Source organism: Chiloscyllium punctatum, chromosome 17 (genome assembly GCF_047496795.1).
Source record: "Chiloscyllium punctatum isolate Juve2018m chromosome 17, sChiPun1.3, whole genome shotgun sequence".
Lineage (NCBI taxonomy): Eukaryota > Metazoa > Chordata > Chondrichthyes > Orectolobiformes > Hemiscylliidae > Chiloscyllium > Chiloscyllium punctatum.
Genome location: NC_092755.1, coordinates 103,160,005 through 103,221,095, shown reverse-complemented (window position 1 = coordinate 103,221,095; position 61,091 = coordinate 103,160,005). Strand labels below are relative to the sequence as shown.

Sequence of the window (61,091 nt, the reverse complement as noted above, 5' to 3'; positions counted from 1 at the left end):
ATCTATACCTGTTAAGAACTGGAGGAAAATTGTGCCTGTACATATGCCAAAACTGCACGTGATGATTGTAAGTTTTGCTAGATTGAATTGAGTATAACTGTAGATTTTGCACTCTTAATCATTAGAATGGTTACAACACAGAAGGCCATTCAACCCATTGAGTCTATACTGGATTTTTGCTAGAGCAATCCTACTATGTTTCCCTTTCCCCAAACTGTGAATATTTTTATCTTGAGGTTCTTAATCCAATTTATTTTTGAAAACCACAATTGAATCTGCTTCATGCAATATGTTTCAGACTCGTACTGTCCTTCAAAAACATGGGCAACAGAGCTGTTGTCTCTGTTTTGGTGCCTGTGGCACATGCTAACAAGGTGAGGAGTAGGGAGAGAGAGGAGTTGAAGACATGGCTACAGGGATGGTACAGGAGGGAGGGCTTTGGATTCCTGGATAATTGGGGATCTTTCTGGGATAGGTGGGCTGGACAAACAGCATTGTCCTCACCTGAACCAGAGAGGTACTAATATGCTGGGGGTGGGAGGGACTAGCTAATGCTGAACGGGGGTGGTTTAAACTAATTTAGCATGTGGATGGGAACTGAAATTGTAGTTTGAGTTTACGGGAGGTTGAGAGTAATGAAGTTAGAACTAAGATTTCATGATTGCAAAAAGGCACTAGCAAGCAACAAGTTGGTTTAAAGTGTGTCTACTTCAACACCAGGAGCATCTGGAATAAGGTTGGATGAACTTGCAGTATGGGTTGATACCTGGGATTTGATGTTGTGGCCATTTCAGAGACCTGGGTAGAGAAGGGACAGGGATAGTTATTGCAGGTTCTGAGATTTAAACATTTTGGAAAGAAGAGAGAAAATGGCAAGAGAGGGTGGTGTGGCTCTGTTAGTCAAGGACAGTATTACAGTTGCAGAAAGGATGTTTGAGGACTCGTCTACTGAGGTCGTATGGGCTGAGATTAGAAACAGGAAAGGAGAGGTTACCCTGTTGGGAGTTTTCTATCGGCCTCCAAATTCCTCCAGAGATGTAGAGGATAGATTAGCAAAGATGATCTTTGATCGAAGCGAGAGTGACAGGGTAGTTGTTATGGGGGACTTTAACTTTCCAAATCTAGATTTGGGAATGTTTTAGTTCAAGTACTTTAGATGGGTCGGTTTTTGAACAATGTGTGCAGTATATAGACAGGTCAACAAGGAGTAATGGCACTAGGTAATGAATCTAAGGTGTTAGATTTGGAGATAGGTGAGCACTTTCGTGATAGTGACCACAATTTGGTTATGTTTACTTTTAGTGATGGAAAGGGATAGATAGATAGAACATAGAACAATACAGCACAGAACAGGCCCCTTCGGCCCACGATGTTGTGCCGAACTTCTAACCTAGATTAAGCACCCATCCATGTACCTATCCAAATGCCGCTTAAAGGTCGCCAATGATTCTGACTCTACCACTCCCACCGGCAGCGCATTCCATGCCCCCACCACTCTCTGGGTAAAGAACCCACCCCTGACATCTCCCCTATACTTTCCACCCTTCACCTTAAATTTATGTCCCCTTGTAACACTCTGTTGTACCCGGGGAAAAAGTTTCTGACTGTCTACTCTATCTATTCCTCTGATCATCTTATAAACCTCTATCAAGTCACCCCTCATCCTTCGCCGTTCCAAGGAGAAAAGGCCGAGAACTCTCAACCTATCCTCGTACGACCTACTCTCCATTCCAGGCAACATCCTGGTAAATCTTCTCTGCACCCTCTCCAAAGCTTCCACATCTTTCCTAAAGTGAGGCGACCAGAACTGCACACAGTACTCCAACTGTGGCCTAACCAAAGTCCTGTACAGCTGCAACATCACTTCACGACTCTTGAATTCAATCCCTCTGCTAATGAACGATAATACTCCATAGGCCTTCTTACAAACTCTATTCACCTGAGTGGCAACCTTCAAAGATCTATGTACATAGACCCCCAAGATCCCTCTGTTCCTCCACCTGACTAAGAACCCTACCATTAACCCTGTATTCCGCATTCTTATTTGTTCTTCCAAAATGGACAACCTCACACTTGGCAGGGTTGAACTCCATCTGCCACTCCTCAGCCCAGCTCTGAATCATATCTAAGTCCCTTTGCAAACGACAAATGCCCTCCTCACTGTCCACAACTCCACCTTCTATTATAATGCGATTAGGCAAGATCTAGGATGCATAGGATGGGGAACAAAACTGCAGGGGATGGACACAGTTGAAATGTGAGGCCTATTAAAGAACCAGCTGCTGTGGTCCTTGAAAGGTCTGTGCCAGTCGGGCAAGGCAGAAGTTGTAAGGTGCAGGAGCCATGGTTTACTTAGCAAGTTGAATCTCTTGTCAAGAGGAAGAAGAAGGCTTTGTTAGGATGAGGTGTGATGGCTCCATTACGGTGCTTGAGAGTTGCATGTTAGACCAGGAAAGACCTAAAGAGAGAGTTAAGAGGAGCCAGGAGGGGGACATGAGAAGTCATTGGCGGATAGGATCAAGGAAACCCTAAGGCTTTCTATGGGTATATCAGGAATAAAAGCATGATGAGAGTAAGCCTAGGACCAATCAAGCGTAGTAGTGGGAAGTTGTGCGTGGAATCTGAGGAGATAGGGGAAGTGCTAAATTAATACTTTTTTGTCAGTATTCACACTAGACAAAGACAATGTGGATTGAGGAGAATACTGAGATACAGGCCATTAGATGGGATTGAGGTGCATAAGGAGGTGGTGTTAGCAATTCTGGACAGTGTAAACATAGAAAAGTCCCCTGGGCCAAATGGGATTTATCCTAGGATTCTCTGAGAAGCTAGGCAGATTGCTGAGCCTTTGGCTTTGATCTTTGTCATCACTGTCTACAGGAATAGTATCAGAAGACTGGAGGATAGCAAATGTTCCCTTGCTCATTTATTATATAGAGCTATAATAGAGACAATATTATATAGAGACAACCCTGGAAATTATAGACCAGTGAGCCTTACTTCAGTTGTGGGTAAAGTGTTGGAAAGGGTTATGAGAGATAAGATTCATAATCATCTGGAAAGGAATAAGTTGATTAGGGATAGTCAACACGGTTTTGGGAAGGGTAGGTTGTGCCTCACAAACCTTCTTTGAGAAGATACCAAACAGGTGGATGAGGGTAAAGCAGTTGATGTTGTGGATATGGATTTCAGTAAGACGTTTGATAAGGTTCTCCATGGTAGGCTATTGCACAAAATACTGAGGCACAGGTTTGAGGGTGATTTAGCAGTTTGGATCGGAAATTGGCTAGCTGAAAGAAGACTTGGTAGTGGTTGATGGGAAATATTCATCCTGGAGTCCAGTTGCTAGTGGAGTACCGCAAGGATCTGTTTTGGGTCCACTGTTGTTTGTCATTTTTATAAATGACCTGGATGAGGGCATAGAAGGATGGGTTAGTAAATTTGCTGGTGACACTAAGGTCGGTAGAGTTGTGGATAGTGACGAAGGATGTTATAGGTTACAGAGAGACATAGATAAGCTGCAGAGCTGGGATGACAGGTGGCAAATTGAGTTTAATGCAGATAAGTGTGAGGTGATTCACTTTGAAAGGAGTAACAGGAATGCAGAGTACTGGGCTAATGGTAAGATTCTTGGCAGAATAGATGAGCAAAGAGATCTGTGTCCAGGTACATAGATCCTTGAAAGTTGTCACCCAGGTTGATAGGGTTGTTAAGAAGGTATACGGTGTGTTAGTTTTTATTGGTACAGGGATTGAGTTTCAAAACCATGACATCATGCTGCAGCTGTACAAAAATCTGGTGCGGCCACATTTGGAGTATTGCGTACAGTTCTGGTCTCTGCATTATGGGAAGGAATTGGAAACTTTGGAAAGACTCAGGAGATTTACTATGATGTTACCTGGTATGGTGGGAAGGTCTTATGAGGAAAGGCTGAGGGGCTTAAGGCTGTTTTGGTTAAAGAGAAGAAAGTTGAGAGGTGACTTAATTGATCATAAAAGATAATCAGAAGGTTAGGTTGGGCAGTGAGAGCCTTTTTCCTCAGATGGCGATGGCTAGCACAAGGGGACGTAGCTTTAAATTGACAGGTGATAGATATAGGCCTATAGAATACACTGAGAAATGTAACAATACCACTATTATTTCTTAGCTCTACACTAATTAATTCTCTTGATTGAATCAAGATGTTTAGTTTTCCTCTTCTACACTGGAATGTTCTCAATTAGTTTTCCCTAGTCCTTCACTTTTTGTGTCCAGGATTTTTTTGATTCTCCATTCTGCTCCTTTTTGAGTCAGGTCTTCGTTATTGACACAACAACGTATTCTGATGTGATTATTTGCACCTGCAGCTCACCAAATACCCAATTTGTATATGTGCATTGCAAATCTAATTCAATATTATATTTCCTCATAGTCTGACTAAATCATTTGCTATTTCTTGCTCTTGTGCTAACTGTCTTTCCATTCTGCACTTGGTTAATTCTTTGTCATGGTTACCATTTCCCTGCCAAGTTAGGTAGTTTGCTTGTGGAGAGTTTAACCTGTCATTGGTATGACTTTCATTGAGATGTAATCCATTCAGTTCTTCCTTCCATTCAAGAGTAATGTGGTACGTCCAAACATATTGAATGTGACCCATCGGTTGCAGGAATGCTTAGTTCTGGCCATTGTATATTGCGTCTGCTTCTTGGCATATTGGTAGTCCTGTGTTTTTAGCTTTGCCAGGTTGACATCTCATTTTTAAGTGTGTCTGGTGCTACTTTGTGCATACCCTCCTGCGTAACAGTATGCAAATCTGAAGTAAGCCGTTCGACCCCTCAAGCCTGCTCCATAGCAATGTGTCTGGCCAACTTGTAACCTCAAATCCACAATCTCACACTCCCTGATAGATTCTCATTAAACGATAGGTTGAAAAGTTATCTGCCTTTGCTTTAAAAATATTCAAAGATTCTGTTTTCAGGGACAGTGTTCCAAAGATACTCAATTCTCAGAAAAGAAATTTGTCTAAGCTCTAATTTAAATGGGCAACTCTTGATTTTTAAACAGTGACTCCCTATTCTAGATACTCCCATACAAAGAAACAACCTGTCCACATCTACCCTGTTAAGACCCTTCAGAAGGTCTGCATTTTTTCAAAGAAAAAAAATGTCAAAACAACAGCACTTTTAAAGGGGAGAAGGACGGACAAAGGCAGCACGTGGTCGGTGCAGGGGAGCGAGAGAGAAAGAAACCTACACTGCTAACTGACACAGCAGTGAACTTGTGCAGTTACTGCCTTTGCTGTTTGAAGTCATGCGTCGCTGGACATCTGAGTGCATGTAGGAAAACTTGACAAACAGTGAAATTCACAATTGATCTTGGAGGAACCTGTTTGGGAGAGATCACAGCACAGAAACAGATAAGTGAATAGTTTTAAGTATAGCCTTGCTACAAATCTACAATAGTATGAAGAATGGGTTATTTATTGATTATATTGTTTTACTGAGATATGTCTCTGAAGTCATAATTATTAAATTAGCCTGGAGCAGTGTTTTGTAGAGGATTAAGACAGTGCTACTTTCTGGGTCTGTAGATTGCAAGAAGTAAAAATGGCCTTTAGTAGAGTGATATGCTCTTCTTGTCAGATGTGAGACTCTAGAGAAGTCTGTGTTACTGAGAATTATATCTGCAACAAATGCCATTGGTTGTGAATCCTATCAGATCAAATAGATCGGTTGGAGCAATAGAGGCAATGAGGAATTTACAAGAGCAACGGGGTGTGAAGGAAGGGGGAAAGGTTGCAGATACAGTCACATAGATGGGTTAACTCCAGGAAAGGTAAAAGAGGTAGGCAGGTAGTGCAGGAGTCTTCTGTGACTATCCCCATTTCAAACAAGTATGCTGTTTTGGAAAATGTAGGGGGTGATGGAATGTAGCACAAAAAGTTCTGGTATCAAGAATGGCTCTGATGTAATGAGGGGTACGCCAAGTTCCAAGCGATAGATTGTGTTAAGAGTTTCACAGACTGACGTTTCTGTGGCCAGCAGCAAAACATCAAAATGGAATGTTGCCTCCCTGGTGCCAGGATCAAGGATACCTCAGAGGGTGCAGAATGTTCTCAAAGGGGAGAGAGACCAGCAGGAGATCATTGTACATATTTGAACCCAACAACATAGGAAGGGGAAAGGATGAGATTCTGAAGGGAGAATATAGAAAGTTAGGTAAGAATTTAGAAAGGACGTCCTCTTATTACTCCCAGTGCTACAAGCTAGTGAGGTTAGGAATAGGAGGATAGAGCAGAGAAATGCATGGCTGATGAGTTGGTGTATGGGAGAAGGATTCACATTTTTGGATCATTGGAATTGTTTCTGGGTAGAAGTGACCTGTACACTGAGGTCGGATTGCATAAGAATTGCAAGGGGAATAATATACTGGTAGGGAGATTTGCTAGAGCTGGGGGGAGAGGTGTGGAACCCAGGGGCGTAGAGAGGAAAAAGATCAATCTGAGACTGGTACAGTTGAAAAAAGAAGCAAGTCAAACAGTCAGGGCAGTCAGGTACAAAGCAGACATAAATGTAGGACTGATAAATTTAAATTGCATTTACTTCAATGCAAGGGGCCTAACAGGGAAGGCAGATGAAGTCAGGGCATGGTTAGGAACATGGGACTGGGATATCATAGTAATTACAGAAACGTGGCTCAGGAATGGACAGGACTAGCAGCTTAATGTTCCAAGATACAAATGGAAGGACAGAAAGGGAGGCAAGAGAGATGGGGGTGTGGCGTTTTTGATACAGGATTGTGTTACAGCTGTTCTGAGGGAGGATATTCCCAGAAATGCATCCAGGGAAGTTATTTGGGTGGAACTGAGAAATAAGAAAGGGATGATCACCTTGTTGGGATTGTATTATAGACCCCCTAATAGTCAGCAGGAAATTGAGAAACAAATTTGTAAGGAGATTTCAGCTTTTCTGTAAGAATAATAGGGTAGTTATGGTAGGGGATTTTAACTTTCCAAACATCGACTGGGACTGCCAGAGTGTTAAGGGTTTAGATGGAGAGGGATTTAAGTGTGTACAAGACAATTTTCTGATTCAGTATGTGGACGTAGCTACTAAAGAAGGTGCAAAGCTTGACCTATTCTTGGGAAATAAGGCAGGGCAGGTGACTGAGGTGTCAGTGGGGAAGCACTTTGGGGCCAGTGACCATAATCCTATTTGTTTTAAAATGGTGATGGAAAAGGTTAGACCAGATCTAAAAGTTGAAGTTCTAAATTTGAGGAAGGCTAATTTTGATATATTAGGCAAGAACTTTTGAAAGCTGATTGGGGATAGATGTTCGCAGGTTTTGGGAAGCCTTCAGAAATGAGATAACGAGAGTCCAGAGACAGTATATTCCTGTCAGGGTAAAAGGAAAGGCTGGTAGGTATAGGAAATAAGACCATAAGACCATAAGACATAGGAGTGGAAGTAAGGCCATTCGGCCCATCGAGTCCACTCCGCCATTCAATCATGGCTGATGCGCATTTCAGCTCCACTTGCCAGCATTCTCCCCGTAGCCCTTAATTCCTCTAGACAACAAGAACCTATCAATCTCGGCCTTGAAGACATTTAGCGTCCCGGCTTCCACTGCACTCCGTGGCAATGAATTCCACAGGCCCACCACTCTCTGGCTGAAGAAATGTCTCCGCATTTCCGTTCTGAAATGACCCCCTCTAATTCTAAGGCTGTGTCCACGGGTCCTAGTCTCCTCGCCTAACAGAAACAATTTTCTAGCATCCACCTTTTCAAAGCCATGTATTATTTTGTACGTCTCTATTAGATCTCCCCTTAATCTTCTAAACTCCAACGAATACAATCCCAGTATCCTCAGCCGTTCCTCGTATGCTAGACCTGTCATTCCAGGGATCATCCGTGTGAATCTCCGCTGGACACGTTCCAGTGCCAGTATGTCCTTCCTGAGGTGTGGGGACCAAAACTGGACACAGTACTCCAAATGGGGCCTAACCAGAGCTTTATAAAGTCTAGAAATGCTGGATGACTAGAGAAATTGAGGGTTTGGTTAAGAAAAAGAAAGAAACGTATATCAGGTATAGACAAGATAGATCAAGTTAATCCTTAGAGTATGAAGGCATTAGAAGTATACCTAAAGAGGGAAATCAGGAAGGTAAAAAGGGGATGTGGGATAGCTTTGGCAAATAGGGTTAAGGAGAATCCAAAGGGATTTTACAAATACATTAAGGACAAAAGAGTAACGAGGGAGAGTATAGGACCCCTCAAGGATCAGCAAGGCGGCCTTTGTGTGCAGCTGCAGGAGATGGGGCAGATAATAAACAAATATTTTGCATCAGTATTTACTATGGAGCAGGACATGGAAGAAATGGAATCTAGGGGTGACATCTTGAAAAATGTCCATGTTTCAGAGGAGGAAGTGCTGGATGTCTTGAAATGCATAAAGGAACATAGAACCCCAGGACCTGATCAGGTGTACCCTAGAACTGTGTGGGAAGCAAGGGAAGAGATTGCTGGCCCCCTTGCTGAGATTTTGTATCATTGATTACTCACAGGTGCCAGAAGACCAGAGGTTGGCTAATGTGGTGCCACTGTTTAAGAATGGTGGTAAGGATAAGCCAGGGAACGATAGACCAGTGAGCCTGACATCAGTGGTGGGCAAACTGTTGGAGGGAATCCTGAAGGTCATGATTTACAAGTATTTGGAAAGGCAAGGACTGATTAGGGTTAGTCAGCATGGCTTTATGCATGGGAAATCTTCTCACAAATTTGATTGAGTTTTTTGAAGAAGTAACAAAGAGAATTGAGGGCAGAGTGGTGAACATGATCTATCTGAACTTCACTAAGACATTCTACAAGGTTCCCCATGGAAGATTGGTTAGCAAGGTTAGATCGCACGGAATACAAGGAGAATACATTTGGATACAGAACTGGCTCAAAGGTAGAAGACAGAGGGTGGTGATGGAGAGTTGTTTTTCAAATTGGAGACCTGTGACCAGTGGAGTACCACAAGGACTGGTGCTGGGTCCACTATTTTTTGTCATTTATATAAATGATTTCGATGTGACATAGGAGGTATACGAAGTAAGTTTGTAGATGACACTAAAATTGGAGGTGTCGTGGACAGCGAAGAAGGTTACCTCAGATTAAAACAGGATCTTGACCAGATGGGCCAATGGGCTGAGGAGTGGCAGATGGAGTTTAATTTAGATAAATATGAGGTGTTGCATTTTGGGAAAGCAAATCTTAGCAGGACTTAGACACATAATGGTAAGGTCCTAGGGAGTGTTGCTGAATAAAGAGACCTTGGAGTGCAGGTTCATAGTTTCTTGAAAGTAGAGTCGCAGGTAAGTAGGATATTGAAAAAGGCATTTGGTATGCTTTCCTTTATTGCTCGCAGTACTGAGTATCGGAGTTGGGAGGTCATGTTGCGGCTATACAGGACATTGGTTAGGTCTCTTTTGAAATATTGTGTGCAATTCTGGTCTCCTTCCTATCAGAAGGATGTTGTGAAACACGAAAGGGTTCAGAAAAGATTTACAAGGATGTTGCCAAGGTTGGAGGATTTGAGCTGTAGGGAGAGGCTGAATAGGCTGGGGCTGTTTTCCCTGGGGCATTGGAGGCTGAGAGGTGACCTATTAGAGGTTTTTTAAATTATAAAGGGTATGGATAGGATAAATAGACAGTCTTTTCCCTGGGGTGGGGGAGTCCAGAACTAGAGGGCATAGGTTTAAGGTGAGAGGGGAAAGATAGAAAAGAAACCTAAGGGACAACTTTTTCACACAGAGGGTATGGAATGAGCTGTAAGAGGAAGTGGTGGAGGCTGGTACAATTGCAACATTTAAAAGGCATTTGGATGGATATATGAATAGGAAGGGTTTGGAGGGATATGGGCTAGGTGCTGGCAGGTGGGACTAGATTGGGTTGGGATATCTGATCGGCATGGATGGGTTGGACTGAAGGGTGTGCTTGCGTGCTTTGCATCTCTATAACTCTATGACTCTAAAGTAATTCTTACACTTAACTTCAGTGGATACAGGCCTAGCCTGGCCAACATTTCCTCAAAACAACAGATCCATTCTAGGTGCTAGTTAAATAAACCTTCTCTGTACTTCTGATGAATGTACATCCTTCTTTAAATAAGGTTACCCATACTCTATGTAATAATCCAGATGCAGTGTCGCCTGTGCCTTGTGATAATTGAAGTATAACACCTCTACTTTTGTATTCACCCACATCTTGAAAATGCATGTTACTTTCTCTCATCTATTTGTGCCATAGGTGAAGCTAAAGGTTGACAGATTTTAGTGCTTTAGTTAGAGAAAGTAACATGCATTTTCAGTAAGCCAGGATCTCTCTCCTTGGAACACTTCAGATTTTTTTTTTAGTTTGAAAATCTGGAAAGCTGTTTAGTTAAATGAGATCAAATGAAAGTTTATTAACATCAGAGAAAGTAAGTTTAATCATTAGGTTTGTTTATCACGTGCTGTTGATAATGATGTGTATCATGTTCGCAAACTCATTTATGTATAACAGGTTGACAGAAATAGCAATGAATGGTTCATGGGTCATTAGCTCTGACTGGGAGAAAGTTGTTTACACGTGCTATCTCTGAGTGCTGATTTTGCCAGCTTTGTCTTTACATAATATGACATGAAGAGTACAAATGTCACATTTATCATAAGCGAGATATTTTTTCTAAATGAGATCCATTTGAATAATGATCCTTTCTGTAAATATTTTCTGTATTGAATGTTCGTGCTACATGGACTACTTAGAAGGTTAGGCAGCGTCAAAAAGAAAGTCAATCAGCTCTTTCAAATCCAAACCCCTTCCCCAGGACTGGGCAATGTTATGGATATCCAACATTTATTGGGAGAAGAACATGAGTGAAATAGCAATTAAGAAAGTGAATATGGGAAAATGATTTTATTTGTTATTCAACTATCTGTCAGATTCAAAACAAACATTTAAAGATATTCGTAGACAGAATTAATAAGCAAATGAGAGAAAGGAAAGACATTGGGTCTCCTTTGTGCATGAAAAGTTGAAGAGCAGAAAGAGGAGAATTAATACGGTAGGTGCAGGATAGTTCTCTTGAACAGGGAGTCTGGTGTGAGCTATCAAAAACAGATCAAATTTAGTTCAACATAGTAAAATATTCCCAGTTCAGAAGCAGATAATTAAATCCACTGAAGCAGACAAGGTGTTGGATTAAAGACAATTCAAAAGAGGATACAATCTCAGAAGAAAAGGTGACAACAATAGATGTTGGAAGTAAATCCTACAGCTGCTAGTGAAATGAATGCATCATCACCTCCCAATTTTTTGCAATTAGGAGTCCCAAAACTCCCAATTTGAAGCTCTCAAACAAAACTTCAAATAACTCCATGTTTCAAAACTAATCAAATTAAGATTACAAGTGTTATTCGATGTTACTCAGGTGCGTCATTTCTTCTGGACCCCTCTGCATTCTGGATTACACTTGATCCAATTCTCTGTCCAATAGCATTCCTCTATTGTTTAGCTCTGTGGGACCTTGCTTGTTTGTTTCAGCTTTTACTTTATCATACGACATTTTAAGCAATGGCTGCTCTCCAATCCTATGGAGAATACCTAATGGATCCCTTGTTGGGCCCCTCACAACTTCATCTCCATGCTCCCTTTGGTGACATCACCTATATAGGTGGAATCAATTTCTACGCAAAATGTAGCTCTGCATTTCTACCAACTTTCTTGTGTCTGCATTGTCTTATGTATGTCCAACATCAAATTTTGCTTCAATTTCAACCAACCTTCAATCAAATATTAGGGAGCTCATAACAATTGTCATCAGCCCTCACTACAAGCTATTCCTCGGCTTGACTTTGTCTTCATTTAGTGCTGCTCGAGGAATGTTGAGGTCTATAAATTTAATAGGCGGCAAGGTGGAGGTTACTATCTTGAAGGATACTCCCTGGCTGCTGCTCAACTCCTCTTTCAACACTGTTCCTGATGAAATGGCTGTAAAATGGGAAGGAAAGAAATGTCAATTAGCAGTTCCAAATCTGCGAGCTATGAAAAGCTCAGTTGGTTCTGGTAAAAATAGTCACATTATTCAGAATCCCACAGATAATTATGGGCAAGTGTAATACTGCTTGGGATGAGGTAGCAAAAGAAGAAAGGAAGCATCTTTGAAGTTATTTCCCAGGTCCAGGAATTGCATAGTGAGCTTCCTGCATTCTTTATACTCAGAAGATCCTATCTTCCACCAGCTACAACTGATGCTGAGCACACAGTGAGGGGAGCGAGGGCATAGTGGTATTATCACTAGACCAGTAATCTGAAGACCCAGGCAATGTTCCGGGGACCTGCGTTTGAATCCTGCCATAGTAGATAGTGAAGTTGGAATTAAAGAAAAATCTGGAATGAAAAGTCTAATGATGACTTTGAAACCATTTTTAATTGTCAGGAAAAAATACCCATCTGCTTCATTAATGTCCTTTAGGGAAGAAAACTGCCATCCTTACCTGGTCTGGTCTACAAGTGACTCCAGACCCACAGCAATGTGGTTGACTTTCAACTGCTCTCTGGGCAATTAGGAGTGGGCAACGAACGTTGACCTAGCCATAGACTCTCACATTCTTGTGAATAAATTAAAAGAAAGAACACGCTTGATATGTCCTAGTCTAAACGACTGATGGAGTTGGATAGCTCAATGAAGCAAAAGGACACAGAGCTCTGGGAGGGTTGGATAACTGAAGGTGCTTAGAGATTGATGGAGTCTGACTGTGAAAGGGTGTGTACATGGGAATGGCAGTTTTCAAACCAAGGCATCACTGGACTAAGTGCAAAATCGTAAGCACTGGAATCGTTAATAAATGGAACTTGATGCAAATTAAGAAATGGGGAGCAGAGATTTGGATGAGCTCCTACAAATAAGAAAATTATAATGATCAGATAATCTGTTTTTGCAGGGTCATTTGAGGGATAAGCATGACCAGTTCACAAGGAATAATTCCTCAGCTCTTCTTCAAAACTAGTGTAAAGAGAGAAACACTAATGTTTCAGATCGAATGTTTCTCCAACTTGACAATTTCTCCACAGACATTGCCTGCCCTACTATTTGCTCCTAGAATCCCTGGTTTCAGATCACCGATTGTTGGTTTTTCCCCAAACCTCTAATTACACATTCTATGAATGACCACTGGGAATTGTAGGACAACAACCTGAGTGATTTGGTTTACTAATTTTTCCTTCGAGCTATCTTGTTGAGACACTTGTTTAATGGGAAATGGCTCTTTCAACTGGTTTTTCATCCTGTATTGGGATATTGCTTTTCTGATGTTAATTGTAATTGCAATGAGCTGAACACAAGAGGTGTTTTGGAATGCAAATTCAGTAATTACATTAGAAATTTGACAGCATGACCTTGTACTTAGTGCCACCAATGAAAGTGTGACATAGTTCTATGTTTTTTTGTTGGCTTTTGTTGTGAGTTAAAATTTGTTTAAAGTGCAGACTTGCATAAATGGAGAGGACTGAATTTGATTTTATGCAAACTGCTGCAATGGTAGCAGCTCTTATTGGCTCATTTTAAATATTAAAGTAAATAGCTGAAGGACAGAAAATATCCTCCCTCCAAGTTCTGGATACTGAAGACATATTAATGCAGAAACCTACTCAAATGTTAATTTTGTTTGAAAAAGAAATTTGGAGTTTTTTTATTAAAAGTCACGTTTTATGCCTATCACTGGTGGAAAATAGAAGTTCTTCATTGGCAGTTTGTGGGGTGAATTCGAATGAACGATGCAGTCCTGACATCCCACGTCTGAGGTTGAAAGGAAATTTTTAATGCCTACATAAACCTGTGTTAATGATTGAACCATTCATGCTTAAACTGACAAACAACTGTGCACTGCTCACAAAATATGCTTCAAACTGCAGGAGATTTCTCAACGTTTTCAGTAGTCTTGAGTCACTTTTTCAAAGCGATCACAGAATAGAAACATGGAAAATAGGATCAGTGTAGGCCTTCGAGAGTGCTCCAGCATTCTATAGGATAATAACAGATTATCTAGCTTAGTACCCCATTCCCACTTTTGCACCATAACCTTTGACCACTTAAACCCAAAGAACTACATCTAACTCCTTCTTGAAAATAGTCAATGTTTTGCCCTCGACCATTTTCTGCAGCAGAGAATTCCATAGACTCAGCACTCTGTGTGTTGTAATTGCTGCTCATATCAGTTCAAAATGATTTGCCCTGTGTCCTGAGACAACAAGCCCTGGTTCTGGACTCCCTAGTTATTTGGAACATTCTTCTTACATTTACTCTGTCTAGTCCTGTTACAGTTGTTACTAACAGATGTGAAAGTCATCCCTTTTTGCTTTGGAAGATTTTTTTGTTTCCTAAGAAACTTAGGCATTTCATAAAGAAGTAGTTCAAAGTGTTAGAACAAATTCTGACTTATGCACATGCTATTCAAATGTTGCCCCATGCCTCCTATTTATGTGTTGGGAAAGAGTCCAACTGAATGGTCAACTTAATAGTTTATCCAAAAACAGTTTCAAAGGCACTCTTCCCTTTCCCTTTCTCATTCACAAATGTTCATAACCCTTCTAGAAACTAAAATTCTCACTGTCTTATTAGTTTTCAGAAACACTCTTCCTCTCTCTCTCTCTCTCTCTCTCTCTTATGAAGAACATGGTGTGGTAGTGGTAGGAAGATGAGAGAGAGAGAGTTTGATGTGACATTGTTAAAGCTTTGTGTTAAAATGTTGTCTAGACAATTTCCTAATAGTACAGGAAATGCAGACCGAACAGATGCACGTTTGTCACTGAGGTCATACAACATAGAGTCATAGAGATGTACAACATGGAACAGACCCTTCGGTCCAACTTATCCATGGAAACCAGATAAGTGGAACTGAATTACCAAGCCACACACCAGAGTCATCCCTAATCTAAGTATCTAGATTGGCTCAACCGTTAAAAATTTGGATTTACTTCTAGATATCTTCTCAAATTCAATGGTGTAATTCACTCCCTGAGGTATTAATTGTGCTGAAATTTGATTCCGGCTGATCTTTATCTATTTGTTGCTAGTGAAACCCAAGACCATGACAGTGAAATGTGTCCTAAACTATATTTCCTATCCCTTCAAACCTTTAGAAGACGGTCCATATTAATATTGGATTGACACTGGCTGCCTCTGCTTGTCCCAGACCCCTCACCATCTCTGCAACTTTTTCTAGCTCCATAGATGCTGCCAGAGGTGCTAAGCTTCTCCAATGTTCTCTGTGTTTATCTCTAACATTTTCCAGCTCAATAGCCCTCCAGGAATTTGATCTTTCTTGAATTCTGGCCTCATGTGCATTCCCTATTCCCTTCACTCAACCATTGGCCATCAGGCCTTCAGCTTTCTGGACTCTAGACTCTGGAATTCTCTCTGTCAACCTCCCCATCTCTCTCTCTCTCTCTCTCTCTCTCTCTCTCTCTCTCTCTCTCTCATTTAAAACCTTCCTGAAATACTGCTTTTCTGACCAGCCTCATGATGAATTGTCCAAGTATATGCTCTTTGGCTGGGTGTCAATTTCTAATAATTCTGCTGTGAATGCCGCACAAAAGGTGCTACTTAAACATAACCTGCTGTAGATCTTTTTGTTACATTGCAGGGATCTAATGCCTGTGTGGGCACTGCACAATGTTTCTGTGCTTTCACAAATGATGGGAAGTGCACAAGCATGCTTTTTACTTGTTACATTGAGTCTTAGCAGGACCACTATCATTTGAACTGCGGGTGCTGCATAGAAGAATTTCTGGACAGCGAACTTTTGATTGAGACTTGACTACCTATAAAAGAGGGTACGGCACCATTCAAAGAACACTAATGCATTTGACTGGTGCCTAGCTAACATCTCCAGCTACCCACCTCAATCAATACACCAAATTATCCATCCATTTTGTTCTTTATGATAGCTTACTGTTGTCAAAGCAGCTGCTGCATTTTTTCCATAAGAACAACACACTCAATAACAATAAGTGTATTGCCCCTTTGTTTGAGCTGGAAGCTCTTAGGTTCAAGTCCTCTCAGTGTTCATGATATAACTGAACAGGTTGATAGGTTAAACAGGCAGCACATACGAACCAGAGAGATTCCTGGTCAGCTAACCATGCTTGATGTGGACTGGAGCACCTCAAATTATAACAACTCGTCTCTCTTTTAAACAGACAGAGCTGTTGTCAATCCTATGACAACTATGGCTAATTATAAGCAGATCAAAAGGCAAATAATCTACCAAAAAAAGGGAGAAAGCATGGTCCAAAAATACATTTTGCCTTGTGATACTACATTGCCAATATTTCCAGCAGTTGATGTGTAGAGTGTCCAAAAAGAGCATGGAATGATGCAGCACATAATGCCGCCATTTATAATGCTTCTTCATTGTTTGCTTTACTCTTCTGATTTTGAACTTTTAATGAGAATTCACCACAACCTGTTAGCCAGCTGCTGTTTCATGATTTAAAGGTGTGTCTGTTGTCATAGTTTAACAAATGTACCTATTAAAATGTAATCTTCCTTAAAAATAACCTTGAAGAAAAGGTGGGGATTATTCAGTGTTCAGTCCTAAAAGTGAACAGCTGAGCAAGCTGTGTGATTCCGTACAGGTTGCAGGGGAATAAAAGAAACACAGATGGCAAGGTAAGCCGCCAGACAGTCAGTTAGAGAGCAGCCTGGGAGCAGTAGCTGATCAGTCAGAAGCGATGTGTAATTAACCGACAAGGGAGGCAGTTGTGACTGGAACTCGTCATGTGAAAGACCTCCATCATTGTGCCGCCTCACTTGTTAGAACACAGTTGAGTGAGTAGTTACTGCACTTCCAGTATTCTGAAATTTGTTCTTTCAGTGTCAAAGTTTCTAAAAATAAGGGTACAAGTAATCATGGAGTGGTTTTTCACTCCACATAACAAAGAAAGGTGCTGTATTTTATCTTTTATCTCAATTAATATATTCAGGGCAGCATGGTGGCGCAGTGGTTAGCACTGCTGCCTCACAGCACCAGGGTCCTGGGTTTGATGCTAACCTCAGGCGACTGTCTGTGTGGAGTTTGCACATTCTCCCCGTGTATGCATGGGTTTCCTCTGGGTGCACTGGTTTCCTCCCACAGTCCAAAGATGTGCAGGTTAGGTGAATTGGCCATGCTCAATTGCCCACAGTGTTCAGGGATGTGTAGGTTAGGTGCATTAGTTCAGGGTAAAAGGTATGGGGAACAGGTCTAGGTGGGTTACTGTTTGGAGGGTCGGTGTGGACTTGTTTGGCCGAAGTGCCTGGCTCCACACTGTAGGGATTCCTAATTCTAAAGTGAAAACAAACAACTTAGGTATAATGTGCCCAATTATAAAGGAATTTGATCCTGTACCTGTACACTTGTACATTAATTTGTAGCAATCACCCTGATTTGAATGAAATACAATCCTCCATCAATTGTCAAAAGGCACTAAGAGATTTTATATGGCTGGGCAACACTTTAATGACTTTAGATTTTTGGTTCCTGGCATTTACACCAAGCACCAGTCTAGGCTGATATACACTCATCCACACCAACTTCTCCCATTGTCCTTTCCATGTCCTTAATTCTTTTACAATGCTCAAAACAGAGGAACTGGACAGCGATTTTTTTTTTTTCACTTTCAGTAATTTCTTGCATGGTATGCAATGATTGCTACAATTGTGCTGTTTATTTTCAGATTCAGAGTAACAGGATCATAGATGTGGGACTCTTATGTTGAAAATAATGGCTACTAATGCCTACTTTCATGGAAGTGAACATCTGGTCTCCTTCCTATTGGAAAGATGTTGTGAAACTTGAAAAAGTTCAGAAAATATTTACAAGGATGTTGCAGGGTCGGAGGATTTGAGCTACAGGGAGAGGCTGAACAGACTGGGGCTGTTTTCCCTGGAGCGTCGGAGGCTGAGGGGTGACCTTATAGAGATTTACAAAATTGAGGGGTATGGATAGGATAAATAGACAGTCTTTTCCCTGGGGTCGGGGAGTCCAGAAGTAGAGGGCATAGGTTTAGGGTGAGAGGGGAAAGATATAAAAGAGAACTAAGGGGCAACGTTTTCAAGAGAGGGTGATACATGTATGGAATGAGCTGCCAGAGGATGTGGTGGAGGCTGGTACAATTGCAACATTTAAGAGGCATTTGGATGAGTATATGAATAGGAAGAGTTTGGAGGGATATGGGCAGGGTGCTGGCAGGTGGGACTAGATTGGGTTGGGATATTTGGTTGGCGTGGACAAGTTGGATGGAAGGGTCTGTTTCCATGCTGTACATCTCTATGACTCTATGACTCTAATTGACTGAGAAAGGAAGATTGAGGAGCCATATGGGGTCTACTCCTGTTCCTTTTTCCTAACTATCTCAATTTACAAACTGTGATTATATAGCAAAACTTTCATTTATTTAGCACCCATCAGAACTGAAATTATCCAAAACCACTTTACAGTTAATTAATTGCTTCAGAATTGTACTCACTGTTGTTTCACAATGATTCTGAAATAGTTCATTTTAAACTTATGTTAACTCTACCCAACATGATGACATCACTGAGTCTTGGAGTGGAGAGATTTGCATGAGGTCCCGTTGGGGACAAATGTGAATTTGTTGGCTCAATGATAATTGTATTTGTGCTGAACTTGTTAATGCTAATTGTGCCTATATTGCTACAATCAATGAATGATACCTTTGTTATGTAAGACAAGTGTCTGTTCTTGCTAAGGTTTATCTATTACCTCTGATAGGGGAAAACCCTTTGACTTGTGCATTATCGATGGGAGTGAATTACACTCTCCACAAGTGGTGTTAACGAAAACATATGACCAGCTGGCAGCATCAGCATCTGATAATACAAGCGTGACTGTTGTAATGCAGGAAACACAGACCAAATTGAGCACAGCAAGATTCCACAAACAACAAGGAGTTCAATTAATAGATTAAATGTTTTAGTTATGTTAGTCTGGGCTGTTTGGTCAAATTTATTTTGTTCAAGAGGCCAAGTAACAATGAGATGTTGTTGGTTAAGAAATAAGTATTATCCAGAAGACTAGAGTTGTACTCTTCTTCAAATTATATCATGGATCTTGACCATCAGAAATAGAAACAGGAGTAAGCCATTAAGGCCCTCAGATGTGCTCCACCATTTAATTGCATCATGGTAGACCCAACGTTCCCCATGTCAACTTTCTTGGTCTTTCCCCATAACCCTTAATTCAATTACTGGTCAAGAATTTACCTATCTCAGGCTTATATATACATAGGTTTTATATCTACCCAACCTCTCTCTGTGGCAAGGAGTTCTAAATGCTCACAACTTTCCGAGAAAAGAAGTTCTTCCTCATCTCAGTCTTAAACTGGTGTCCCTTTATTCTGAGACTATGCCTCTGGTCCTAGGCTCTCCCATGAGAGAAAACATCTTCTCAACACTTACCCTGTCAGGTCCCTTAAGAATCTATATGTTTCAGTGAGATCACCTCACATTTTCTAAATGCCGGTGAATAGAGTCCCAACCTGATTAGCCTCGCTCGCTAAGACAATCCTTCAATACGGGGGATCATCCTAGAGAATCTTCTCTGAACTACCTCCAATGAAATGATATCTTTTCTTAAATAAGAGGTCCAAACTTGTTTCCAGTAGTCCAAATATGATCTCAGCATCTCCTTATGCAGTTACAGTAAGACTTCCCTATTCTTAGACTCCAATCCCTTTTGAAATAAGAGCCAACATTCCATTTTCTTTCCTGGTTACCTGCTGCACATTTTACATCTACCTCAGAAAACAGGCTAGCCTTGGGTTAATGTCTTAACCAGAAGATAGCACCATGGATGTAAAAAACACAATATATCATGAAATGTATTCTTTCCTATTAGCAATTAGCTGAAAGGTACATAGTAATGCTATTGCACAAATTCTGTGTACCGACATGATAGGGTATCTTCTATATCAAAGCACAACAGAACAAAAATCACTGAAGAACAAATAGCAGTCTCATCCAAGAGAGAAGATAAAAATAAACTGTTAACATTTAATCACACTTGTGAATTGAACACTGTCTTTCTGTAAACGTTGCAAGAAAACAAAATCGCATCGGGGTTTTAAAAACGTAAGAAACTTTAGTGCATTTAGTAGTTGGTTAGCCATCTATCCCTGGAAACTTGGCAGCTCTAAGGTATGAGCTGGGAAAAAGGACAGAAAGAACAGGGCCTGAAGTGTTAAACTCAAGAAGAAAAGTACTCCATTTGGCACTTCCCGTGAGTCAGTATGTGGGGAGGGATACAGCTGGTGAGAAATGCTGACAGTCACACAAACATGGGAACAATGGTAATGAGGAAAATAAGAGTTTCCACCTAGAAGGTGTTCTGAGGGCAACTCCATGGAAAGTTCTCAGCTGGCAAATTTCCCTGAACAGAATGTGGAGCATTATAATTCTGCATGCTGTGTTAGGAAAGATTGCCTCATTGCACAAACTAGTGAGATAATCGTTTACTGCTACTAAATGAGCTGCTTGACTGATTTTGAAGTCTGCTACATGTATAGTTTTCAATTTTAATATGTGTAATTTTTTGTGATTGTACCAATTTCAATAGGCCTGAGCCCAAATTATTCAAAAAGAACAAATTGAAGCAAAAACAGAAATTGCTGCAGAAACTTAACATCTGTGGAGAGAAAGCAGAGTTAACATTTTGAATCTAGTGATCCTCCTTCAGTGATCTGAGTTCTAATCTTGCGGTCCTGAAGAAGGGACTGGAAATGTTAACTCCAGAGATGTTGTCAGATCTGTTGAGTATCTTCAATAACTTCTGTTTTTGTTTCAGATTTCTAGCATCCATCTATAATTCTCTGGATTGTCCTTACCGCCCTTCTTAAACAGAGGCACCAAGTTAGCCAACCTTCAGTCTTCCAGCAGCTCACCTGGTGGCTATCGATGATACAAATACCTCAGCAAGGGGCCCAGCAATCACTTCTCTAGCTTCCCACAGCCTTCTAGGGTACACCCGATCAGGTCCTGACGAATCCACTTTTATGCGTTTCAAGACATCCAGCAGTTCCTCCTTTGCAATATAGACATTTTTCAAGATGTCACCATCTATTTCCCTACATTCTATATCTTCCATGTCCTTTTCCACAATAAACACTGATGCAAAATACTGGTTTAGTATCTCCCCCATCTCCTGTGGTTCCAGACCACCCTATTATTCGTACATAACTAAACTGCCCTTACGAATATGCTTCTCAACCTCCCGTGGACTGTTAGGTGGTCTATAATACAATCCCAATAAGGTGATCATTCTTTTCTTATTTCTCAATTCAACCCAAATAACTTCCCTGGATGTATTTCTGAGAATATCATTCCTCAGTACAGCTGTGATGCTATCCCTTATCTAAACCGCCACACCCCCATCTCTCTTGCCTCTCTTTCGGTCCTTCCTATAGCATTTGTATCCTGGAATATTAGCTGCCAGTCCTGTCCATCCCTGAGCCACATTTCTGTAATTGCTATGATATCCCAATCCCATGTTCCTAACCATGCCCTGAGTTCATCTGCCTTCCCTGTTAGGCCTCTTGCATTGAAATAAATGCAGTTTAATTTATCAGTCCTACCTTGTTCTCTGCTTTGTCCCTGTCTACCCTGACTGTTTGACTCGCTTCTTTTTTCAACTGTACTAGTCTCAGATTGATCTCTTTCCCCACTATTTCCCTGGGTCTCACCCCCCACTCCCCATCTTGCTGGTTTAAATCCTCCTGAGCAGCTCAAGCAAATCTTCCTGCCAGTATATTAGTCCCCTTCCAATTCAGGTGCAATCCGTCTTTCTTGTACAGGTCACTTCTCCTCCATAAAGGATTCTAATGATATAAACCTGTGAGTCCTTCTCCCATACACCAGCACCTCAGCCAGGCATTCACTCTATTCACCTACTCCTACCTTCACTAGCTCGCATCACCGAGAGTAATCCAGATATTAGTACTCTCAAGGATCTCCTTTTTCAATTGCTGCCTAACTCTCCATCTTCTCCCTTCAGAATATCATCCTTTTCCCTCCTATGTCATTGCTTCCAATGTGTACAATGACCTCCTGCTGGTTCCTCCCCTTGAAAGACCAGTGAGCCTGACGTTGGTGATGGGCAAGTTGTTGGAGAGAATCCTGAAAGATAGGATTTACATGTATTTGGAAAGGAAATGACTGAATAAGAATAGCCAACATGGTTTTGTGCATGGGAAATCATGTCTCAAAAACTCAATCAAGTTTGTGGAAGAAATAACAAAGAAGATTGATGAGGGCAGAGTGGTGGACTTGATCGATATGGACTTCAGTAAGGCGTTCTACAAGGTTCCCCATGGGAGACTGGTTAGCAAGGTCAGATCTCATGGAATACAGGGAGCACTAGCTATTTGGACACAGGACTGGCTCAAAGGTAAAAGACAGGGGGTGGTACTGGAGGGTTATTTTTCAGACTGGAGGCCCGTTACCAGTGGAGTGCTACAAGGATTGGTGCTGGGTCCACTACTTTTCGTCATTTATATAAATGATTTGGATGTGAGCATAAGCGGTACGGTTAGTAAGTTTGCAGATGACACCAAAATTGGAGGTGTAGTGGACAGTTACCTCAGATTACAATGGGATCTTGATCAGATGGGCCAATGGGCTGAAAAGTGGTAGATGGAGTTTAATTCAGATAAATGTGAGGTGCTGTATTTTGGGAAAACAAATCATAGCAAGACTTATACACTTAATGGTGAGGTCCTAGGGAGTGTTGCTGAACAAAGAGACCGTGGAGTGCAGGTTCATAACTCCTTGAAAGTGGAATCGCAGGTAGATAGGATAGTGAAGAAGGCATTTTGTACGCTTTCCTTTATTGGTACGAGCATTGAGTACGGGAGTTGGGAGGTCATATTGCAGCTGTACTGGACATTGGTTACGCCACTTTTGGAATATTGTGTGCAATTCTGGTCTCCTTCCTAGCAGAAGGATGTTGTGAAACTTGAAAAGTTTTACAAGGATGTTGACAGGGTTGGAGGACTTGAGCTATAGGGTGAGGTTGAATAGGTTAGGACTGTTTTCCCTGGAAGGTTGGAGGCTGAGGGGTGACCTTATAGAAGTTTATAAGATCATGAGGAGCATGGATAGGATAAATAGACAAAGTCTTTTCCCTGGGGTCAGGGAGTCCAGAACTAGAGGGCATAGTTTAGGGTGAGAGGGGAAAGATATAAAATAGACCTAAGGGGCAACATTTTCACTCGTGTATGGAATGAGCTGCCAGAGGAAGTTGTGGACGCTGGTACAATTACAACATTTAAAAGGCATCTGGATGAGTATATGAATAGGAAGGGTTTGGAGGGATATGGGCCGGGGTGCTGGTAGGTGGGACGAGATTGGGTTGGGATATCTTGTTGGCATGGATGAGTTGGACCGAAGGGTCTGTTTCCGTGCTTTACATCTCTATGACTCTAAGTGCAGTTCTTTGTTTTATTTGTTTGACAATTAGCTTTGGAGGATGATGTAAACTAGCTCTCCCAGTATTCATTACAACTGGATAAAATAAAATTGTAAATTTGTAATGGGTGCTGGAACCAGGAACATCATTTTGCAGTGTTGTCCAAAGTCAAAATTAGCCCCAGGTCATTTTCTCACAAGAGTAATGATGCTAAATGAAATGGGTACAAGGTGAATAAAACAAGGTCAGCACTTACTTATCTGAAGGCACTGAACAAAATTGCAGTATCATATGATTCCTAATGAACATTTTTAATAGCTCACTGAGAATTTGTAAATATCAGGTGATCAGAGAAAGTCACAGCCTCATTTAAAGAATGATTTAATTCAAATCCTGAAAGCTACAATCTGATAAATCTAACCTCTACAGTAGGAGGGGTAATGGAAAATAGAATTAGCAATGCTCTGATCATCATGTAGAAGTTCAAAGAGGATACTACATGTGACTTCAGAAAACTATGAATGGGTTTGATCAATCTATTCTGTGTTTTGAACATTAAATCAAGGTGACACATTGAATAACTCCCACTTGGTTTTCAAAAAGGGTTTTTAATAGACTGTCTCATGAGGGATTATATATGATCATTAGTTTTGGGGATATGAGGAGACAAATAGCAAATTCAATCACAAAATTGGTAGGAAGAGGATAGATTTAAATACTCAGTGAAGTAGCAAATACCTGGATGGGACTAGTTTTTCTTTGCTCATTTGTGGGACATGGGGCAGTGCTGGCTGGGCCAACAGTTATTGTCCATCCCTAGTGCCCTTGAGAAGGTAATAGTAGGTTCCCTTCTAGAAGTGCTGCAGTCTATTTGTTCTACATAGATCCATAATGCAGTGAGGTAGGGAGTTCTAGGATTTTTACCCAACAACAGTGAAGGAGCAGCGATATACTTCCAGGTCAGGATCATAGAATCGCCTACAGCGTGGAAGCAGGCCATTCAGTAAGTCAGGTGTAGACCGAACCTCCGAAGAGGAGACTTCCCAGATCCACCCTATCCCTGTAACCCTGCATTTCCCATTGCTAATCTACATAACCTGCACATCCTTGGACAATTTAGCATAGCCAATCCAGCCAACCCTCATATCCTTGGACTGTGGGAGGAAACCCACACAGTTATCAAGAGAACGTGCAATCTCCACATAGACAGTCACGCAAAACTGGAATCAAACCTGGCACCCTGGCGCTGTGAGGCAACAGTGCTAACCACTGAGCCATTATGTTTCAGGGGGGAGCTTGCAGGTGGTGGTGTTTCCATGTACCTATTTTCCTTGCCCTTCTAGGTAGCAGTGGTCTTAAGTTTGGAAGGTGCTGTTTAAGGATCCTTGATCAATTTCTGAAGTGTAACTTGTTCCATGTATACACATAATTTTTCCATTGATTGCCAGCTTCAACTTCATCGAGCATTGGTGGGAAATTGGATCCACACAGTTTATGCTACATTTCAGCCATTCTTCTCTCTGTCCAAAAGGAATCTTAGTTTCTAATTACCATCTTCTGTGACCATGTTCCAGAATTCTTACTAGGTGTTCAAATAGAAACTAAAATAGACAAAGACTTTCTCTGTGCAGAGCTAGGAGTGCAGGTTCATAGTTCCTTGAAAGTGGAGTCACATCTTGATAGGATAGTGAAGAAGACATTTGATATGTGTGCCTTTATTGGTCATTGCATTGCGTATAGGAGTTGGGATATCACGTTGCGACTGTACAGGACATTGGTGAAATCACTTTTGGAGTATTGTGTGTAATTCTGGTCTCCCTCCTATAAGAAGAATTTTGTGAAATGTGAAAAGGTTCAGAAAAGATTTATGAGGACAATGCCACAGTTGGATGGTTTGAGCTATAGAGAAAGGCTGAATAGGCTGGGGTTATTTTCCCTGGAGCATCCAAGGCTGAGGGGTGACCTTATAAAGGTTTATAAAATCATAAGGGGAAAGGTCTTTTCCCCAAGGTGGGCAACATAAAACTAGAGGGCATAAGTTTAAGATGAGAGGGGAGAGACTTAAAAGGGGCCTAAGGGGTAACTTTTTCACGCAGAGAGTGGTACGTGTATGGAGTGAGCTTTCAGAGGACATTGTGGAGGCTGGTACAATTACAACATTTAAAAGGCATGTAGATGGGTATACGAATAGGAAGGGTTTAGAGGGATATGGGCCAAATGCTGGCAAATGGGACTAGATTTATTTAGGATATCTGATCAGCATGGATGCATTTGACCAGAGGGTCTGTTTCTGTGCTATACATCTCATTTAACAGGCATCATCTGTTTCTCTTCTAAATTCAAAATCTCATTATGTTAAGCATTAAACACCTTCAAAGACACAGACCAAATCCACATGATCTATCCAAGATCCAAGACACAAATAACTGATGTTAAAATATATCTAAATCACACATCAATCTACGTCACACCTTCCCGCAGAGAAGGACGGAAACTTATTTTTAAGAGGCATTTTCATTGCTCAACAAAATTATCCAAACACTGCTTTAATGTTACATTAACAACAGTAACATGGTAATATTAAACATACAACCAGTTACGCAGCAACCACATTTTAATTAGGATCCATTACATAACTCAGTATCCTACATATATTATCTTGATAAAGCATGCATTAGAACTTCCTTTCCGTGGTCATGAATGATATTCAATTTATATGTTTGGGGATTAATAATCAAGTGCAATAATTATTAGTACTTATCCTGGAATTTTTCTGAGAAAATCAAAGGATTGTGGTTTGCACAAATAATAGTGTCTTTCACATTGTAGGGGATTTAAATCTCAAAATAATGTAGCCCCATCACAAGACTCAATACCTTGTTTGCTACTGTAGAATATTATTACTGCAATTAGTTTTTCTCAAAGAAACTGACCAACAGGTCATTCCGCCCCTATCTCACAATTTCCAGTAAAATATCCATCATACTGGCATCAAAAGCCAGTTTGAATGGCTTCTCATAATTAGGCACAATGACTCAGTGGTCAGCATAGCTGCCTCACAGCACTAGGGAACTGGGCTTGATTCCACCCTTAGGTGATTGTGTGGTGTTTGCACATTCTCCCAGTGTCTGTATGGGTTTCCTCCCACAGTCAAAAGATGTGGAGATTAGGTGGATCGGCCATGGGAAATGCAGGCTCTGAGTGGCATGCTGTTTGGATGGTTGGTATGGGCTGAATGACCTGCTTCCACACTGTAGGGATTCTATGGTCTTCCATAATCTACAACCAATGTGTTGTGAGTACAGTTTTCAAAAGCACTCTGGAATCCATTCAAATGTTAAATCTTAATTTTTGTCCTAGACATAGAAACATCCAACATTGCCCTTAATTTCACTTTTCAAGTTATTTGGCTAAAAACAAATAAATGATCAAAGTAGGCAACACGTCATATAGTCTTCAATGATTTTATTGGTTAATCTTTGAAATGGTGCTGAGACATCTTCCACTCCATTGGCATTACTTTGCATTGATAAGGTTCACTCAGTATTACAAAATCTTTGGTCCTATGAATCAATAAAACTTGCCAGTATCCTTCGAGCATGGTGATTTTTATGACAAAAAATGTGTATCCAATTCATCTGATGCAATCCTCCATTAACATCATGAACAGCCAAAACATTTTTTTTCTTCCTGGCCTCTTTCCACATATCAATTCATCATTCTGTAATAATTTTTATTGGTCATTTTATTGCTTCCTGGAAGATATAACATTACGCTTTCTCACTTTTTAAGCGCCTCCATTCTTTTTGCAACCTGATTCTTGGCATGTCATTGCTTTACATTTCAAGAAGGCAGTCGTGTCTGGGCTTGGAGCCTGGAGATTGTCCACTTTGTCCATCTTTCTTTTTTTAATCTTTTTATCCTTCTTTTCTCATTATTTTTTCTTGTTTATGGTTTTTTTTAAACTTACCTTCTGGAGAGAGCTCAGTCATAGAGGTGATGGCTAGGGTCCAAGTGGGACTTTGGCACTCAGCGACAAGGTGGCTGGTGAGCCAGGTGGAACTCTTAGTGTCGACAGCATTGCTGCATCTTTGAGGTCAAGGGCGAGGAGGGTGGTGAGGCTGAGTGGGATGTTGGTGGTTGGCAGTGAGATGGCAGCACCGAGGTCAAGCCCAGTGTGGAGGAGAGATCAAGCCTAGCATTCAGCATCTGCAGGCCCATAGCTAAAGAAGGACTGTTACACTGAACTCTTAATTTATTTCTTTATTTTTCTACTTTGTACCTAAGATTTTGTACCTAGGAACCTTTGAAACTTCGTACCTCAGATGGCACTAGGAATGGTGACTCCCGAATACTTGAGTATACTTGACAATAAAACCTAATTCTAATTCTAATTTTTGATCCAATTTGTAATTTTTCTAATATTTCTTTCTTAGTCCCTACTTATTTCACTACCGTAAAGTACACTTTTTCCTTGACTATCATCCCTGTCATAATATTTTTTCAATATGTTAACCTGACACCCTCAGTGATTCTTTCTCCTGTGTGGAGTATTAACTATGTAACACATATCATAGGGTTTCTTTTTGATTTGTATGTTCCAGTGAACTCTTCTTTTAATGATTTGGAGACAACCACCTGATGAAGGAGGAGTGCTCCGAAAGCTAGTGCTTCCAATTAAACCTGTTGGACTATAACCTGATGTTGTGTGATTTTTAACTCTGCTTTTAGTGGTTCTCAAGAGACAAGTAATAACACTAACAGCCTTGCCTATAGCATCAAAATTTGGAATGTTGGCCTTTTACCCACTCACACATTTTCATTGTTGAGTGTTTTCAAATGTTTTTGAGCGAACTCTCAAGTTTTGGTCAGTTTCTCTCTGAAATTCTAAAACATGGGCTGGAAGCATAAGTTCTGGGTTTTGATTAAACAGAAATTGATTAATCAATTTAAGTTGTCATCTCATCTCATGTCTGTTGTTGTGAAGTTGGGTAGAACAATCATAGATTGGGAAGCAGGAATTTGGTGTTTGTAAAATTGTGAAATGGGAAAAGCATTATGTGGTCCCTTGAAAAGATGATGTGGTTTTTGTGCTTAGAGATAAAAATGGATGTCTGTGAGTAGCAGCTTGAATTTGCAAGTACACAGAGAGCCCAAACTGAAACTATTGTATCGAAAGGCCGTACAGTTAGCAAATCAAGCAGCGGTTTTTATCAAGACACCAGGTTTTTGAATTTAGCCAATCAATTTGAATGCATTACTTAAATTCCAAAAACCTATTAAATTTAAAACTGATGATTTTGACAACATTGGACCAATCCTATTGTAAGAAATACTGATATGCCATCGAGGGTATAAAAGAAGGGGGCAGTTGGACAAAGATCCTAGAGCTAGCTGCCATCCACCAGTGCTAACAGCCCTCAGCTCTCAAAAGACAATCGCTGGCTCTCACAGCTTCATCTATGTCTTAGAGAAAATACCATCTAAATACCAGTGCTGCAGAAGGCATTCCTGGCAAAAGAATCGACAGAGAAGACACAGAACATTCTAGAAGACATGTAACTTGACTGTAATTTTGAGAGAATAAATTCTATTTTTGTTATATGAGTGGGACTTGGATTTATTAGAATAGCATACCATTAGAATCTTGTTTTGTTCAGGATTAGTTAATAGTTAGAACGGTTTTTTTTGATTTGTTAATAGTTTAGTTAATTTGTTCCCTGTTAGAATGAGATAAGTACATTGTTACTTGTTGATTTTAAAGTGAGTTTCAGGGATTTATTTTACTTAACCCACTTGAAGTTGCTGAAAAACAGGTTACACCATTTTTGACAGGCCTTTTATAAATTATAGGGGGAGGTGCTCCTCTTTTGGTATTCTGGTTTTTAGTTCTCAGAGGAGGTCAACTTCCATTTTATAACACCGTATAATAGTGCCCCTAGTTGCAAAAGGTAACAATGAAATTCCTTTATCGCAATGATTAGGGTATTCAATGCAATAAGGTCTTCCAGTTTTCTTTGCTGTAAATTGTTTTATGTTTATTTCATGTCCTCTAATTACCCTATCTTTCTGGAGTTCAAGTTCTTTTAATTTCATCTTCTTCTATTTGTCTTTTTCCTCACTTTCTCTCTTCCTCTGTTTGTCCTCCCAATCCATTTCATGTTTTTAAGTTTTCTTAACCCTGTTAGAGTCATAGAGATGTACAGCACGGAAACAGACCCTTCAGTCCAACCCATCCATGACAGCAAGATATCCCAACCCAATCTGGTCCCACCTGCCAGCATCCGGCCCATATCCCTCTAAACCCTTCTTATTCGTATATCCATCCAGATGCCTTTGAAATGTTGCAATTGTACCAGCCTCTACCACTTCCTCTGGCAGCTCATTCCATACACGTACCACCCTCTGCATGAAAATGTTGCCCCTTGGGTGTCTTTTATATCTTTCCTCTTTCACCTTAAACCTATGCCCTTTAGGTTTGGATTCCCCTAATTTGCCTATTTATCCTATCCATACCTCTCATGATTTTATCAACCTCTATGAGGTCACTCCTCAGTCTTTGACGCTCCAGGGAAAACAGCCCCAGCCTGTTCAGCCTCTCCGTAAAGCTCAAATCCTCCAACCCTGGCAACATCCTTGTAAATCTTTTCAAAACCCTTTCAAATTTCATAACATCCCTCCAATAGGAAGGAGACCTGAACTGCATGCATTATTCCAAAAGTGGCCTAACCAATGTCATGTACAGCTGCAACATGATCTCCCAACTCCTGTACTCAATACTCTGACCAATAAAGAAAGCTAACCAAACATCTACCTGCGACTCTATTTTCAAGGACCTAAGAACCTGCACTCCAAGGTCTCGTGGTTCAGCAACACTCCCTAGGACCTTGCCATTAAATGTATAAGTTCGGCTAAGATTTGCTTTCCCAAAATGCGGCACCTCACATTTATCTAAATTAAACCCCATCTGCCACTTCTCAGTCCATTGGCCCATCTGCTCAAGATCCTGTTGTAATCTGAGGTAACCCTCTTTGCTGTCCACTACACCTCCAATTTGGGTGTTATCTGCAAACTTACTAACTACACCTATGTTCATATCCAAATCATTTATATAAATGAAGAAAAGTAGAGGACCCAGCATTGATCCTTGTGGCACTCCACTGGTCACAGGCCTCCATTCTGAAAAACAACCCTCCACCACCACCCTCTGTCTTCTACCCTCGAGCCAGTTCTGTATCCAAATGGCTAGTTTTCCCTGTATTCCATGAGATCTAAACTTGCTAACCAGTATCCCATGGGAAACCTTGTCGAATGCCTTACTGAAGTCCGTATGGATCATGTCCACCAACTGCCCTCATCAAAAATCTTTGATACTTCCTCAAAACACACAATCAAGTTCGTCTCTACGCACAGCTATATTGATGATCCCTTATCAGTCCTTGCCTTTCCAAATATATGTACATCCTGTCCTTCAGGATTCCCTCCAACAACTTGTTAATCACCAATGCCAGGCTCACCAGTTTATAGTTCCCTGGTTTGTACTTACCACCTTTCTTAAATAATGGTACCATGTTACCCAACCTCCAGTCTTCCGGCACCTCACCTGTGATTATCAACGATACAAATATCTCATCAAGGGGCGCAGCAATCACTTCCCTAGCTTCCCACAGAGTTCCAGGGTATACCTAGGGGATTTATCCACCTGCAAGCATTTCAAGACACCCAGCACTTCCCCCTCTGTAATATAGACATTTTTCAAGATGTCACCAGCTATTTCCCTACAGTCTATATCTTCTATGTTTTCTCCACAGTAAACACTGATGCAAAATACTCATTTAGTATCTCCCCAACTCCTGCAGCTCCACACAAAGGCTGCCTTGCTGATCTTTGAGGCGCCCTATTCTCTCCCTAGTTACACTTTCGTCCTTAATGTATTTGTAAAACCCTTTTGGATTCTCCTTATGTCCTATTTGCCAAAGCTATCTCATGTCCTCTTTTTGCCCCCCTGATTTCCCTCTTAAGTATACTCCTACTGCCTTTATACTCTTCTAAGGATTCACTCGATCTATCTTGTCTATACGTGACTTATGCTTCCTTCTTTTTCTTAACCAAACCCTCAATTTCTTTAGTCATCCAGCATTCCCTACACCTACCAACCTTTCCTTTCACCCTAACAGGAATATATTTTCTCTGGACTCTCATCTCATTTCTGAAGGCGTCCCATTTTCCAGCTGTCCCTTTACCTGCAAACATCTGCCCCTAATGAGCTTTTGAAAGTTCTTGCCTAGTACCATCAAAACTGGCCTTTCTCCAATTTAGAACTTCAACTTTTAGATCTGGTCTATCCTTTTCCATCACTATTTTAAATCTAATAGAATTATGACCGCTGGCCCCAAAGTGCTCCCCCACTGACACCTCAGTCACCTGCCCTGCCTTATTTCCCAAGTGTAGGTCAAGTTTTGCAACTTCTCGAGTAGATATATCCACATACTGACTCAGAAAATTTTGTTGTACAATCTTAACAAATTCCTCTCCATCTAGACCCTTAACATTATGACAATCCCAGTCTATGTTTGGAAAGTTAAAATCCCCTACCATAACCACCCTATTATTCTAACAAATAACTGAGGTCTCCTTTCAAATTTGTTTCTCAATTTCCTGCTGACTATTAGGTGTTCTACAATACAATCTCTATAAGGTGATCGTCCCTTTTTTATTTCTCAGTTCCACTCAAATAACTTCCTTGGATGTATTTCTGGGAATATCCTCTCTCAGCACAGCTGTAATGCTATCCCTTATCAAAAACACCACTCCCCCTCCTTTCTTGCCTCCCTTTCTGTCCTTCCTCTCGCATTTGTATCTTGAAACATTAAGCTGCCAGTCCTGTCCATCCCTGAGCCATGTTTCAGTAATTGCTATGATATCCCAGTCCCATGTTCCTAACCATGCCCCGAGTTCATCTGCCTTCCCTGTTAGGCCTGTTGCACTGAAATAAATGCAGTTTTATTTATCAGTCCTATCTTGTTCTCTGTTTTGTTCGTGCCTGCCCTGACTGTTTGACTTGTTTCTTTTCTCTGACAGCCCAATTTCAGGTGTCCTCTTTTCCAATCCTAAATGTTAAATGATCACTTGAAGAATCTCATCGTAATGAGATCTGACTTTTCATTCTGCCTTCAGTTGTCTGTTAACTCTCAGTTTCGCTTTCATCAAAGATTTTAAACCGTCCACTGTTATGGAGAAACTCATAGCATCATCAAAGCTATCCTCAAATTTTGTCCAATAGACGTCAGCACAATGCAGCTGCTCGGTGTCTACAACTATCATAGAATAGAATCACTACAAGGTAGAAAGAGGCTATTCAGCCCATCAAATCCACACCAACCCTCGGAAGAGCATCCTGCCCAGATCCCCATCCTATCCCTGTAACCCCAATTTTACCATGGCCAACCTGCCTAGCCTGCACATCCCTTGACATTACAAACAATTTACCATGGCCAATCCATTTAACATGCACATCTTTGGCCTGTAGGAGGAGACCGGAGCACCTAGAGGAAACCAAAATACAGGGAGAACATGCAAACTCCACATAGACAGTCACCCAAATTTGGAATCAACCTGAATCCCTGGCACTGTGAGGTAGTAATGTTAACTACAGAGCCATTGTGCCATGCCAAGTCATGTATCTATGAATTCAAGATGCCTCCAAGAGAATCCAGTTGTTATGATCCCAGCTAATATTTCTATTAGATAGATACTTGGTAGATAGATCAGATTTTACTTTTTTTCTGGTTTTAATGAAAGATGGCTTCTCACTGAATCATGAGCATTGACTGCTGCAGGTTTGTTTTAGCAGAACTGAGGTGTGTAACACAAAAGAATGAAGATAAAATAGAATACACCAAATTATTTACATCTGGTACACATTTAAAGATTTTGAAACATGCAGAGAACTACAATCCCATTATTCCCAGTAGCACCCTTTAACAGGACTCAAGATTTAGAGAGATTTCCCTTCGCTATGTACAGAGAGTTTGACTCAGCTGTAGCTTCAACTCCCAGTTTGGAGAGTCTGATTCCTTCTTCCATAAGTATATGCTTTCTCAGCTTCAAATAAGCCCTTTAGAGTCTTAACCAAACTCTTCTGAAAATTTAAAAGGTAACTTCCAACATCGAGGTGACCTGTTTCTCAACTATTTCAGTTCTTTAGGAGCAAATGTTTTCTACATCCAGATGCAGTCAAGTCTGCCAAAACTGCAAACTGAGATGCCAAGTCTTTTTTCCAACCTATGAGTCTTCCCCTAATTAAAAGAAAAATAATAAATCACTGGCCATTGAAAATTGAAAGCCTAATGCACAAGTGCTTGCTTTCTTCACTTGTAAACATTTTCCCAATGAAAACAAAACCCCATTACCCACTAAGAACTATCTCTCTCTTACTGTTTTTAAAATAATCACCATGGCTATAGGAAAACTTACAAGTTAATTACATCCTTCACAGAACAAACCCTCATGCCACTCATTCAAGATGCAAACTCTAAAATAAATGTTATTAAAATATATAAATCACACACTTTGTATCACACAATATTAATTGTAGATTTGAAGAATGTTCTCTCACTGTTTTCTATTCAGCTAGTTTCACAGCTATACAATAGGAATGAAGGAGTTAAAGTCACATCAAATAGATTATTCCTTGAATGCTTTAAAACTAAGTCAAGCAATATTCAAGATACTTCCTTTATCAGATAGATCAATAAAGGCAGTAATGTTGTATACAAGATGTTGTGGCAGAGGAATTGCATTTATTTCATTCTATGTCAGACATTGGTAGAATAGAATTTTTAAAAACTGGCTAAGGAACTATTAAACATTGTTGCTCAGAGAGATTTTAGTGTCCTTCTTTCAGAAACACCGAAATTTAATATAAATGTAGAGCAAGCAATTGGGAAGGCAAATGACAAAAATTATGAAGCTTTGCAGCAATTGTAGAGGGCTTTGGTGAGATTGAATCCAGAGTACTGTGTACAGTTTTGGTCTCTATACCTAAGGAAGGATATACTTAGAAGGAGTGCAACCAAGATTGATTCTCGTGATAAGAGGATTTTCCTATGAGGAAAAGTTGCCTGGAGTTTAGAAGAATGAGAGATGATGTCATTGAAATTGAAAAGATTCTGCCAGGGCTTGGCTGGGTGAATGGTGTGAGGCTGTTCTGTCTTGGAGAGTCTAGATCTATAATTTATAGTCTGAGAATATAAATTCTCAGGGGGCTGACCATTTTGCATTGAGATGGGGAGAAATTCATAGTGTCACTCTTGCTCTTAATTGTAATATTTTTATATTAAATAATTGGCAAAGAACTTAAAAATTATTAAAAGGAGAAGTGATGTGGACATTTGTTTTTGGTATTGCACTTACCATAACTGTAAGGAATGAAAGCCATCCTTTGAAGGGAAACAATCAATAATACAGCCTACACAGAGGTTTCTGATTACTTGGATTATGATTGGTTTGAAGATGCAGCACTAACTGTTCATAGACTTGATTGACTGATTAATTCAAAACTAGACAAGTCAACTATGATTGGTCAGAGTATTGTCATGAGGATGCAGCAGGATTAGTTGTCTCCAGAACTCTTTCTCATTGAAAACATGCAATGTATTGTCATATTCCTATTGTTTACAAAGAACAGGGCTTGTGCATGAATAATGTAGCTTTAGCAACCACAAATTCATCACACAGTGCGTCGGATCAATAATTTTAAATTGGTTTCCAAACTAACTATTAGCATGTTTAGGATTACAGTATTTAGTGAATGTTGTCCATTAGCAGCATCACGTCATTGTTGGACATAATGTCTATGTTCTGAGGTTTGTGAGCATGTTTTGATTGAGCAGAGTTGCTGCATGTTGTAAACAGTACAAGGAACATGTTTGATATGGTCTGCCAGTTAATAGAGTATAGATGGCTTACACACCTGGCATCACACTGGCACTGAAACTCATAGCATATTAGTGCTTTGTCTGTTAGGTAGAGTGTATTTTTGACTTGCCCGTAACATACTGTTAATGGATAAAAACACGGGTGTTTACTGCAAAGTAGCATTTGTGACTGGCTTCACCTGTTGCTCACATTCTTTGAGACACCTTCCCCTTCCAGCGTAAAATGGGGTCGACTAGCCACCTTTCAGGGCTAAATGAGAGTTTCAAGTTACTCTCCACCCAGTTCACACAGCTGAACAGCCACGCTGCAGGGCTAGTTACAGAATTGTGTGCTGGACATATTTAGTGATCACCAAGTGACTAGTTTGGAGTTATTGATCGAATTTGCCCTCATGGCTCTTTGTAATCATACATGGATTGCCCTAGGCTCAAAGAAATGACATCCCTTTACATCTATCATGTATGATTGATGAAATCTTGATGTCTAGATTCAGTGATTAAATACATATTCCTTTTGAAATGTTACTGCTCCGTGGCCAGGTGGTGGCAAGCTGAATTGATGCATTAAGACAATACGAAACATTCACACAGGGCAGACAATGCCCGCATCAGCTGGGCCTTGGGGATTTGTGATTTAAATTTGCTTCACTGCATTTCTAAAAGTTCCCTGGATAGATGCCGGATGTGAAAAAAAAGTTTAGCATGTTCCAGGAAGGGAAAACAAGCGCCAAATGTTAACGCGCGGCAGAACTGCATTTTAATCTGGGGAACTCTCTGCTGGTGGTCTGTGTGATTGGAGTTTAAGGAATTCAGGAGAGTGAATAGCGCCTTCCCACTGGTGAAGGAAGAAAGCTCCATTGATTGACGTTAGTTGTGCCTGTCAGTGAGGAGGGAGGGAAGGGCGGGGGGCTCCTGGGGGAGGTCTCAGCTCACGGGCCAACAAACAGATCTGGTGACATGTTGTACCAGTTTACATTGAACTCCGGATCGAATTCTTCAAGGGCATTGTATCGGATTTGCCCGAGTTGGAGGAGCGATTGAAAGTCACAATGTGCAGGAGGAGGGCAGTTCGCCGGTAAAGGGACAGGTGAGGTCCGGAGAGAATTCAGCCTGGATAGCAGGAGAGCCCAGAGGCACTGCCAGCCTTACCAGGGGGCACACTGGGAGCTGCGGCAGCCCCACTGACAAAGCAAGGTAAACCTTAAATTTGTTTCAACATCAGGCAGTCGCTGTGTGCGGGCCGCCTTCACCGCTGTCTCAGCACACAGCACCTTCATCATTTATTTAGGGCATTTCAGTACAAATGTCTACGCTGAAGTTACGCCTCGATGCCCCTTGCAGTCTCGGCGTATTTCTAATGTCACTCTATAACAGTGCATGTGTTCATCGCTCGATACAAAACACGGGCTTTGTCACTTCAAATGGTCACATTGAAAATAACTCAAAATGGAATGTATTTACAGCGTAGATGGTCTCGATATCGCTTCGGAGCAGCTTTCCAAATGTAATGTTGGAACATTATAACCTGGACACTGCTCTATTTCTCTATTTCCGAGACCCAGCCCTGACCAGAGTCAGTAAGTGAGCTGCTCAGTTCTGGTCACTGCGCCTTAACGGGAAGAAATATTGGCGATCAAAGCGCTCACAAGGAACAAGGTTCACCCTCCACACAAACGCGGAGAGGGCTGTCTCGAACCCGCAGTTAAACTGTAACGGGCATCTTTTGAAGAGAATACCAATGAGATGGGTCTTCATAGAGCCACAAAGATAATAAATTGAATAATCTGAACCCAATATTGCCAGCCATTGAGACAACTAAACGGAGAACAGGGGAATCATATTTAAATTCGCCAAATTACCTTTTGTGACGGAGATGACTAAAGAACCCTTCAGCCCGAGTCAGCAGGTAGGAGCTGTCAGGGAAGAGCACGGGGAGGTCCTTGATTTGTAAATTGAGGCGCACACAGTGAGAGGGGGGAGAGAGAGTGAGGTAGGAAGAAACACTTCCCTTTATATGAGGTGTCGGATATGGGAGAGGGGATGGACTTAAGGCAGAGGGTTTCGATGGGATTTAATGAAAAACGGTTGTTTTGTTTCTTCCCAAGAGGGTGGTGGGTATCTCACTGTCTGAAAGAGCCCACCCCCATTGCTTTGGAGCATTTAGACGAAAGAATCATAGCGAACAAGGCTCCAGAGCTGGGAAATGGGACTGGAGCAGATAGACACTTAATGAGGGGCCGAATGGACTCTGACAGAACTGATGGGGAGGATCAGCTAAAGAGAAAAAGGGGGGAATGTTTGAATCGCGGTTGGGATTCCGCCCAGATTTGGGAGGCTGATTGTTTTGCCCTGAGGGTTTTTCTCTGTGAAAAGGCCGTGTGTGACATTGGAAAGTTCCTAACCATGTCTCCCGCCTGTCACTGGGATGGACTCACTCTGAATACTGACACACTGCTGCAGGCTGTTCTGGTGCTGTCTCCCGTCTAACCGTTCCAACTCTGCAGAAAGTGGAGAGACTTGTGCTCTCTCTCTCTCTCTCCTTATCTTTCTGTCTGTCTCTCTGTCTCTCTCTCTCTCTCTCTGCCTCTGTCTCTCTCTCTGTCCCTATCTCTGTCTCTCTCTCTGTCCCCCTATCTCTGTCTCTGTCTCTTTCTCTGTCCCCATCTCTCTGTCCCCATCTTTCTGTCTGTCTCTCCCTCTCTCTGTATATGTGCCGGAGCTTTATTCTCGCTAGCGGGTGGGGGGGGGGGGGGAGGGTGCTGGTTTGGGAAGCGGTGCTAATGGTCGCCTCATTTTAGTCGGACCGCTCATTACTGACATTGAAGGTGGGTTCCCATGACTCGGCTTTTCCTCCTCAATCCCAAACAAACACAGGGGCAGAGAGATGTTCAGTCCCTTGGATCCGCTGCTTTAGATACAGTGTGGACGTATAGTGTGAATCCGTGTGATTACAAGTTGCCAGTGAATACTGCAAGTTGGAATCGGGCTGAACAGGCCAGTCAACCGGTGAGGACAGAACAGGGAAACGGTCTTTCGGCCCATTGTAACTATAGATCAGAGCGTGTCCTTACCGGAGAACCGTGGGCAGGAATAACACCAACTGGACAGCAACCGGTACTGCTCCCACCAAGATTCAGAAACTGTCCTGTCTAGTCCCACAGCCTTCCACTTCAACACCAAGCTCCCAATCTCCCTCCGCTCTGATTTTCAAAAGACAGTTCCTACTAGAGCCAGGAAAGAAAGAATGAAGAATTAATAATCTGGTATATATTGTCTGGTTTCCTAACATTGAACATGTGTCTCTTCTGTAATGTGGGTGCGCTGCTCCAGTTCGTGTGGTTTGTCCAGCAGGACCTGTCTGTGTCAGGGACAATGGAAGGAGGATGGGTCAGGGGTTTTGGAGAGAGGTGTGCAGTCACTCAGTTCAGCTCAGGGGCACTAGGATCTGGGCCTTTCTGACGTGTTGCTGCCTTGTTTACGTCTCCTGGTGACTCCAGTCTGTGTGTCCCACTCTGCTGCGGGCGCCCCGGAATGGGGAACTTGTCAATAGCGCGGCCCTGCACTTTACCCTCGTGTTCTTCTCTCTGTTCTGCATGGCCAGGGCACGTTTGGACAGCAAAGCCCGGGCGCCGGCGGAAGGACATGCCTCCCAGTCCTCGCTTCTTCAAGCTGTGATCGCCCCATTCATGGTAAGACATTCTTGGGGCACCTCAGCGCCCCGCTTCAGATGGCCACCTTTCAGTAATTGTTTACCCCACCTCAACTTCCATTCGGAAAAAAAAACACCTGTCCTTAAAAATAAAACACACAAAATATTCTGGGAAATGAATTTGACGAGTGGGGTTGATTTCAATACGAAATAGTAAGGGTGTGGGGCAGGGGAGGCCTGAAACCTCCACACAGCAAAAATTTGTCACCGATTAAGGGAAATAGGGAATGCTTAAAACATGCCTCTCAGTGAGCGGATTGAATTTCACTTTTTAAGTGAACAACTATTTTGGAGATGCCTGACATCAAGCATAGAGCGTTGGACCCGCGGACAGTAGACAGGGTAACTGCTGGTTGAACACATTAAGGACTTGCCGTGGTTTTACCAGGATGGTCTATACCACTGTGTCCCCCTCATGGTCTACAGCTTTAGAATCCCAACAATTTGGGAGCAGGCCCTTCGGCTCAACAAGTCCACACCGACCCTCCGAAGAGTAACCCACCCAGACCCATTCCCCCCTACCCTATAACTCTACATTTACCCCTAACTAACTCACCTCTCCCTCACATCCCTGATTGCACAGTCACCCAAGAATGGAATCGAAACCAGGTCCCTGGCGCTGCTAAGCACCGAGCCACCACTTTCTTATCCGTATCTGTGAATTAAAAGGCCACAGTATATAAAAGTATAGGAGCAGAATTAGCCCAGAGTTTGCTACACCGTTTGATTATGGCTGATATGTTTCCTAACCCCATTGACCTGCCTTCTCCTAACCCTTGATCCCCTTACTAATCAAGAACTTATCCAACCCCGTCTCAAATGCACTCAATGTCTTGGCCTCCACAGCCCTCTTCAGCAAGAAGTTCCACACATTCACGACCCACTGGCTGAAGAAATTCCTCATGGTACCTCGCCCCCAACAATGTTTTGTAATGATCATTATCTTGTTCTACTAGGTATTTGATCCTGTAACGCGTTTCACAATGTTACCGCCTACACACCCCAACGGAAGGGGTCGATTAGATCCAATGAGCATCATCAGCACCGACCCTTCCTCTGACACTCCCACAAGGGCTTGTTGAATAGTCATGAGCACCCCCACCCCCAGTTCTTCATGGAGAAAGGCACTGAGACCGGCGGGGACACCCTGTGTTGTCATCAGGCACCAACCGGGGATGGGAGTGGTTTTCTGTCGGGGTTCCAGATTGGCGGAGCCCTAAAGCTACCCTTTGGGTACAGCACTGACGTTCAGAACGCTCTCCAGGCAAAAGCACAGTCCTCCCAGTTTGGTGGGAACTAACCTCAAATCCTACAGTTTAAAGAATTGAGGGGAGAAAAAAAACTTTCAAAGGGAGCAAAGTGACTCTGTAAAACAAAGTGTTGGGCATGTGGCGGCACGGTGGTTCGCACTGCTGCCTCACTGCACTAGGTTCAATTCCAGCCTTGGGCGACTGTGTGGAGCTTGCACATTCTCCCCGTGTCTGTGTGGGTTTCCTCCCACAGTCACAAAGATGTGCAGGTTCGGTGAATTGGCCATGCTAAATTGTCCATAGTGTTAGTCAGAGGGCAATGGGTCTGGGTGGGTTATTCGGAAGGGTCGGTGTGGGCTGGTTGGGCCGAAGGACCTGTTTCCACATTGTAGGGAATTTAATCTTTAAAAAAGGTGTATTATTGCTGCGTTTAATTTTGCGATTATTATTAAAATATATCAAAAAGCACCCGTTTAAATACTTCTTTTCCATCCAGTGTTTTGTCTGTATGGCTGCCACAGGAGTTGGCGGTTTTTTTTTGGACACGGGATGGTGTTGTGAGGTTCATTTTCCCAGAGGTTCTGCTTTCCCAGATGTTTTAGTTTGAGACTCCGTGTCACCAACACCAAAAAAAATGACATCGGCTGAAGAAACAAGAGCAAGATTTGGGGTTCTCTTCTGTAAGACTGTTAGGAAAAGCAGATACCGTGGGGTGGGGAGTTAACCCTTGGATTAACATTTTAAAGCCATTGTTAGAACATACTCCTCCGGGGTCAGGGCAGCATTTCGTGGAGAGCGAGAGCAACAAGAGTGTCCACGCTGCAGGACCTTACCCCATCTGAGTTTGTTTTATCAGATTTCGAGAGATCCCACATAATTTTGTTGTTGGGTGAAAAAGGGAAGCCCAAGTTTGGGGTGGGGAGGGGGCGAGGGGGGTAACGGGGTTTCTTTTTAATGAAGGGAACCTTGAGTCAGACGGGGAAGTCTCCTTCAGTGAGTGTCCCGAGGGACAGAGGGCGCAGCTCCTGGGATGACCGGCTCTCGGGAACTCACGGCGTCGACTCGGAATCGAGCGGAGAGCCGATCCAATTGGCGGGCCAGCTGCCTCGCCTGACACCCAGAGCGGGGACAAGGAGCGGTAGCACAGACAGGACAGGCTGCTGCTGCTGCTGGGGGAGGCCCCGGTGCTGTGTGCTCACCTCCTGGCGCCGGCTTTGGGGAGAACCTCTCCCACCTCCCCCCTCTCCCCCGGATCGATTCTGCAGGGAGATGGGACACAGGCGACTGAAGGTGCGAGGCGCAGACGCGTCCATCTCGCTGCGCGGGTTCAGCTGCATGGCTTCCAAGACCCTAACCTCCGGGCTGTCCTCCTTTCAGCAAACAGGCAAGGGTCTACTGCAGGTCATGCTGAAGCAGGGGAAGCAATGGAAGTCGATGTGCAAGGGGCTCGTCCTGGGGACTCTGCTCACCACCTGCATGATCCTGCTGTACTCGTACGCGGCACCTCCTCACCAGCTCAGCCTGCAGGAGTAAGTCTCTTTCACTTCACTTTGCACTTTAAAATGATATGAACAGTGCGTCAGCTTTGTTTTGAATTGGTGAGACTGAACGTTTCTGAGAGGCAGTCCATTCCCTCTGAAAGAAAACAAAACCTTGCACTTTACTCATTTTTTCTCAACACGATCAATGAGTGGCAGTGTATCCCTCTGTCCAGGGGCTCCTTTGGAGGTTCTTATTAGATTACTTATAGTGTGGAAACAGGCCCTTCGGCCCAACAAGTCCACACTGACCCTCCGAAGAGTAACCCACCCAGACCCATTGCCCTCTGACTAATGCACCTAACACTACGGGTAATTTAGCATGGCCAATTCACCTGACCTGCACATCTTTGAACTGTGGGAGAAAACCCACGCAATGTGCAAACAGTTTATTGCCTGAGGTGTGAATTGAACCCGGATCATTGGTGCTGTGAGGTAGCGGTGCTAACCATTGTGCCACCGTGTCGTTCTCTTCATCTCGAAGATGATCAAGAGAACGCTCTTCCGCCAGGTAGGTTTGTGTCGTTCAAGGGGTGTTCCTGCGTTTTCAACTTGTTAGCTCAGTGAAAATTCCAACATTAATCAACTCCAATCAGAAAATTCCAATTCTGATTACCGCGATACACAATTCCTAGTTCAAAAACACAGCTCCGAAAATGAGCAAATGTAATACGGTCGGCAGAAGTGACTGGAGATCAGAGTCTAGACCAGAGTGGTGCTGGAAAAGCGCAGCAGGTCAGGCAGCATCCGAGGAGCAGGAGACTCAACGTTTCGGGCAAAAGCCCTTCATCAAGTTCCTCGGGTGCTGCACCACTTTAATCTTTAAATGTAATGCGGTGCTGAGTCCCAAGAATGAGATGCCATTTGTACAGCCTAGAACAAAAAAAACAACAGACACTTTCACAGAAATGTTATCGAACAACATTTATTACGGACTCACGAGATGATGAAAACAGGAAATGCTGGAACACAGCAGGGTTGCTTGCATCTATGGAGATGGACACAGTTAGGTCTTTGTTGATCTGTTGCACCGTTAATATGTGGGAGCTGGTGGAGACTGGTGTGATCACCAAGAACATATTTTCAAAAAGTGTTGTTTTCTGGAGGAACTTGGGCTGCGAGCTGATGAGTTAGGGACCCCGTGACACGTCAGGCTGGAGGAGAGGTAACTGAACATTGTGTTTCAGGAGACAATCACACCCCTTGGATTGATTATTGTAAACCACATTTGGTCGCTGGTCAGGGACAGGAAGGTGTGACTGAGACTGAGGCTGGTATTGAGGCACAGAATTTAGCTTTGGAGAGCCACAGTCCTTGTCCAATAGACAGAAGGTTCTTGCTCTTAGTGTGGACTAGGACATCACAGCACCTTGGTCCAAAGTGCAGTTCTATCAAGGGAAGGGGGGAGGGGGCGGGGGAGAGAAATGTGGTAGTGATAGGGGACAGTATAGTTAGGCTAACAGATATTGCTTTCTGCAGCAAAGTTGGAAAATTCCAAAGGCTGTGTTGCCCACCTAGTGCCAAGGTCAGGGACATCTCTTCTGGGCTGGAGTGAAACTTGCAGTGGGAGGGGAAGGATATCGTTGACATGGTCCATGTAGGTACCAATGACACAGGTAGGACTAGGAAAGAGATTCTGCTGAGGGATTACAAGCAGCTTGATGTTCAACTAAAAAAAGTAGAACCACAAAGGCTTTAATCTCAGGATTATTCCCTGAGTCATGTGCAAATTAGTATAGAGTAAATAGGAATAAGGAGGTAAATGCATGCCACCAAAATTGGTGTGGGTGAAATGGGTTCCCATTCATGGGGCACTGGGATCAGTACAGGGGAAAGAGAAAGCTGTTCAACTGGGACAAGCTTCATTTGAGTCAAAACGTGTGGCGCTGGAAAAGCTCAGCTGGTCAGGCAACATCGGAGGAGCAGGAGAGTCGACGTTTTGAACATAAGCCCTTCATCAGGAAATGTCCTGATGAAGAGCTAATACCCAAAACATTGACTCTCCTATCCTCCGATGCTGCATGACTGGCTGTGCTTTTCCAGCGCCAAATGTTTTGACTCTGATCTCCAGCATCTGCAGTCCTCACTTTCTCTGGGCTTCACTTGAACCAGGCTGGAAACCAGAGTCTTGGCAAAGTGTATTACTAGGGCTTTGAACTAAGTAGTGGAGGGGGAGGGCTCAATTGAAGCAAGGTATTTTAAAAATCAAAAAGAAACGAGAGCAGGGATGCAGAGTAGTGAAAAGGTGAATGATAATTGAAGTATGACAGGGAAGGGCTCGAAAATATGTGCAAACAAGAGCAGCAGAAATTAAAACTAGAAAAACTAATAATGATAAAATGTTGAAGGCTTTTTGTCTGATTGTGCCAAGTATTTGTAAAATGGATAAAGGAGCTGACAGCACAGGCAGAAATACATGATAAGCTATTATGGAGATGTGGTGACACAGTGACCATGGCTGGCAACTCTATATTCAATGTTCTGAAAGAATACACGGCAAGGAAAAGATTCTGGGCTAGCTTTGTTAGTAAAGGAAGGTGTCAGTGTGGTGGAGAGAAGTGACATATGTGCAACAGATTATGATGTGGAATACGTTTGGCTGGAATAGCAAGTTAGCATGCAGGTGCAGCAGGTCATTAAGAAAGTAGATGGAAATTTGGTCTTTCTTGCTTGTGGGTTGGAGTTTTAAAAATAGGGAAGTCTTGTTAAAATTCTGTAGGGTGTTGGCAAGGTTGCACCGGGAGTACACTGCGATATTCTCTCTAAGCTGCACAGCTGCTCCAAGGATCTACGTACACCATTAAGCGTGCTGACATTGTTCCCAGCATCGACTTCAGCTTTCAGAAGTTGCTGCTACTTGAGATCTGAGCAGGGGAAAACAAAATTTAGAGGGAGTACAGAAATTGAGTAAAGTTTTGATTCCTGTATTTAAGGGAGCATATCACCAGGCTGAACGGCTTGTCCTATCAAGAATGGCTAAACAGGTTAGACTTCTATTCATTAGAGTTTAAAATAATGAGGATTGATAGGTGTTCAGAAATGGGCAATCTCAAATGAGGGTACATTGTTACAAACTAAGTGAACACTCCTTTAAAACTGGTGGAAAGGAATTTCTCTTCTGAGAGCAGTGAATGACTGGAATTCTCTATTCTAGTAAATTGTGGATGTTAGGTCACTGAACGTATTTAAAGAGGAGGTGGATATATTTTTAAAATATTGGAGAGTTAAGGGCTATGATGAGCTGGCATGAGAAAGAATTTGAGGCCTGGGGCAGATCAACCATGATCTTATTGAATGGTATGATAGGCTTGAGGGACTGAATGGTCTAATTCTATTTTTATGTCGTAGGTTCCAATGTTCTTTCATAAGAACGGAGCTATTAGGATTGACAACCAAAAACATGGTCAAAGATGTAGATGTAGTGGAGCATTAGAAAGAAAGAAAAGAGCTAAAGAGGCGGTGAAGCAATGAGCTTTTGGGAGAATATTCCAGAACTTTAGACCTCTGTAATTGAAGGCAAGGCTGCCAATGGCAGAGCAATCAAAATTAGTTCCAAGATTTGGAAAATGCAGAGATTTAAGATAGTCATTGAGTTGATCAACCAGGCAATGGAGGTAACGAAGAGCAAGACCATGGAGAGACTTTAAAACAAAGATGAAGTTTTAATATTGAGACTTTACTAAACCAAGAGTCCACAAGTTCAAGATGAAAAGTGAATGGAACTTGCTGCATGTTAGGAAAGAGGCAGCAGAGTTTTGTATGAGCTCAAGTTCATGGAGGCTGGCTAATGGGAGTACGGCTAAGTGGGCATTGGACTGGATGTCAAGAATTAATAAAGCCATGGTTGAGATTGTAGCAGCAAATGAACTGAAGTAGTGTTGCAGCTCGGCAATCTTATGGACGTGGACATAGCTGGTTTTGGTGATGGGGCTGGTTATGTGATTAAAAGCTCATCACAATGTCGACCAGGAGAACAGATTGTGAGCAGTCTAGTCTTCCTTCAGATGACAGCGTAAGGAATGGGATCTCATTAGCTAGAGAAACAAATTAGTGGCATAGACTGAATACAGTGATTTCAGTCTTCTCAATATTCTCTTGGAGGAAATTTCTACGCATCTAATACTAACGAATAAACAAACAGCATGATAAATTGGAGATATTGAGGGAGTGGAGAGCAGACATGATAAAGTAGATTCTGGATTAGTGGTGCTGGAAGAGCACAGCAGTTCAGGCAGCATCCAAGGAGCTTTGAAATCGACGTTTTGGGCAAAAGCCCTTCAAGGATGATAAAGTAGAGCTGAGTGCAATGTATTTCAAATGTTGCCAAAGACGTAGAAGGTAAATGAGAAATGGATGATGATTGGGGATGTGGGTGATTGGAGGACTGATTAGAGGGAATCCTTGGGAGATTCTATGGGTAACTGTGGGACTCGGCAGATGATGCTTTGTCTACAAATGGATAGGTAAGAATCAAACAAGGCAAGAGTGGCTGGCTGACATAGGAGAGGCATTGGAATAGGATTGTCATTAACAGTCTCAACACCTTTATACCTTAGAATCACTTGCTGTCTTAAATAATAAAACAAAGCAGTTCCCTATTACCTGGATGTTTTAAAATGTTATCTTTTTAAAGTTATAGTGGATTAATCATGTAGCATTTTCATCACAAAAGTTGTCTTCATCAGTTTTCTCACCACTTAATATTAGTGTCCATGCTTTCAATAAAAATAGGGAAACATTTGAGACGCAATCTTTCTTGTAAAATGGCTGTCTAATGTTGTGATATTTATATGCCGTTCCCTTACATTATGTGCCAAAACACCACTAGGGCTTAAATTCCTTTTCCTATATCTTTTCCATTGCATTTTATTCATAGTCTTTTTGAACTAAAATTAATAAAAGAAACAACGTGATGTTACAAATATATTTTTGGTCCAGTACTGTGTTTTAAATGGACTGCAGCATGAGTTACAGTTATTAGCAAATACAAAAGCAAGATATTTTACAACAGGAACAGTAGCTGGTCAATACTTGACACAATGCATAAAATACAGATGAACATAAACAATGGTAACAAAGCATATTTATGTAGTGCATTTAAAAATCCCAAAGCTGTTCACAAAAGCGTAACCAGATAAACATTGATACTAAGCCAAAGAAATAAACCAGTGACCAAAGGTTTGATCAAGGAGTTAGGTTGTATGGATACTCTCAAAGAAAGGTAAGACAATGAAATATTTAGATCAGGAATTCCAGAGTCCTTTTCATTAAAATAAAAGAACATAGATAAGAAAAATGCAATGGAAAAAAAATTGTCAGCTAGAACAGTGGTGTAGTAAAGGGAGTTGGAAATTCACAAATGTTGGTCTTGCACTGTAGTGTAAATCCATAATTAGCGTTAGTGTTTGTGCAAAGCATGAAACACTTTGTAGAATACTAAAGAAGCTTCAGTGCTTGTAAAGCCTTACAAAATAGCTCAACTGAGCTTGTTATTTCAACTTGGAACTGGTTTGATGTTGTTTACAAATATATGTAGATGGAGTTCCAGGCAACTGCAATGAGCATATTTTTAGAGTCTTTGGTTAGACCACCACTTTCTTTTAAACTAAATCTGAGCTTTCATGATAATTCCAGTCAGCTTATGGTATGTCAATTTGATCCATTGTTCTTCTACCGACTCTGAAAAATTATCCAGTTAGCAATTCCCCAGTCCTATGATTCTTGCCCTGCAGTACTGCAAATTTTCCACCTCAAGTATTTATTCAATTCCCTTTTGAAAGCTACTTTTGAATCTGCGTCTATCACCCTTTCAAGCAGATCATAACAACTTGCGGTGTTGATAAAAAAAACTCCACCTTTGCCTCTTTTGCCAATTTTACCAATGAGCTCTGGTTATCAACCCTTACGATACAGAAACAGGTTCTTCTCACTTCTCAAAAAAACTTAATAATTTTGAACATCACTCTTAAATCATCACTTAATAGTGTCTGCTTGAAGGGAGCAACTCCAGCATTTCCAGTCTTTCCATTTAGTTGAAGTGCCACATCTAGGGATTTACCATTCCTGCAAATCTCCTCTGCACTCTCTTTATAAGGCATCCTGTCTAGGGTATGGTGCCCAGAACTGGACACAAGATTCCTTCTGGGGTTTATCCAGTAATTTTCAAGGCTCAGTATATAATATCCTTGCTTTTGTATTCTGTGTGTCTTGTTGCAGCCAAGAATCCTGTATATTTTTTAAACAACCATCTGAACTTGTTTATCAAAGATTTTCCACACCAGTTCTTATGATTTTATCGCAAGAGGCAGGATTTTGTGGTAAAATGAATCAAGCTCATAAGGCCGCTCTGAAATCTCAGGACTTTTATAAAAATGTATTTATCTTGGGATAAGATTGAAGGGAAAGTGATGCGGCCGTCCTCTGCTATATGGTGTTGTCTGAGCAGAAGCCAATTATCTCGGTGCTGAAAGATGAGTGGCAGAGAAGGGGGGGATTTCCTTGGTGGTATAGCCTATTATCTCAGACCTGCTCTTCTTATTCCACTTCTCCTCAAGTCCTATTCGCTTGGCCAAATTTCCCACCCATTCCTTTGTGTTGCTCATTTTTGTGGTGCCTCCTGTGAAATATTCTAGAATAATTTTTTCCATCGTAAAGGTGCAATAGAAATTTAAGTTGTTGTTGTCCTCCAGTTTAAACCAGAAGGCAATGTTTTATGCAGTCTGCTGGTTTATTTGAATAAAATGTTTCTGCGTTATAAAAGATTCTTTGAATATAATTAAAAAGGCAGAGTTCATGAAATTTTCCACAATGTTTAAAATCTTCTACCGTGAATATCATGTAGACACTTTGAATTAAAGTTGAAAACCTTAACTGCTACATTGTCAACAATCAGTAAGAGTCGAAAAGTGTGGCGCTGGAAAAGCACATCAAGTCAGGCAGCATCAGGAATGATGAAGGGCTTGTGCCCAAAACGTCAATTCTCCTGCTTCTCGGATGCTGCCTGACCTGCAATGCGTTTCCAGCGCTACACTTTTCGACTCTGATCTCCAGTATCTCCAGTCAATGAGAGCCTTGTGAGTAGTTATTAGAAATCACACAGGAAGTGCCCATGTTTGTTCACTGTTCAGTGCCAAGCTAGTTTCTGTTGAGTCTGCATAGGGTGCTATATCAAGCATAAATCTGATTGCAAAACTCGATGGTACAGAAGGACCCTGCGTGTCTTGGGCACGTGGATCACATAAAGTTACTATGCAGCAACACCAAGTGAAAAAAAAGATACTTGGGAAGCTTTCATTTTCAACAAGGGGAATGGAATATAAACATCAGGAAGTTTTACTGTATCTGTATGTGGCCTCAGTTAGACCATACCTCTGGTATGTGTACAGTTTTGATGATCTTATTTGAAAAGCAAAATGTTTTGGAAGGAGTTTAGAGAATGTTCACTCAATTAAACCACTCACCAATATGATTCAGAATATATTGTCATTCCTTCCTTATTGCTGGATCAAAATCCCAGGCAATGTGGGTCTATCTACTGTACGTGGGCTGCAGTGGTTCAAGAAGGTAACTTATCATCACCTTCTCAAGGATAACTATGGATGGCAATTAATACTGGCCCAGCCAGCAATATCCCCATTCTCTGAGTGAATTTTTTAAATAAAAACTTACTCCTGAGATGATAAAAGGTTAAACAGGATAGCTCAATACCCAAGGAGTGGCCTTGGAATCCTTCCTGTGCTAGTGAGCAGAGTTTGGGAAAAATAAGTCAAGAATGTTTCCTGTCAGGTGAAGATTAGCTTACACAGTCATGTGGTAAGCATAAACCTTCTTGTGGTGCGGTGGTATGTCTCTAGTTCAAGTTCAGATGCGTGCCATAACATACCCGAACAAAAGAATCTGCATGATGGGGAAAGACTCCTTAAACCTTTAAAGTATATGAAGGTTTCATGATGTTAAATCACACCTGTAGGATCAGAAACAACACTTTTGATTTGTGTAGTCTTTGCATGCATTCCTTTATCTACGTAAATCATCTCCCAGTTTATTTCATCTAAACTCATCAGCATATCTTTCTATTTCTTTCTCCATCATGATTGTGTTCACGAGCTGAAATGCAATGGCTGTAATGCTGGCGGAAGTGGATGCAACAATAACATTCAAAGTAGAAATGGATAAATACTCGAAAGGAAAACTGAGAAAGAATGGGGGATTGTGATTAATTCAATAGCTCTACGAAAGATTGGGCAAGGCCACAATAGGCTGAATGGCCTCCTTTATACTATATTATTTAACTAGGGTAAGGGGGTGTACCATTCTTTTAATACATGCAAGGATAACAGTAGTATTTTAAAAATGTACTCTGTATCACATCTTTAGATGTTTTAACAGGATTTTTGCAACGACCTACAATTTAATAGTCAATTGATTTTGGTTTATACTTGCAGAAAACGATAGCAGCTCATTCCTTTTATACTAAATCTCCTGATTTTATAGAGTTTGTCTTTTGATTTGAGGCAATGGGGTTGGTGTGTCTGACGCATGTACCCTCAGGTCTTTATGTTCCTATGCCTCATTAAACTGATACTATTTCCACAATATCTCTTATCATTCTTCCTCCCCCCAAAAAAGCTTCACAGTTCGGTTTTACACTGCATCTGCAATGTTAAATTATATTGCAACAGTTTCCATCAGAGAAAGGCAGAGTCAGTGGCATCACCACTAATTCACAATAATGTCTTGCATGGTTTTAAATGCCTTCACAAGGACACTGAGATTATTTGATGATGCACCGCTGCATTCATGTTGGCTTTACAATATCCAATTCAGTTGTTAATGCCAAATTAACTGTATTATTGTGTGTCAGCTTTGAGGTTGAGGCACTTTCCACATTTGAAGTTGCCTACCCCTCATCATGTTGTAAAATACTCATAAAAACCACAGTTTAATTAGTTTTGTTACTCACTGTTCCAGTCAGTTTTGTTTTGAATTCATTCACGGGATGTGGTTATTGCTGGCTGGACCAGCTTTTATTGCCCTGGGGGGCGGGGGGGGGGGGGGGGGGGGCAGAATGGTGGCTCAGTGGTTAGCACTGCTGCCTTACAGCACTCGGGACCTGGGTTCAATTCCAGCCTTGGGTGACTGCCTGTGTGGAGTTTGCACATTCTCCCCGTATCTGCGTGGGTTTCCTCTGGGTGCTCCGGTTTCCTCCCACAGTCCAAAGATGTGCAGGTCAGGTGAATTGGCCATGCTAAGTTGCCCATAGTGTTAGGTACATTAGGCAGGGGTAAATACAGGGTAGGGAATGGATCTGGATGGGTTACTGTTTGGAGGGTGGGTGTGAACTTGTTGGGTCGAAGGGCCTGTTTCCATACTGTAATTAAAACCACATTGATGTTGGTCTGGGTCTGGAGTCACATGGGCCAGGTTGGTTTCCCTCCCTACAGGACATTAATGAACTCGATTGGTTTCTCCTGACAATCAGCAACAATTTTACGGTCATCATTCGATTCTAACTTCCAGATTTTTATTGAATTCAAATTTCACTGTCTGTCATGGTGAGATTCAAACCCAAGTTTCTGGAACATTACCTGGGTATCTGAATTAATACACCAGATAATACCACTAGGCCATCATCACCCCACTAAAGAAAGAAAATACTTCAGTTTCAACAAATAATTACTTTGTAGTCGAGGGAGCGAATAGCGAAATCGGAGTGTATTAGAATAAATCAAGAAACCCATGGTTTTCTGTATTGTATGGGCAATAGTAAATAATTTTACAAATGTTAAGAAGGGTTTACAGCACTGAAAAGATTAGCAGAATGTTGAAAATTCTTGTATTCTACAGTTGTAATATAAGCAGTGTTTCTAACATATTTTGCCTTTCTTATTAGAATTCCTGTTCCTTATTCCTGCTCTTATAAACCTGCACATGTCAGGAATGTCCCCCGGATGAATGGCTCCCATTTCACCTCAGAGTTGAGCAAAATCTGCACCCCGAAAGAAGATATCATGTTCATGAAGACACACAAGACTGCTAGTAGCACTATTCTCAACATCCTCTTCCGCTTTGGGCAGAAACACCACCTGAAATTTGCTTTTCCCAATGGCAGGAATGATTTTTATTACCCATCATACTTTGATAGGAGCCAGGTGAAGGATTACAGGCCAGGCATGTGTTTCAACATTGTCTGTAATCATATGCGATTTAACTTCGAAGAGGTCCACAAGCTACTCCCTGAAGACACTATTTATTTCACCATTCTCAGGAACCCTGCACGTTTATTTGAGTCGTCTTTTCATTACTTTGGTAGCGTGATCCCATTTACCTGGAAAATAAGTGGAGAGGACAAACTGGCTGAATTCCTCAGGGAACCCAACCGATATTATGACCCAAGTGGTTTTAACTCCCATTACTTGAAAAATTTGCTATTTTTTGACTTTGGCTATGATAATAACTTGGATATCAATGATCCCAAAGTAAAGAAGCATATTAAAACTATTGATGAAAGATTCCATCTGGTGATGCTCCTCGAACATTTTGATGAATCACTTATTCTTTTGAAGGATGTGATGTGCTGGGACCTGGATGATATTTTATATTTCAAATTAAATGTACGAAAAGACTCCACTGTATCAAGAATGACTGGAGACTTATATGAGAAGGCAACAAACTGGAACAAAATTGATTCCATGTTGTACCAATACTTGAATGCTACTTTCTGGAAAAAAGTGGAAACATATGGGTTTGAACGCATGGAGCGTGATGTGGAAGAATTGCGCAGGCGCAATGATAACATGCAGTCAATCTGCATTGATGGTGGGCGCCCAGTGGATGCAAATGCCATTCAGGAGGCGTCATTAAAGCCATGGCAACCACTTGGTGAACGCTCAATCATGGGCTACAACCTGAAAAAGAACATTAGCAGAAAGCACAAGAAGCTCTGCAGGAAAATGCTCACCCCGGAGCTACAATATCTGAGTGAATTGGGAGTTAACCTGTGGATAACAAAATTATGGTCCTATATCAGGGATTTGTTAAAATGGTAGTTGGCCAGCTTTGAAATGTGATGGGTTTCATATTCATAACCCTGTCATTATGGCAGCTACGGGGAATAGCAGAACTTAATTATTGCCACAGACTACTCGACCTTCGGCACTGCGTTGGTGCCATTCTCGATTGCCCGTTGTTGCATGGCAATCATTCACATATGTAATATAGAGTTATCCTGGGGTATAGTTCAATGTTTTGCTTTGTTCTTCAAATTCCCGTTCGTAAAATTGTCATTAACTTGGAACTATATGCCCTACAACACAATGTTCTGCAAAAAAAGCTAATCCCAACTTCCAACTGCAATTATGATTTTTTTTGAAGGATCACATATGAAACAACTGTGAATTACAAGTAGGATCAGAGGAGTCAGAACCGTGACCAAGTGCTGAGGGATCTCTGATCAATGCCACCACGTGGCCTTGTGAACTATTCCTGAAAGGCAGCAATTGATTGCCTACTTGATGCTTGTCAAATATTATATGAATTACATTATGAATTTGTTATGCAGTATATTTACAAGGAAAGTCCTACTCACACTTAGAATATAGAATGTACTTTAAAAAACCCTAGTCTTAACTTTAAGAAAATCACACCTGCTTTTCAATATACTATTACAAACACAACCATGTTTTTAAATAGTTTCTGTGCATGACCATACCAATGGCAATTCTATGTCATTTCCAGGGTAGGAATCCTGTGCAATATTACAACAGTAAGATCATTTTTAGTCACTATGAAGTTCTCACAATTTGACTGAACAAAATGCAAGCTGGTGAATGTATAGTCCTTTAAATAAAATTTGTTTTTAAATATATATCCCATTCAATTGTAAAACTCTAAGTAATAATACGTTATGCTGAATGTTATTTTTATGCAATTTGGTTTGATGGGAATGTTCAGAATTGGCTGCATCTCATTATAATACAAAATGGTTGCTTCTTAACTTATATGCTACACTGAGAGCAAGATGAACTTAAATTCTATGTAATCAAATCTTTCAGATTTTCTAGGTGTTTGGTAATGGATGAGTTGGCTTAATATTTGGAGTAAATTGTCTTTTGAGCCTGTTGATGGTAACTCTCATTAATGTACGACAGGAGGGACCTTATTACTAATTGTTTCCAGCCTGCTCATATACAAACATTTAGCAAAAAGGCAGAATTTACTTTAATTTTTGCTTTATCCTTATGATAAGTTATCAGTCTGAAAAACAACCTCCATTTCCATATTGTGTCTTTAACCAGTAAGACATCCTAAGCACCACTCTTCATAGGAGCATACTCAGATGAAATTTTAGGCATATTAGCAGAGGCCAGCTTTATGTAAAAGTGAATTTTCTAGCCAGCAGGAAAGAAATCAACAGGCATGATTAGAAATGAGTTAAGCACATTTTTATGGCAGCACATTGAGAGAGATCTTTGTAGCCTATCCAGTACAGAATAAGATGCACGATGACACAAAGAAAAGAGTAATTTAGCTATACATTTATTGAACAAGTTTAAATCATTAATCAAGTAATTTGAGCTCTCTGAGTGCTGTGAACATATACAGGCACTTATTGCAACTATACTGAATTGCTTTCCATTTCTGTATTAACCACTCAGTTATTTGTCTTTTATTCAAAGACAAAGTTAGTAATTATTTGTAGATAACAATTGTGGTTAAAATGAGAACACTGTTGAAATTAATATAATTAGTGATGTGACAGTTGATTTAAAGTCATGAAAAGCTTTCACACAATCAATGGACCTGATGAAAGCTTGACCTCAACCCATATCTAATTATTCATTGTCATAAACACAGACCGCCCAAAAATGTCTCAAGTTCAGTTGTGGCGCCTGGACTGTGGATTCATTTAAGTGGATAAGGGAGAGAATATTAAATTCATTTACTTGTGTTTTGGGCTGCCACTTGTATGTCTCTGGTCAGAATTTGTTACTCTCATTATATCAACAGATTTCCCTAATCTTGATGTAAGCAATCTCGCTCTTTTAATAGTGCAGTATTTAAACATTAAGATAAGTGGAACATAACAAGAAGAGGTGGAATTATGTAGATTTGGAGGCAAATTGTCAACATTTCCATATGATTAGGGAGCCAAAAATATGGACTTTTTTTATTTTGATACTGAAAATCATAAGTTGCATTTATCATTTTCATAAGTAATATAGTACATTATCTTTGTAAAAATATAAATATATGGTGCTAATCAATGAAAACTACTATCTGTTCAAAAGTTAGATTATGTAAATATGTTCTACACTAGAATCTTATTTAATTAATACATGGAGAAGATGATATACTGTTGTAGTTGATGGCTGCAATGCAGTCTTAAAATGTAATGGCTGTACTGTATGGAGGTGATCCATAATTAAATATGTGTGACAAGGAAAAAAAAAAATCCCTTCATATGATCACAGTGGATCACAAAAGTACTAAGTGCCTTTCTACAAATATATTACACACACATAATATACATACATGTTATATACAGCTACAATTGAATCACAAAACATTATAGTCATTTTAGGAGTTCAATGTGCTCTATGTGTATCACTACATTGCAGCTTTTGATACTAAAAATCATTTTCACAAAGAGCTAACGCTCAAGATTATGCTTTGTCCCACCTGATTTGTTTTGACAGAAGATACTGCAATTGAGAAGCTTTTTGACAGGATCCCTTTAAGCGGTTAAAAATGCAAACACACAGTAGAACTGACTTACAAGAAGATAAGGATTGCATGTGATTGAGGGCCAAGAACAGTTGACAGTTGTATTGTGTTTGGATGGCTTATTTTTGTCAGTGATTCAATTTTTACTCACCCTTGCATTACCATTCCCTCATTTGGTGTTCAGTTCATCAAAATAGTAAATGTGTCCACTGTTTTCTTTTAAATGTGTTACTACATAATTGAATATTTTCACATCAAATTTCACATTCTATTCTTATGCGTTTAAAATATTTCACTTAACATTGCAGTAGGATAACAAACTGCAAGCAAATTTGCATTTGCAGCTGTTTGGGGAATTTGAATTGGTGAATCACTCACTTTGCCAACCAGATCTGAAATGTAGCTAATCTGCAGATCCCTACCAATGTCATAAAGAGAAAGGAAAAGAGGGGGTGGAGTTTTTGTCATGGCCTTAGCTAGCTTTTAAGTGTCCAACACTGCCACATATAAACCTTGACAAAGCTCTATTTAACACTCTGCAAACTTATTGCATCAATGGGCTTTTCAAACAACACATAATCAATTTAGTGATTTTTACAACAAACAACAACAACAACAATTGCTGGAAAAGCTCATCAGGTCTGACCGCATCTATGGAGAGAAATCAGAGCTAATGTGCTATTCTTTAAGAACAGCTAGTATGCATTTCAAAAAAATTATCGATGCCTTCAAATGAATTTTTTGACGCATCATATTATTTATTATCACAAATATTTAAATAGGGTTGTAAATATCACAAAATAAAAACTGAAAGAAATGCAGATGTTGTAAATCAGAAATAAGAACAGAAATTGCTGGAAAAGCTCAGCAAGTCTGGCAGCATCTATGGAGAGAAATCAGAGTTAATGTTTTGGGTTGAGTGACCCTTCCTCAGAACTTTAACTAAAATGTTAACTCTGATTTCTCTCCATAGATGCTGCCAGACCTGCTGAGCTTTTCCAGCAATTTCTGTTCTTATTTCTGACTTACAACATCTGCATTTCTTTGGTTTTTATTTTGTGATATTTACAACCCTTTTTAAATATTTGTGATAATAAACAATATGATGCGTCAAAATTCATTTGAAGGGATTGATAATTTTTTGAAATGCATACTAGCTGTTCTTCAAGAATAGCACATTTTGTAATTTTACTTTTGTGCACTGACTGTATCTATGGTTTAACTTTAATGTAAATACTAAAAGGATCTTGATTCTGTGAATGCAATTATGATTAAAATGCGAATACTGTACATCTGCTACAACACAGAACTGTAGTATAATTGCACTATAGGCAATATTTGTTTGATTTTCAAAAAGGAACAATGCCTGAAGTCAGCTCACCCAAGCAAACTGGAACTAATTTCTAGGGTAGTGAACATTTATTGTTGTGATTTTTTTTAACAAAATGCAAGACAAAAATAAAGGCTGTACTGGAAGGATACAGTCATAACAAAGCATAATTTACTGTTCTATATTGTATTTTCAAGCTTTCTTAAACCCCAACAAGTTGGTCAGTACAGAAGCGTTTCCCTTAGTTTTAACAAATACAAAAAGGTATGACTTGTACACCACATTTTAGAAAAAATAGGGAAGGTCCTATATTCTCTTTTGATGTGTTATTGTGATGATGGCATGTTAAGTGGACAATATTGATTTCATTTGACTTAAACATTTCATGAATGTAAATATCATTTCACACATGTGACAGTACAACCCACTATTTACCGAATTTGTTATGAGACATTAATTCTAATATCAAGCAACGATCTAACATATTGTTTCATAAAAGATTATTATAACTACACATTATTGATGTGAACAATTGATTGTCCCACATTTCGTTTGCTTTAAGATTTTAATTTAAATTTAAATTTTGAAGTCTTGTTTACTAATGAAAAAGAAACAGAGCTTTTTGCTTGTATCCCTCCAGTGCCCAGCATTCCTAAGAACTGCTGTATGATTTCATGACATAGCATGTAAACAGTATTAATGTTTGTGAGCTGCTACCGTTTAAGCACTTTTTGTTTGCATGTTGATAACAGTCTAACTTATTCAATAAAACAACATTTTCAACTCCAAGAGCTTTGTTATTTCTTTTATGGCGGTATACAATGTATATTTCTGTTAAGTAATTCTACAGAATATCTTAATTCCTGGTAAAGGAGCATTGTCCATTTTTCTGATCCCAATTCAATTACTATTCAAAGATTCACTAGTAAATGTACTGGATATTGCAAAACACCACATAATGATAGAAAGATCTCAGTGTGAAACCCCAAGTAATTCACATCAAGGTAGCAAAAACAATTTAATTAAGTCAAACATTGAAATATCAAGGATTGGAGGGTCAACCACAAAGCAATGATTTATGGTACTATTGACTGGTTTTCACTGCACAATAGCAACATAGCTTTAAATCAAAAACACAGACTGGTCTAAAGTGACTTCTGGAGGAGGTGGGAAGAGAGCGTCACACAAAATCACACAGTAGCTGATTTTGCACCTGAAAAATATGCAGCCGTCAATCAAAAATTTAATGCATTTCATCCAATTGTATTGTGAGAGAGAGTGAAAATCCAGTTTCAAGTCTCACCTGCTGTTGGAGGTGTGTCATAATATGCAAACAGGTCAATTAAAATAAATATAATCAGATCTTAGCTCTTAATGCATCTGCAAAACATTTCAGGGCTCTTGCAGTGTAGTGGTAGTGTCCCTACCTTTGGGTCACTCCAGCTGTATTCAGATACCATCCACTCAAGAACACATTTGAACAGGTCGATTAAAAATATTCATCAGACGTTAGAGAGATCAAGCCAGGGGCGACTCCAAATTATTTCAAGTGTAGGGATGCATGCCTGGTTGGAACCATCAGTGCAGCTACTTAAGTCATAACAGATTGAGACTTCTAAAAAATTCTAAAATGCTTCAATTCATGCAGTATAAGATAGTATTCTTAAAATAATTTAGCTGCAAAAAGAAATGGCAATGTCAGGTCAAATCATTAGAGATTCCTTTGAGAAAAGCACATGACAGTCCTTACATCCCTACATGCTAATTTCAGACAACAGGCCATTTCTGTCTTGTAAACACTATACAGCTGCTCATTGCTCCAAGTTTGCCAGTAATTTTCTGTTGCATTTTTAAGTGCTAATGTCATGCATTGAAAACAGTGAAAGCAGCTGCTTGGAATCGGGCAGGTTTCTGTAATGATTTAAAATGTTATTTAGCTACTCAGTATAGATAGGGTTCATTATTTGATTAGTGGTGCTGGAAGAGCACAGCAGTTCAGGCAGCGTCCAACGAGCAGCGAAATCGACGTTTCGGGCAAAAGCCCTTCATCAGGAATAAAGGCAGTGAGTCTGAAGCGTGGAGAGATAAGCTAGAGGAGGGTGGGGGTGGGGCTCTCCTCACCCTCACCCTCACCCTCACCCTCCTCTAGCTTATCTCTCCACGCTTCAGGCTCACTGCCTTTATTCCTGAAACGTCGATTTCGCTGCTCGTTGGACGCTGCCTGAACTGCTGTGCTCTTCCAGCACCACTAATCCAGTATTTGGTTTTCAGCATCTGCAGTCATTGTTTTTACCAGGGTTCATTACTTACAGTCTCAAAGGTTGCAGCGCTATTGCAGGGTTAGTAGGATGATACCCTCAAACCCATCAGCAACCCTATCTCAAAATTTAAGGCAAATTACAGCAAACTCACAACACAGTTATTTATGTGCTGCAAGATAACAACACAAGGTTATCTTGATTTGAAATATCTAAATCAGTTACTTTGGATATTCTAGATATAAAATTCTAGATTTAGCAAAATAAAAAGTTGCATTTAATTGCTTATTACTAAAATTGAAGAGTCTTGGAAAGTTTATTGTGGAAATAACATATTGTTTATTTATGTATTTTATACAAAAGAAATACAAAGTACAATATTTCCATAACAGTTAAATTGAGTACAATCTGTTACATTTATCAATTTAGGGTAATCCTTGACTAGATACGGAAAAGTGAAAGATGCACCCTTGATATTCCAGTTATTGAAATGGCAGGTGAGCCCAAACAAGAGAAACTATGAAATGCAAAAATCCATTTAGTGTTTCTTCTCTGGAATTCAAAACTGGAGTTTTTATTGTAGAATTTCTTGTGAGAATGCTACTGAGGCCATGAATTGGTGCTGTTGGCCATCAGACCATCAGAAATAGGAAGCTGTTCAGCTCCTCAAGCCTATTCCACTTATCCGTAGGATCATTGTTGATCCAACACTCCTCATGACCACATCCCTGCCCTTACCCCATAAACTTTGATTCCCAGACTGATCAAGCATCAATTTATCTCAGCCTTAAATATATACAAGGACTGTGCATTCAAAACTCTCTGTGGCAGGGAACTCCAAAGACTCTCAGTCCTCTGAGAGAAGAAATTCTTCCTCACCGGTCTTAAACCAGCACCCCTTTACTCTTAAACTATGCTCTCTGGTCTTAGACTCTCCTCTGAAGGGAAACACCTTCTCAGCATTTACACTCTGGATTTGAATGAAGTCACCTCTCATCATCTATACTGTACTTTAGTGAGTAGAGTTGCCAAACTGTTTAGCCTTTGCTCATAAGGCAATTCCCCCCATACCAGGTGAATGTAGTGAACTATCTCCAATGAAATGATATCCTTCCTTAAATAAGGAAACCAAAACTGCTCACCATACTGCAGTCCTCAATATTGATTCCGGTCCCCATGAAGTCTCGTGACTTCAGGTTAAACATGAGCAAGGAAAGTTCCTGCTGATGATCGTGTACTGTTCTCCCTCAGCTGATCAATCGGTACACAATAATGAACAACACTTAGAGAAAGCACTGAGGATGGTAAGGGCACAAAATGTACTCTGGGTGAGGGATTTCAAAGTCCATCACCAAGAGTGCCTCAGCAGCAATATCACTGATTGAGCTGAGCGAGTCCTAAAGGACGTAGCTGCTCGACTGGGTCTGCAGCAGGTGCTGGGGAAACCAACAAAAGGGGAAAACGTCCTTGACCTCATCCTTACCAATCTGTCAGCTGCAGATGCATCTTTTCATGACGGTATGGGTAAGAGGAACCATTGCAGTCCTTGTGGAGACAAAGTCCCCCCATCACACTGAGAATACCTTCCATCATGTTGTGTGGCACTACAACCATGTTAAATGGGACAGACTTTGATTTAACATCTCAGGTCTGGGCATCCATGAGGTGCTGTGGGCCATCAACAGCAGCAGAATCTGTAACCTCATAGCCTGGCACATTCCCCACTCAACCATTACCATCAAGCCAGAGGATCAACCCTGGTTCAATGGAGAGTGCAGGAGAGCATTGCCAGGAACAGCATCAAGCCTACCTGAAGATGAGGTGTCAGCCTGGTGAAGCCACTGAACAGGACTACTTCTGTTCCAAATGGCTTAACAG

General features: G+C 41.0%; 1 protein-coding gene across 3 annotated transcripts; it reads left to right on the top strand.

Annotated features, from left to right (window-relative positions):
- The first annotated feature begins 36,349 nt into the window (after window positions 1-36,349).
- Window positions 36,350-56,403, top strand: gal3st1a (galactose-3-O-sulfotransferase 1a). Of its 3 annotated transcripts, XM_072588082.1 has the most exons (4): window positions 36,350-36,597; window positions 39,005-39,092; window positions 41,740-41,891; window positions 51,793-56,403. In XM_072588082.1, the coding sequence occupies exons 2-4, from the start codon at window positions 39,090-39,092 to the stop codon at window positions 52,946-52,948; spliced, it is 1,311 nt and encodes a 436-aa protein (XP_072444183.1). In that variant the 5' UTR covers window positions 36,350-36,597; window positions 39,005-39,089; the 3' UTR covers window positions 52,949-56,403. The 3 variants fall into 3 exon arrangements, with proteins under 3 accessions (XP_072444183.1, XP_072444184.1, XP_072444182.1); XM_072588083.1 differs by lacking the exons at window positions 36,350-36,597; window positions 39,005-39,092 and adding an exon at window positions 40,907-41,042; XM_072588081.1 differs by lacking the exons at window positions 36,350-36,597; window positions 39,005-39,092 and having other exon boundaries at window positions 41,403-41,891.
- Window positions 56,404-61,091: the final 4,688 nt, after the last annotated feature.

Excerpts from the sequence above, each read along its gene's own strand:
- gal3st1a (XM_072588081.1), top strand. The coding sequence starts at position 41,632 with ATGGGACACAGGCGACTGAAGGTGCGAGGCGCAGACGCGTCCATCTCG. Across the intron at positions 41,892-51,792 it reads CACCAGCTCAGCCTGCAGGA|AATTCCTGTTCCTTATTCCT; the intron begins GTAAGTCTCTTT and ends CTTTCTTATTAG.